This window comes from Trachurus trachurus (assembly GCF_905171665.1).
Source record: "Trachurus trachurus genome assembly, chromosome: 11".
NCBI classification, from domain to species: domain Eukaryota; kingdom Metazoa; phylum Chordata; class Actinopteri; order Carangiformes; family Carangidae; genus Trachurus; species Trachurus trachurus.
Window position 1 is genome coordinate 19056621 of NC_139904.1, and position 72089 is coordinate 19128709.

General features: G+C 41.1%; 1 protein-coding gene across 1 annotated transcript; it reads left to right on the forward strand.

The window, feature by feature from the left end:
• Positions 1 to 16186: 16186 nt before the first annotated feature.
• On the forward strand, positions 16187 to 38774 carry triqk (triple QxxK/R motif containing). Its single transcript, XM_083981851.1, has 4 exons — positions 16187 to 16360; positions 19023 to 19097; positions 28037 to 28122; positions 36729 to 38774. The coding sequence occupies exons 2-4, from the start codon at positions 19037 to 19039 to the stop codon at positions 36834 to 36836; spliced, it is 255 nt and encodes an 84-aa protein (XP_083837977.1). The 5' UTR covers positions 16187 to 16360; positions 19023 to 19036; the 3' UTR covers positions 36837 to 38774.
• The last annotated feature ends 33315 nt before the right edge of the window (positions 38775 to 72089 follow it).

A 72089-nucleotide genomic window follows, 5' to 3' on the forward strand; every position in this document is an offset into this window, starting at 1 on the left:
GCGGATGTATGACTGTAAGATCCTCCTTCATATTTATTTTGCAGGGAGTATTGACATAAAAGCTTTGCACATTCTTAACTACAACCGTGAATGATAGGATGACAGGCAAATCAAAGGAACAGATGGAAACTTTACCAGTTCAACAGTAAATACATTGATAACAGAGCTACATGACAAACCTGTCCATCAGAAAAAAAGGTCCCCATCTTCTTACAAGCACTCTCTTAGTTAAATATTGCATCAAAAGATACACCCACCATAAATCAAACATCTCAGGAGTCATCATATTTAATACACAGCTCTTTTTTTTCCACCCCTCTGTTTCCCAGTGATGCATTAAAAACACAGGATTCTCTGAGGGGAAACCTGTGATCTCAAAGAAATATTTATTTTCTCATGCTGTGAAGCAGTTCATCTGAGATGCTTCAGAAAATTGCCTCTATTCCCCCTCAGTGGAAAGTGTCTAAAAGACAGTGTACAGCTTTGCTGCCTTTGAAAATGTATCCCCTGCAGGCTTTTTGGCCACTCCTAAATCCCTTAGTTACTTTCATTGTTTGTGTTGGCGTTAATATTTCATAAAGATGTTTCAATATTTATTCATCTTTTTTTGCCACGTAGATAACCGTCTCACTAACTCCCTTGTATCATACATTTTAATGCACTGAGTGATCGTGTCCCACAAGCGGTGTGTGCGAGTTTTTCTACCCCTCCCTCTGTAGTGCAAGCACCTTCATTAATAAAACACATGAACGCCGCTGCCAAGAATCACTCCCTTTAAATAAATATAGTGTACAATAGACTGGCATAAAAGCTCTTATCTATTTAAATTAATATGACACGCGTCATCTGGTGTTGTGATCAAAGCATCAAAAACATTTACATTTTATATTGGGAATGTTGTTATTAAAAAACAATCAGCTGGTAGAGTACGGTCCTGAAGTCTGAGACCTTTGGACTCCACTGTTTATTACTTATATTTTGGTTGAATGCAATGTTTGATGTGTAACTTTTGCAAAAAAAAAAAAAAAGGTCTATTGAATCAGGTGTTTGATGGGTTATGTTTGCTGCTATATACCAATTGTCACTATGGTTACTAATAAACTAATGGCTTGGATAGATTTAGGCACAAAATAACTGGTATGATTTGATTAACTCAAATCACAATAGGTACTTTCTCAACATTACCGTGTGTCTGCATGTGTCCATATTTATCCGTCATGACAACAGTCTCGTCTTGTAGCTTGGCATGTCACAATTTTTTGCCTAATAACAAACCCTAAATTATGGATCTAATGATGTGCTGCACAAACAAACTATGGGGTTGTTTGTTACAGTTGGATATAAAGTTTGGAAACCAACACAATCGGTTGAAAGATGCTAAAACTCTCTGAGGGAACTGCTCTATCTGATGCTGTGGGTTCATCTATAGAAACTCTATTTACATTACATGTACAACTCTGAAAAATCTGAAAATACTGAATTTATCAGCTATGTTATACAGTAACCATACTGAGGGATTACATTCTCATCAAAGTGAAAGCTAATGTAAAAGCTTCAATCATTTATTCTGGCTTTTGTTTGCTCTCAGACTCAAACTCTACCCACGTCTCAGCAAAGATACAATATCCAGTCATGAACTGCACTTGAGGCCACCAGAGGGTGAGTTAGTTGGCTCCGGGGGATTCAGACAGGGCAGACACTTATTTGAATGTTTGAGCAGGAATTCATTATCTCCCCCTCCTTCTTCCCTTTCCATCATTTTCCTTCGATGGACTAATTCCACCATCACTCCTGGTTGTTGTTTTCTGTCAAACATACCTGGCTGCTGATAAAAATCCACTATTCCCAGTTGCTGAAACACAACATAACACACCGGCAGCGCGTGTAACAACATAGCTTTGCAATCTCTTCAATATTTAACTTCTGCCCTTCATACTTGGCTTGTCGGAGCTGAATTTTTCATATGAGCTCAAAAGCCTGCACAGCAATGTCAAACACACGTTTACATGCATATATAGCAAAACTAAGTCATGGGATAAATTATTAAACCTTTTGAAATAGCGAAGATGCATCTTCAATAGAAAAACTGTCTCAAAAGGGAACAGTCTCCAATGTACGTTTAAGTTTTTCTTTGATAGACTAAACTGAACAGTGTAAGCTTAAATAATGGAATTTGGACAAATTTCAACTGAGGTCTTAATAGGTAAAGAGAAATACCTGCCCTTTCTAAATGAATGGTTGTCACCTTCACACAAGAACCCCTTTGATCGCTACACTTATTAAATCTTTTTTTTTAAATTCCAGCTCTAATGACAGGTATATTGTTAAGAATTAATTCTTTTAATTCTTAAGCACTAATCATGCAGGAAACTTTTGACACAAATGGTCACTCAATTGACACAATGGTTACTGAAGAACTGAAAGGGAGGCTGATTATAAATTATCTGCAGCTCCTACGTATGGCTTGAATCAAAAAGGAGCTCAATCACCACGTCCATTTGTTCAGCGAGCACCAATCCCTGTTTCCATGGCCATTAGTCCAGGAAATCTGATCAGTCTTGTACTCCACTCTTTTGTTAAAACTTCTGGAAACTGAAGTGTGAAGATTCAAGGTGAACAGGAGTTTCTTGCAGCCTGTCGGAGAAGTTTGGAGAATCTCGGAGAAGGACAGACCCTCGGGGGGCTGGAGGTAGCAGCCTCCTCCAAACAATCAGTCAGTTTTTTGAGCTGGTGGTGGATTGTCAGTCAGTCTAGTGGTATATTCTTTTCAGATAAGTGAGTTTGTTATATATTTATTGTTTTTTTTATTTATATTTTTTTAAATCTTATTTGACGTTTATTTACAAAGGCCAGACTCTTGAGATTGAAATCTCCTATTTGGAGGGACTTACAAATATATGACAGACACCGTAAACAAACCAGCAGATACAGAACAGATCAACATAAAAAAAATGGGAAAATAACAATATCTGCCCATTCATAAAAGTTAAAATCATATATACTGTGAAATGAGGGCTAGGTTTTGTTTGTATTATATTAATTTGCTCTGTTTGAAGCATTGTTTCTCTGTGTTATTTTGAATACAATTTGTCCACTGAAATGTACAATAAATTAACATCATTAAAAATAGCCCAAACTCTTTTATTTTATGTGAGTCCATAATTACCATTAACCAAAGTTCAAACAAATCAAACTGAGATCCAGTGGGGAAAAAAGGACATTAATATTTCAATTTTTCTCTTATTAATTTAATCACATTTCATATGCTGATTTGAATTGGCCACGCTCCTCCACTCAGAGTTGACTCTAATCCCAATCTAATTACTAATTATACGGTTGGAGGTTGATTGGCCCAATCCTCCCAGCCAAGGCCAATTTGACTCCCTCTGATGTCGAGCACCTTTCATGTGCAATGTGTCCCAGGTTTTGAGGACAAAATGTGTGTGTGTGTGACGCGTGTGTGTGTTTGTGTGTGTGTGCGTGTGTGTGTACACTCCTGTGTTTTAATCAAATCATTATTCAGCACTCTCATTCAATAAGAAATGAAAATGTTTCCCCTCTGCTTGTAGTCAACTAAAAAAGGAAACAACAAGCTAAAAGATCTGACCCCAGGCCGTTTCTATTAAAGCTTCGATGTAAGAAATGCAAAGCAATTTACATGCATTAATCGCTTTATTATTGCCAATGTGTGAACAGATTATAGCGTAACATAAAAAAATAGACCTTCCCTCAGAGTCTCTCAGAGTCTGCTAATGTCACAAATGACCATCCTTCAGCTCTGACACTAATTCCACGTTAGTCAAATCATACATCAGCCAGCCGTACCTCCTCACTTTGTCCACATAGTCTATACAATTAAATGTTACCATAATCACAGTGTAACTTTAGTTAACTCATCTGTCAGTGTCGATGATGTAATGATGTTGCTCACTCGCTTCCAGGTCACGTCACAGTTTTGGCTGACGCTCGGGATGCTCACTCATGTACGACGTTCAACAGCATTGTAACTGCAGTTCACTTAAAGGCCACCGGTGTCATCAGTGGTTTTCTGAATGGTGCATATAGGACATTTAAAGAGCAAAAACATTTCCCCAAATTAAACAGCTTCGGAGTAATTGTGATAATTAAATGACTGGTTACGGGAAGGATGGAGCCTCTCTACCTTCCACCAAACATTTCTTGGCCGAAAACCAACCTTGCAAGATCAGCGCCTCCAGCCCGGTATCCCAGATCTCATCTCGTCGGCACCACGACACAAACATGCTCTAATCTAAGTCTCTTGTTTATGACAGATAAGACTACACAAATATACACCTCGTAACACGTACATGATATATAATGTTATCCATCGCTCTATGGATTTCCTTCTCGCCGGCTTCGTTGAAAACAGTTGCACATCGCCAGTAGAGTTAGCAGAACAGCAAAAAAAGTGTCCGGACTTGCATAGTTCCCCTTTAAATGATAAAACAAGTATGTTAGTTTAATAAGGCAGCACATATTTTTCTGTAGTAAAAAATGACAAAACCCTTCAACAACAGTAATTGTCCATTTCATATATTTCAGATAAAGACGATAAGGTAATTATCACCTAGTTACTAGACCAGGCTTTGACAGCTGTAGATACAGTGATTGTCATCTAATAAGGTATGAAAAGATATGTATTCATCCCACAATGGGGAAATTTCCATTTTTTATTTAATTGTTTTTTTTTTTTTTTTTTTTTTTAAGATAAGACACCTATGATCTTTTAGCAGATTTGACAATTAAGAGGACAATGAGTTTGCTGCAAAACGATGTTAAAATGTCTGGAAAATATAATTGCCTGCTGTGTGTTAATATAAGGTTGACATAAGATACTGTGCTGTATTTCAGCATGTAATTAATAAGGAGACTGTTTCAAGGTTAATGTAACACGTGTCTGTAATAACGTGTGTTATTGGCTGTGTCAACGTTCAATTTTTTCTACTGGTGAGCACAAAATCAGTTCCATGGTCAGTTTTCCAGGCCGTGAACTGAGGTCAGGGTGCCAGTGTGATGTCATCCCGGGTGAGTCAGAGGGAGAGACACTTTGGGTTTCAACCATTTCTGGAGACAGACAAAGACATCAGGTTGCAGCACAGATGGGAAGACCATCAGGTATTGACATTGCAGACGAATGGGACAAATGACGCATTTCGATGTGTGTGTGTGTCCGTGTGTGTGTGCGTGTGTGTGTTATTTATAATTCACGTTCTGTGTGTGTGCACCATCTTTCTTCCTGCACTTTTTTCCACTGCTGGTCATTCTGCTTTTAACATCACGTTTAGTACAAAGTCCACATTAGCAACCTCAACCTCAAACAGCATTCCTGGTGTTTACCATTGCTCATGCACAAGGATGAATTCCACCGTCCGTCCTGCATCCACCGAGACTGTTCAAGTTCAATAAGTTGCTTTACAGTAAAATTCCGCATTTTTTAAATACTGCAATGACCAAAGTGCATTAAATTGAGAAGAAAAGCTGATGTGAGGACTAAAACCTGTTTTATTTTTTAAAAGAAAAATCGATAAATTAACATGTTACTTACTGTGTTGAGTTAAAAGCTTAAACAGATCCTGTCTTTATTTGTATGGCAACACAAGCTGAAAACTCGACAGTGTGATCACACTGTCTGCTGTGCCAACCTGAGGCCGAGATTCTGTGAAACAAGTCTGAGCGCCCACACATTACGACTCTGAGCTGTGCTCACTGCAGAAGGACTCCTTGAACTTGTGTACTGTAGCTCCTCAATCTTTCTTTTAAGTGAAATAAAAGCTGTACATGATACCCCTGTTCTACTAATGAGCGTACACTGAGCACATTCTCATTAATGGATCTGTAATAAATTCACAAATTTGATGAATGTTCATTCTAAGAAGGATATGATATAACACAAAGTGATTCAGTAAATGTAAATAGCCAGTTTTGATGTGCTGGGAGAAATTGTAGATTTATGTAGAAAGAGATAGATAGATAGATAGATAGATAGATAGATAGATAGATAGATAGATAGATAGATAGATAGATAGATAGATAGATAGATAGATAGATAGATAGATAGATAGATAGATAGATAGATAGATACTGTAGATAGATCTGTGTAATCAGTGATTAAGGTAGCACTGCTCTGAACTGGGCAACAAAATAAAAAAATAAAACAAAATAAAAATAAAATACCATGTTAACTATATGAATGGTGCAATACTTTGGGAAAATAAATTGATCCTCTGCCTGTGTTTCACTCCTGTTTCCTCATTCCTCAGCCTTTTCTCTAAACTCCCACTTCAAAACAGTTTGGATTTTTGTCTTACTACAAGAGCAGGAGGGCATCAAACATAAAGAGAAATTCCAAAAGTTTCACAAATAAGAAGAGCAACCATGAGCGCTGGGGAAAATAGTGGAAAATAATGCAAGTGCTGCTGCAGGAGTCCACTCTGTTGACATAAGCTCTAATAAAGGTTTTATGTCATTGTTTGAGATATAGGCCTGTGTGTATGTGTGTGTGTGGCTGTAACTGCTCGTAGCTCATAGCAGCGTGGGCAGTGTGATTTGGAAATGTCATCTCAATTAGTTGTTGAGCCCCGAGTCGTGAGAGCTCTGACAGAGGAGTAATGAATGGCATCACACTGGGACTAAAATATACCACAGCAACTGCGAGGAATGACCAGAATATTCTATTTCCTCTTAACAACTTCTCGCTCGTGACTGTGTGCAGGGCACAATGATAACTGTGTGGGCAGTGGCTGTGTATGTCACTGAGAAACAGAAAGGGAGTGCAGCTGTTGCCGCCATAAAACGTACATTACATCTTCATCATCTTTTATCTTCGCAGTTGTGTAGCTCGCTCGAACGTTCCCTCTACCCCTGCAGTTTCCTCCTCCAGCTTTGTTGCCTGTTTTGAATTTCTACCTACAACTCTTCTGTGTTTTCATCATTTGCTGCCCCGCCGGCAACATCAGCCTCACGTTCTTTAGGAAGCCATAATATCCACCATCAGACGAAGACTTCAAATTATCCTCATTCCCTCTCGATGATGGTATAGATTCAGGGCTGCTGTAATGGAGGCTTTGCATGAAGACAATTAGGGTCTTGTGTAATTAAACTGTCTTTTATTTATCACAGTCATTACATGAGCCACATCTGAAGACAGAATATGGACATTAGGCAAGTCGCATTAAAATGTAATTGACCAGTAAATAAAGTAAACAAATAAATTATCTCACAGCTGTGCATTAGACAACGAATAAGCAAGAAAAAGACTCTCGCCTTGGCTTTTTGACTGGAGATGCTTTAGTATTCAGTGTCAGTGACTGCTATCAATAGGATAAGTGTTTGAAACATCACCTAAAGGTTCTGAATGTAACATTCATCAAACATCTGTCTGCCCTGTATGGTGCATGTTTAGTGCATAACTGTGGATTTTCAGGACAAGAGGAGTGGTCTACTGTTTCACTGCTGATTGACTATGTTGTTGTTGTATTCTTTAATCATTATTATTAGTTCATGGTTCATATTTCATAAATCATATTCAAGTTGTTAAAAAAAATGCATTTGAAAAATAAGGTTCAAATATTACACATTTGTTTGATGTTGCACACCACAAGGTGGAATTAGTGTCTTGAGTCGACTAGAAGTGATGTGAAAAAAAGTCAAAGTTTAGAACTGGGGAAGAAGAAAAGGTGTTAGCAATAAAGAGCAAGAGAAAGAAAAGAGATGATGATGATTGTTCCCTCAGTAAAATACACAAAAAAGACAACGCGATGTCCCGACCTGCTAAAGTTCCCACTGTTGTGTTTTGAATGGGATTAATTAACGGCACGTAATTGGGTCGTCGAGACTTCTAATATTTTGTTTTTCATGTTAACCTGTAGTCTGTGTTGAAGTGGTCATTGTGCTGGGGACCAGTCGTTCACCAGTCATTGTCCAGAGGAACAATTAGCACAGGTGAGGAGTCAAAGAGAAGCATTAATGCAATGCCAAGGTGGGGAGAATGCGTCAAATCCTTAAGATGCCATAGAAATGAACTTTCTTGTCTTCTTAGAACAGGCTGTTAGTTGTTAGGTTACCTTAAACTCTGTTCATGCTTTGTAAATAAAAAGTGATGAATATATGTCAATTGCTTCACAATTTAATATATTGAACCTGGCTGTACAGTAACTAATAGAGGCCTCTTGTGCCTTGATCTCACTTGTCTTGACCTCATCCCCAGCAGCCGTTACTCGTGGTGACGTTAGTGTGTGGAGCAAATAGGTTGCCACAGGAAACTGTCAGTAGTGATTTTTGACAGCCTGCGTGATGGAGGTTTCCAACAGAGTCATGGTCTTGTTAATGACTGCACCGCACAATGGGCCTGATTTAAATGCACCAATCAACCCTTATCTAAATATCAACCCTGATTATTAAGTAGCTCCATATCAGTATCACTGATTGAGGACATTTTCTTATGAATTATTCCAATAATCTCAGCTCAGGGAGACATTGTGTTTCAAAATATCATGTTTTTAAATAGTTATCCTATATAATACATTTTAAAGAGTATCTTTTGATCTTGGGATTTAATTAAAGTTTGGTTCATTAGCACTAAGCAGTGGGCTTAAGCAAAGGAGCATCACATTGGGCGAAGGTTATCAAGTCAACACAAAGAAAAGTTGTAGATTTCCAAACACTCACATTTGTGTATCTATCTGTTCTAGTGTGGATTGTTACAATGTAGTTTTCTTGTTTTTGTAAACTTTTGAATTTGAATTTGACTTGATTTGAATTTGACTGTGAGGAATGGGGGAAGCTGGAGAGTTAGAAACTCTCGTCTTAGATATAATGAGTTGTCGAAAAATGGGAGAACATGCTGGGAAAACACTGACATAAGATTATATTTATTTTTCATAGAGTAGATAAACTGTTTCAACTCAGAATTTATATATTTGTTGTTAAAAATGAGTCAGGCAGAGTTTCGTGTACTTAACAACATGTACTTAATTTTAAAGTACTTCTACTGTATGTGACCTGGCGTTAACCAAGAATTTATCAGTGTTTTGGGATCCTATCATGTATTGAAAAACTAACTTGTGGTTTTATTTTATTTTTACTCAGAGAATCTATATCTATTCACCCTTCACCGTGACATACCCCAGGTTTGGTGCAACCGATGAAAGCTGCATTGCTATCTGTGTATTACCCATTCCTCCTGTGGTTGCGCTTTGCTCCTTCATACAGTGCTGGCCGCAGCAAAACTGATCTGACATCTCCAAATTGCATGGCGATGAAACCATATCACAGTGTTCAGATTTCAATTCCACCCCTTGGGGAAATATTGTTTCAAGCCATTACTCTTCATCAAGGGGACGTCATACTCACTCTGTGCAGCTATTGTCCTCCTCGGCCTGTGTCTTCAGCTGTGCCCCTGAGACAATGGCATATGTGATGTACAAGATGTTGAACCCCAGTCATGTAGCCACAAAGGCACATCAGCGCAATGATCAAAATCCTCAAATGGGGCTTGCATAGAAATTTCATCATTATTTTGGGAGTGAGATGCATCAGACACAATTCACTTGATGAGATGATCATATGCTGAAATGGTGTAGCTTACAAAGTACTTATTAAAAAGCAGAGTGTCATGAATCACTTGGATACTGTGATCTTCCCCACTGTCTGTGTTGAATATGCTCAGTTGCAGTGCAACTGGCACAGCACCAATGATCCATGCCCGCTCCCCATTCATCTTCGCCGCTCACTCTGTGTACAGAACGCCACAAATTACAGCCCTGGCGGATTCACGCTGCTCTAATCCTCAGCAAAACTGCGAGGGGTTATGCGGGGAACCCTGCCAGTTACCTTGGGGGACGAATGATCTCTCCGACCTACCCCTACTAACCCCAGTGCTCATCTCGCAACGGGAAAAGATCTATCTCTGCTTATTATTACTTGCACCTCCCACTAGCGGCACAGAAGATGAATCATACCTGTCAATCCTTATCCCTGGTGCAGGGAGGCCATGTTTGTTTATATTGATTGGCAGCATATGTGGCACAGCTGTTGCTGGAGGAGGCTGGTGCTGGCAGAGGTTTGTTTATGCTTTCTCTTGGCAACAGTACAGTTGGCAGGCAAGACAGCAAGCAGTATGCACTCGACTAATCAATACAAACAATGAAGCAGCAAATCAAGAATAATGTTGGCATGGAAAGAAATGAGAGTGAGGATAAAGCATTTGATTATTTGGTGCTCAAAAATGATTTTGTTTTAGGATCTAGTGAAATGTGTTTTCATAATGTTCAACTCTTCTTTATGTTACCCCCTATGTGTGTGTGTGTGTGTGTGTCTTTAAATTAATGCGTTGTTGTTATGTGACTGTCAGCAGAAATCTCATTCCCTTGTGTATATTACACCATCGAAACATAGACACCATTTATGTTTACATCCCCACACTTGAGTCAAATACAGTAATAGCTACTGTGTCATATGCTTAAATATTGACAACATACAGAATACCTAATACATATTTTAATATACAACATATCCTATGCACGTGATGGTGTTTGAAATAGTGCATCCATAAAAACTCTGCGGTGCACAAGTGTGAGGGCTCAACGACTCACAGAAAGCCAGAATCATGTGAATGTGTGAAATTGTAAGTGCAAGTGTAGGAAGTGGGGCAAATTACTCAAGGTGCAGCATCTGGCAATGATTAGTGGCCATTAATTGGTGTTAACTGGTGCTACTAGTGTTTACAGAGTTGAAGGATAATTAGCTGGGGGTCAACTCAGGGCTGAAATTAACATGTCAGAACTCTGCAGCTGTCTCGTGACAACTGGGCGAGGTAGTGGTGGGGTGTACCAATTTTTATTGGCAGGGTAGCGTTGGATTATATGGATGTTTGTGTGTGTGTGTGTGTGTGTGTGTGTGTGTGTGTGTGTGTGTGAGACATGGATTACTATGGGTATTTTACTTAGTAGGTGAGTCAGTTATTGTGTGTTTGTGTGTGTGCATTCAGGACAAACAGCAAAAGAATGGGTGTTTTAAGTGTCGGCCCTGGTGTGGATCACCACATGAGTCAAAGTGACAAAAATTAAGCACCTCAAGAATAGCTCTCAGCAGGGCCTGGACTTGACCTGCCAGAGTAAACAGTGAAAAAGAAATACTCTCGTCTAGCCAGCTAGTCTGCACTGTGTCCATGGGGGGACCTTGTAGAGATCCAGCTGCAGCACCTGCATAAACACTAAAACTCAGTGCGGGCAGCCACCACACACAGCTGGGGACACAGGCAAAGCAGTGTGTTGAGTGGTGGTGGAGAATGAAGTAGACACTGCTATCTGATTGGAGTTTGTCGTGGACAGCCGATGTACCATCTCTATCCAGAAAACTAATTGTGGGTGAGGGAGACGGGAAGAGCGAGGCAGCATATCAGCATTCATGACAACACCTGCGATTCCCTGGATTGGTCACCACTTTGTTGATACTAATGGGGATCGGAATAAAGTTCCAGTGCCTAAGTGACAGAAATTGTAGTTCTTTAATCGCCACTAGATACTAGATCCAAAATGACTGAATGAAAGGATGGTATTGCAGCTTTAACTCACTAGAAGATTAATTTAATTCAAGATAGATGAGTTGGGACATGAATTAGCAATAGATGGTTATACTCAGTGAGGACGACACTGATGAGTGATACAGTAGTTGAGCATCTGTATTGTGTTACACATGACTTTGCATCCACATGACTGCATAACTACAGTAATAATTAGATGTACAGGTTTTCCTAAAAGGCTGAGGTAGGTGGCAGCTCCAAGGTCCAAGCCCAGATAGCAGCATTTCCTTTGACATAATATCAGAATAAAATGAGAACAAGGCATATTAATTTGATTGCTGATTACAGATAAATTCTCTACTCTCAATGTAACCTGCTTTCAGCTACTCTCTCTCCTCCACGTTCAGTGTGAACATTAGACTTAGCAAATGTGTTAATCAGCTCCAGAGTGCTTGTGTTCTGATTTAATAATAATAATAAAAATATTTATTTACCTTTGTGTATACAGGTGTGAGTGAATGTGACAATGTATATACTGTAAGATCTCAGTGTATGGGGAATAAGGGCTTGACAGGGCGGAAAGGGTTCAAGTTCACATGCTGCTTGCTTTTATTGTGGATGCTTTATATAAATGAACAGAATAAAAAAGATGAGATAGGAAAAATAAGAACAAGGCTTGTGAATTATACATTTTCTGTAATTCTTGCATTTTTTACTAGGTTTTTTTTTTATTGTTCAACTCTGTTTTCTACCTGAATCTCCACAGCATACAATACTGTACCATTCTACTCCAGTCTTTGCCAACTGCTGCATATCACAAAGGGATGTCTGCCGTGATGGCCCTGACACATCCAAACCATCCCCAACATAACTCCCAGCCATCAGAGCCGCTATGCTCCGATACAGGATAATGACTGAAGCAAAACGGGACTAAATCCATTGTATGATAACTTATCTCTCTAAGTCTGTGGGACTTTTTTTTCTTATATGAGGCCTTGCGTTTCATAAACCCCAAATTCATTTCACTCTGTATCTGTGCTGATACAGTTTCCCCGTCAATGAGAGGGAACTCTGGGGCCGGGAGATAGAGAGGGGGAGAGAATTCACCGCACACTGCAGGCGTAGCGGGAAAACCAAGATAAGAATATTAAACAGGAGAAAGAATTGTGCCTTCTGCAAACCACTAAGATGACTGAGGATGAAAATGAAAAGGGAACACTCAACTTCAGTCTAAGAATTCACATGACAGAACTTAGAGGGCTGAGTGTGTTTCTGTGTATTTGTGCATGAACATGCGTGTCACAGCACAGTTTCCAAAAATTGTTATGGAATAATTATACTGTACATTGTTTTACGAATGCTCCTTCAATTCAGTTATGTATGTTTCAAATAAAATTAAGGTAATCTGAAACATCCTAAATATGCAATTTTGATTTAGTCATCATGGCTGATTTCAAGCTGTGGAATCCATTTTGGCTCTGTCAGAAATTAAGCACCAGATTCTGATAATATGACTGTGTCTACAATCCACGCCTACAAACTGAACAGTATGAATATTCACTTAAAATATTGCTAAATACACAGGCTGCATTTTAAAAACATGAGGATGATGTGTCATTATACTGTGTATATATAAACTACAATTCACAAGAAATCCATTTAACAATATGTTATGCCTCCACCAAATTCACAGAGGTTTTAATTAAAATGTTTCACATTGTGTGACATACAATGAATGCTGTCATACAGTATGTTTGTGTATTTACATGTTTGTGCCTTTTACCTGCATTCAACAGTATCTTAAACAGGTGGATTTATGTCGGTTATGTCCATATCATGTGACAGCATTTTGCTGATTGTTGATCACTGCTTTGCGTTGCGACATTGGAAGTAAGACAAGAGATGCATAAAGACAATCTTGCTGTTCACAACTGAATCTAAGTCAGGAAATTAATCAGTCCTGATGATGACTGAAAATTGCCCAAGATTATGTTGAGACATCTTCATTGCTACATGTAGGAGGAGACGATGGCGGCAGAGCTGCCATTTAGCCTGCCAGTGGCCCCAGGCGATGCTTCTTCTCTAGCATTCTATCTAATGTCTGGCAATTAAAGACCGTCTAACGGCCTGAGAGAAGGAGAGATGGAGTAAGACAGGAATAGAGAGAGTTACTGTTAAATAGTGAGGTTCAAAGAGAGACAGGTGATAGAGACAGAAAAGAAAGGAGTGAAACACATAAAGACAGGCACACACACAAATAGATATCAAAAACTGGATGATCCTGTTAAGAAAAGCCTTAACTCTATTGTGCACAGTCTCTGTGGTGTGGTCACCTAATACAGCAGCCACTTGTACCTGAAATTCTATTTAATCTAACAAGAAGTACTCAGTTGTTGTTGGTGTAATTTTTCACTTCACACTAACAGGCCCTGAGGGACATCCTCTCATCTTCTCCCAAGCGTTATCTATACATTTCAGTGATGTGCCCAGTCCATACACTCCAACTGTTCGTCAGGCAAATCCATCCTGCTTAGTTTCCATTCACATTAGCAGTTGATTCTAATGCTTTCCATATCTATCAATGTGACAGGCACAGCACGTTGGTTTGTTTCACTCAACGGGAGAAATTAATCACACACATTTAGTGTAACAAGAGAACATTTCAGCTCTGCATTAACTATGCTCACGCTGGTTTTGATGGCCATATTAAGACAACATTTTCAGACTTCTCATTGACGCTATTTGTTAACAGCTCTTACTTAACTGTCATGGCATCTTAGTTGAAATTGTAGTGTGTGTCATGGTTTTGAGTTTCAGTCTACTCATTCATTCTTTCATTCATTCAGTGTAATTGTTTGTGCATTGATGTAATATGTCTGCTGTCATTTTAGATGCTGCCACTCCCACCGACTGTCTTTTCCACTGGTTTTGAAGCTCAGAGTGGGCTGCCCCACTAACGCAATCTTGGCAGCACATTACTTTTTTACACACACCTAAACCAAAGACGGGAGCACATGTGGACGTCTGTGGCAAGTACAGTAGCCTATACACCTCCATTACCACTGCGCTGGGAGTCTTGCTCGAAGGCTAACCCAAGGCTGATTCACATGCAGCTAATGGCAAGTTAACATGGTAACCTAAGAGCCAGAGCTTGTAAGTGACACTGACATCTGCTTATTAGTACTAAATAAATAAAACATGAATTCCTCTCACCTCAAGAAAAAACAAAAAAAAACAGAAAGACTTGTTCTGTTACTCAATTAAGTGCCCAATAAGCAATGATGTTTCTAACATCTGTGTGGTAGTAGTAGACAAATAGTGATGGCACCCAACTGTCACTCAAAGAGGCCATGCTCTCAAGTATGGAAAATCTTAAGCCTTTAACCTGCTCGTAGAGTCGTCATAAATGGGGGAAGTAGCCATAGAGACCAAAGCATTTTTTGTGAAGACGTCTATTTCTGTTGTAAAGTTGGCCGTTTTAACATAATTTCAGTATAACACTTATGCAAACCCTTTGTGTGGATGTGCGGAACAATTTCTTTTTTCCATGCAGGGCAATGTTTCAGTGGATAAAAAATAACATCTTTGACACGTCACTCAAATACTTGTTTTTTTTTCATGAAGGGGCAGGATAAAGCAATCGCTGTCAATGGTAGTTTCATGTTAAGTAAAGCATAATGCCGGTACATTATAGGCAGATTACATCTATTAGTTACTGCTGTGCTGCATGTAAATGGCATGGCCATGGGAGAGCAGGAAATCATTTTAAACTTCAATAAGTTACAAGCGGTGGCAAGTCTACCCATAATCTGCACAAAGCCCCAGGCAGCAATGAGGCTGGATGCAATTAAGGGAGAAATAAAATTCTACACAGTAAACAAAGAAATAATGTAAAAAGACTGAAAGAGGAATGAACATCCTGGAGTGAGATTGCCTCGGCTTTGATGAGGTTGGCTGTTGCTTTCTTTAATTGTCACAGCGTAATGCTACTGTTTTCAGCAAGCCATTCGTTGCACTCTGACAAGGGAAGGATGACTTAAGGCAAAGGTGTCACACTAATATGACTTTTAAATTAATAATACACATGTCTTTGTCATTTGAAATAATAACATGCTTCAACTTCAGGAAGATACAAGACTGCCGACACACTTGCATAATATTGTTCAGGTACACAAGGGCTTTGTGATGACGATACGGGAAGACATATGCCAATCATTTACCTGTTTGTATACAATGTATATTTGTATACACTGTTTACATATAATATGGTCTATGTATCTATCTATCTATCTATCTATCTATCTATCTATCTATCTATCTATCTATCTATCTATCTATCTATCTATCTATCTATCTATCTATCTTTTATAGCCTAATGTTATACTTTATTGTTTTCACACCATGTCATATGTTTTCCATAAATTTTCCTCATTACTGTGTAGCCTCTCCTACATCCTACAACCTGCAGCAGGTTTTGTGTTGAGAGGATGGGAGTATCCCGACTATCAGCGGCTCATGTGCAGCTCCTCCGGTGTTTTTATCTGATCGCCCCGCCCCCGTCTTCATCCTATTGGTCCACCGGACACATACCCCGTATCTGCATTGGACGAAACGGCCGTCCGTCGTCGACGTTGACAAAAAAACCAGGAACTATCAGGAAAGAAGTGGTGTGTTGGCATTCCGGCGAAAATTAGATCAAAGTGCAATAAAAAGCCGTTTCTTCTTTCGTCCTGCGTGTCCACGTACAAGAGCCAGGCGCCGCGTGATGCAGAGACGTTTCTACTAGATCGACGTACTTTACAAATAAACAACGACAGTGTAAGTATCTTCACCCATACAATGACTGAAGGCTGCTTCAGGTCAATTACATCTGCATTGAAATGTTTTTCGAGTTTGCTCAGAGGCTAATAAAGCACTTCTGCTAATTCAATACTATGTCAGTCTTGAAGACATTCTTCCGGTTTGCAGAGAGAAAAGTAAAAGCCTAATGCATCCTGATATAGGCTATCTGTCCTGAGACAAAGCCTGTCCTAATACAGGCACCCTGTAGGCTAATAAGTTTTCTGTTGACACTGTTTTAAGAAGGTATTAGATGAATTTAAAAGAAGTGAGCATCAGCACATTCATTTCATTGCAATTAGGATAGATAGACAATGAAACTGTACTTGATATAATGTTGTCCACCTCTGCCCTCTGCAACAGAGTGAGGGCACAGATACAGTAGCCTAACTGACTTCCTGAGTCCAGTGTAGCATTGCTTTGCTCTGTGTTTTTCTGATGATAGTCCAATCCTCAATTAAACAGAGCAAAGCAGAAGTTGTGCACATTGGAGAAGCTGGGGCACAAAAAAACCTCAACCTCTAAAACCAACTACAAGTAGTAATCACTTCTCTGACACATTTTCATCAATAACTGAACATTAAAGATCTCATGAAGGTGGATTTTAATGCAGAACTGTTGCATCAGACTGTATTTCTTTTCGTATGGTGGACCTAAAATTAATTTTCATCCAGTGTAGTTCCTGTTTTCTGTTTTGTCCACATGCCCTCTGGCGTCAAGTCTTAAGGGAAACTGATTTGCGTACTGGTTTCTATTCCTTCTATGCAGTCTTATGGAAATTTGATGCTAACTTTCTAAATTTTGTTGCGTAACCATACCCATGCAGCAAATAAAACTATTATCTGACATTTAACTCCTTGGATTAATTTATGCAGCGCAGTGCACCTGCATATAATAATTTTAATCATTAAAGTCATTGTTGAAAAATGTCACACTTGCTAGGCCTAGATTAGATTTCCAATTAAGTGAGATTACGGTTTACACTGACTAAAATGCGTTAATCCTATTGTCCTTTATATTTGTTAACTACAAAAATAGATGGTAAATTATTTCATGAGCACCAACACTGTGATTGTGACTACAGTATGCTTAGATTTTTTTTCTCTAATAGTCAGCATATTCCCTCGCTTTTTATAGCTCACAGCTGCAAATTCAAAACATACCATAACACATGATGGGTAGAAGTTTCCGAGGGGAATCACTACAGGTGATGGCAAAGGTTTGAAACGTGTTGTTTTTGTTGGTTTATGATAACACTGTGACGATGCTGCACAATACAACATACTGTGTCCAACTGTAAACATTACATTTTGGACAATTTCCTCTCTTCCTTTTGTCCTCCTCTCGCTTCCTTTAATTTGCTGACTGTGGTTCCCAGCTGCTGGAGAACAATAGCTGTGCATATATCCTCCCTTTTCTGCTGGCACTAACAGTGTTTGAAATGTAGGTGAAAACAGTGTTTTTAGTGTAAGGTAAAATTCAGGTCTCCCAGGGCAGCAGCAGCAGTCTCCCATGAGAAGGTATCAGTCAGCACAGGCAGCCAGCCACGCTTCTTGAACATGCTAATTCAGTCTCTTCCCTCTATTCCCCGGCTGCACCTCTAGACTCTCCACCGCTCTTGTTCTTCTTGGATGCACATAGGTTTTTTTTTTTTTCCTTTCGTATTCACCTCTGTTCTCCCCTGTGCACACCTGCTTGCACATTTTTCTTTCTGTCACATGTTAACTTTTTTTTCCAACTTATAATCAATTATCATTAGATTAACATGGCGTGATAGATGTGCAGCATTATTTGCGTAAGCATATGAGCAGGCGACGGCGTGAATGTTTCCTTTTAATAATTCTCATGTCTTTTAGCCAAGGGAACATGTTAGAGATTTCGGTATCATCAGTAAGCTCGGGCCTGCCCCTCGACTCACACTCGCTTTTTCCACTATTTTAAACAAAAGGCTACACTATTGATTGATGCAGTGTGTTGTGAGGGAGCCTGTCTGGAATTTAGAGCAGAGTGCTCACTGAGAAACAAGGATGTTGGATGGATGCAAGGAACACACAGAGGAAAAAAAGTATTATACAGACTTGTTTATTTCTATTGAGTGTACATCTATACATGCACATGCTTTGACATTAACGTGCACTCGCGCAGCCCTACTATGCCACCTGGAATTTTATTCTGTTACACAAGCATGGTCACACACTTGGTTAGTTACATGTGAAACCTGAGCATGCTATTTATATTATTCTCAACTCTTTCTCTTTACGTCCCTGTGAGCTGTCAGGGTAATCAAAGAGAGAACTCGTGGTGTGAAGGGAAATGGCGTTAGACTAAATGAGATGGATAGGAAGTGCACATACTGTGAACATAACACACATCGAAGGTGGTGAGAATGAATTTAATTATGTCTAGCAGATGTATGTGTAAGATAAACCATCTGCCTGATCAAAACCGACTACTCCTCTCTATATATGATTGTGTATTAACTTGAATCCTTGCTACCGATTTCACAAGTTATCTCAGCCTACAGTAACAGGAATGGAGCTATATCCGTATTTGATTAAACTAAATGATCAGGTGTAACCACTGAGGCCCAGCTGTGAAATTCTCTCACTCTGAAGGTTGTTCTTCCTTTTCGTCTTATCAGGCTGAGGAGGGAAAATGGGAAAGAAGGATGCCAATGCCACCGGATTACCAGTTGATCAGTACCGAAAGCAGATTGGTGAGTCTCCTGTTAATCCATTTATTGATCAATGGTAAATTAGTCCGCTGCAATCCAATCAAGAAGCATCGTATAGATGTTTTTGACATTGGTTGTAAACAGATGTAAAGAAGTGCTCAGATTGCCTCATTGTTTCGTCACTTTAAAGAAGTTCTCTGGGCTCTCCGGGCGTCTGCCTTTAATATTGCATGTAGTATGCTCTTTGACTGACAGTTTAATCAAAAAGATAATCAATACATTAACTGGCAATTAAAACAATAAGGTCTGTTCATTAATTCATGATGCTTTTTGACAGTTGAGATTGGTCTTCGACTGATTGTGTAACTGCATTTCAACAAAAATCATTACTCACTGCTTGATGTGAGCCGTCTCAACCACAACACAGTAATCAACTCAGTGTTCATAGAAACAAGCTAATGTCAAGGATAATAAATTATACATGGTACTGTGTTGCAGTAAAACTCTTAAGTGTATTTCCCAAAGTGCCTAATTGCTCAACTTTATTGAAGACCTTTAGTGACATTGGCTATGTAAGAAATAACATAATTTCTTAGCACCGTGACCCTTCTCCAGTTTGTAGTGGATTAAGAAACTTCAACGCAGATCCTTTGGATTAGAACTCGTATACAGTACATGCTGTGGAAGTAATTACATGTAGAGATGAACAAGCAGCCTCTGAGGTCACGTTACAGACGGACAGCAAGTTTTCGTGCTTAAAAAACTGCCCCTTTCATATCATGTCAGAAGCTGTTTTGTCAAAGTTAAATACTGCTCTAATCCTGCGGTACTTTGTTTCCCCATCTTTCCCCTTACATCACAAAGGCCTAACTAAGGCAATATGGTTGGTATCAATCAAAAGTTCGGTCCCCTTCAGCATGCCAGCTGTGGTTGCTTGAAGATCACAGCTCATATCATGTCTTTTTGTTTTTGTTTTCCTCTTGTGGAGCAAAACCAAAAAGTCGCCAGTGGCAAAGCAGGATAATTGTGAGCAGCTATGAGTGACGCAAACACACAGGCTTAAAGTTTTTACTTTAAATCCCAGGAGTGGTATATTGTGCACATGAAATGCTGCAAAGTAGTCTTCTTAGATACAAAAGGTGCATTATTACAGATCAAAGGAAGAAGATTTTTAAACAAAATGAGACGAGGCTATAACAAACTCTCTGGTATTGGTCTGCATCAACAAGTAACCTTACCAGGAACCAGGAGAAACACGTTCCTTCAGTTGAGATGATAACAATCACAGCTCTGGAGGATGAGCTGACATGAGTGACACAATCCAGGTGATGGAAGCTGTAAATGTAACACCTTGGATTTTTATGACGGATGAGTGTATCCATGGTGATTCCTCTGATTGTTGGAAGTCTGAGAAGAATGTTTTTAGATGTAGTCCTCTGACATTTCACGTTTCAGTTCAAGCCTCCCATTTGGTAATGACTGGGGTTTTTCATGTCATTCAGTGAGACAGGCCTGAAGGTTTTTAAATCTGGAAGACAAGACAAATTAATCTCATTAGTAGCTCATCCATGCTACCACGACGCAAGAAGAAGAGGAGGAGTCACAGAGGCATTCAGTGCACATAACTGTATTTAAGGATGCAATATGAAAGGGAACCTCCAAGTTGGCTTAATATTTACCAATGTCCATTTAAATCCTCACCCGGAAGTGACTCTGCAACAAAGGCTGGTTGAGCACATGACAGATTCTCTTATTTTATCATATCCAATTTGCCATCCAATGTTAAAAAGAGCTTTATTTGATCAGTCATCCAAGGTAAACATTAATCAGGAGGATCCTGAAACCCTGCTTACCTTAGATGTGTTATCCCTGCATACAAGTATACCTCTTTGAGGGTGTTAGAAGCCCTCAACTTGTTTTCTTAACCAGAGAAGTGGGAATAAAAGATGCTTGGATAAAGTCTTTAAATGCTGTTCTTGACTTGCTTGTTAAAATGCTAAAAAAAAAAAAAAAAAAAAGAAGTTGTTTCATGACTGGTAAATCATTCAAAACAGCAGCTCTTTCATGATCACAAGGAGTTGCCAGAATCTCTATTTTCCTGTTGGAGTTTGCCTATTGCCCTCAGGAAGACCATCAGCTCCGTGCTTCAGTGAGTCCTTTTCTGAAGCAGACAGCACTGAGATAGTCATGGTCTTCACGACTAATGCTTTTCACACAATCCAGACTTCTCCAGAGCATACAGGTTCTTGGATTAATGTCCACTGCCAACCGGACATGTAGTCCACAGTTTGTTCGGCCAGCCAGTCAGCCAGTTAGCTACAGTAGCTAATCGATGTTTACAGTGGACCGGCCCCCTTCCTCTCAGAAGATGGCTCTTTGTCGTTTGATACAAAGCCTCAGATTTTCCTGGGGTTTCAAACTCATAGTGAGGGGATAAGTATTAAAAGGTTCATGAGATGGTCTTTTGAGCACAGATTTTGCACATTTTTATCACTTTTACATTGTGCTCTTTGTATCCTATCCATCTTTTCTAATCCCATCTGCCAATGTTTAAAAAAAATGTCATTGTCAAACTGAGAGAGATCACTATATTTATCTTTCTCTCATGTACGACATAGCCTTTTGAGATATTTCCTTGTTTTGTTTACTCTGCGAGACTATAGGAGCTGGGCCTCATAAAGCAGCACCATGGTTGCATATGTTTTCATATTGGGACAGAAGAATTGGATTATTTAGCCTGCAGATATCCCTTAACCGCCTGCCATTGTGTAAAACGCGGCAGGTTCAACAAATGAGAGACAGACATAACATAACAAGCTCATCTCCCACTGTCACATCCCTTACCTGGGGCGCAGAAATCTTGTTTTTTCCTTTTTCCTTCCCATTTAGTGTTTTTCTTTCTCAGCACATCTCATCAATTCAAAAATATGTAACAGAGGTGTCAGGGACACTTTGGTCCACTCTCCTCCGCCGCCTCCCTCCAAACCCTCAATTTCTTCCATTTTCCCTTCCTTTTTGAAAAGAATGGCCATCAGGCAATTTCAGTGAACCACTGTTTAACAGCAAAGGTGGAAAACAGTGCGTGTGGGGGGGGGGGGGGCATTGGAGAGGAAAATGAAGTCTTCAAAGATAGCATGGGGCTGGGTCTTCTGAGAACTGGAATGGGCAACACATGGTAATTTAAAATCGTAATAGGGTGACTTATTCATGGTGCATCAGCAGTAGTCCAGGCTGGTTGTTGAGCTGTACCATCATCTCTGTTGGAGTGCTTTTGTCATGTCAGATGGCCATCAAGGGGCCACTGCTGACACTCTTTTAAAATACCATTATTAAGCCTGTTATAATTGACTACTCCAAGCTGCCCTCAGGAGAGGCAAAGCTTTAGTGTTCTTACATGGAAGTGCAAGTGGTCACTCTGCTGCTGCCCACTGAACAAGCCAGAGAAAATTGACTGCACGGATACACCTACATTTTCAAGTACAGCACAGCAGATTGGAAAAATATTGGCTTAGAGGGCATCATTCACATCTTTTATAGGAAATCGTCTATACCTGGCAATCAAGTGTGATAAATTTAGATGCTATAGGGCTTAAAGGAGTGCCTTTCTTCTCTTTTCCTTATGTAACAGACAGTCTTCATTTAGTTGGCAGAAAGCTGACTGTGGTCAAGTTATAATCATATTTCCATGCATGTCTGAGCTCCACCTGAGATTTGAGCCCCCTTCCCTCCCGTGACATGATGCAAAGGAATAGGCATAAATATCTCCCATGTGTCTGGCATCAGCCCTCCAGTTCCACTGCCATGCATTGTGGCAGATGCCAGCGATCTGCACCATGTGGTCATTGGCTATTTGGCCGCCATGCTAGACAGACACAGAGGAAAATCATAGCACCACGAACTGTCAGACATGCTGTCAGTGTGTTGTCATTGTCCCAGGATTCTCAGAGACTACAGGATGGTGGCCTGTCTGCCCAAACCACCCCATCACTCTCCATGTTGTGCTTAATGCAGAACTGTTAGTCCCACTCCCCATGGACACCAACACACACTGAATCCCTCAGATATGAAGCCTGTTTCTCATGACACTCTTGTGTGATTTGTTGTTTTGTTGTTGTCATGACAGTTGTGTACAGTAGCGTATGGTAGCATAATAAATGTTATTACTGTAATTTATTCATGTGATACTCCACATAATGAATGGCCTGTTTGTTTAAAACTAACCTGACCCGAGGTCACATGTCTGCATCCAATAGAGAAGCACCAGGTTTTTTGTCATATTTGAAAACATGGCACAAATTGAATAGAAGCTATTGAATGGACAAGTGGAGATAATAAAAAATGCCAGATCCCTCTGAAGGCCTGTTTTTATTTTTTCAAACCAGCCTATAGAGCTCGGCATACAGAGGTCAGTCTCCCATGTGATCCACTGATCTTCAATTGATGAACAACAAACAACGAGTTTCCTGAAGCAGTCCAGAGTTTTAATTTATGGCCCATGTTTGGTCGATATAACAAAAGTCCCTGATTATTGTGGCAGTAGCTGATTTTCCACAGTTATTTGACACAAGTATAAACAAGACGACAGCAGCTTTTCAGAGACAGAATGCTACTGTTTTTTATACAGTATTCTTATTCATAACAAAAATATGTCAAATAGATCTCCTTTACCACGATGCATGACTGAAATGTAAAATGTTTGAAAGCAAGTCATGATTCAGTTTTAACAGACACATTGTTATGGGCTGGATATGCTGGTTCTGATGCAAGTGATGGTTCACCAGTGGCATGAAACCGTCACAGATTAGCTGCCTGTCACACTCATCAGAATATTAACACTGTGTAAACAAATACTTACATCCCTTTTTTATATAACCTCTTAAAGCAGGATTTTCCACCTCTGCCATTACCTTACTGTAACAATCTAGCATCCAAAAGCATTTTTCAAAAGATTTCATATGAACCCTGCTGTACATTTTTTTGAAATGACTCAACCCAGTACAGATGAGTTGTATTATTATATAGCCAATGGATGGATGGATAACCAATCTAAGTGTGCAATCTTTTTTGTACATAAGTAATCCACAGAGGCATCTATAAATTACCTTCTTGTTGGCAATCTCTGATCTAATCCTGCAAGAAGAAACCACTGAATAAGTTGTTAGTTAAAGGGATAGTTCAATATTTTGGCAAATTGGCCCATTGCCATAATCCCCATAGTCATACAAGCTATTTTTAGAACGGCAGAGCCGAGCCACGAGCTGCTCGAAGCTACGCTACGGAGGCTCATAGGATTTCTTGGTTTCCCTAATCAGACTCATCAAATACACAATCCAACAACTCCAAACGCTCTGGTGGACAAGTTGTGACCTGCACATTCACCACGCTATGAGATAATAACGGAACGTTATGAGACAGAGTTGTTTTCAAGGCAAATGCAGAGAAAACTGCCCTCAACAGGAACGCGCATCAGCGGTTTTGCATGAATTTACATGAATATTACGTTATTACTGTATCTCATAGCGTGGTGAATGTGCAGGTCACAACTTGTCCACCAGAACGTTTGGAGTTGTTAGATTGTGTATTTGATGAGTCTGATTAGGGAAACCAAGAAATCCTATGAGCCTCCGTAGCGTAGCACTGCGCAGCTCGCGGCTCTGCTCCGCTGTTCTAAAAATAGCTTGCACCGACAATTAAAGGTAACGAACCTACTGCTATGACTATGGGTATTATGGCAATGGGCCAATTTGCCAAAATGTTGAACTATCCCTTTAAAAGACAAATTATGTGGGTACATTTTGAGATTTGTGATTTCTTTTGGAATTATCATTTTTGCTTCTCATTCTCACTCAAAGAATATAAAATTGATAAATTGAAATTGATGGATATTGCACTTGGCCAAATTGCAATTTGGATTACGTTGTGTTTAATTGTGCAGCCCTAGTTTTCCTATGTTGTTGTGTTGTCACCCTGCTCCTCTCTTGGCATATTCTGGCAGATTTGCCTTTATGGTTTAATGCACTGTGTAAACTGAGTGTGAACATGGAGTATATTCAAACAGTAGTACATGCAGCATAGGTATTTACCACTGCCTTGTCGACCCTTCTTCTGGTGTCATTTTAATGGCCAGATTGTGTGACACACAAATAACATACCTTTCCCCTTCTCCTTCAATCACATGTGGCTAATTTTAGCTAATAACTCCTACCTGTCTCCTCATGCTAAACAGAACAATAGCTCAGGATAAAAACGCAGTGATGCAATGATGAAAAAACCCGAAACGCGTTGAAGAGAATCTGCAGTAATGGCGTGGGAGATGAGGGCCACTTTTACTTTTCTCTTGTCCCCTTGACATGAAATCACTGACGACCTCAATGAAAGGCACTCTCAGCGGAGCCTCTCAGCGGGCACTCCAGGCCGCCTCACAAGGGCTAATGTTCCTCTGAGACACGGCATTGTGGTTGCTGTACAGGAGGACAGTGATGCCTTTTCAGCGTGGCAGGCAGAAGCAGGGAGGGATGGGAGGGACGGCGTGTAGCCCAGCGCAGGTAGATAATTGGTGACAGAAAGTGTCTACAGCACCGGTGCAGCAGGGGGAACGGCAGTGACAAATAGGAGTGCTCATAATCCCAGTTCAATATCATCAGGACTGTGTGTGTGTGTGTGCGTGCGTGTGTGTGGGCGTGCAGGCTTCAGACCCAAGCAAACAAACCACAGGAGAAAAGCAACATGAGGTTTTAATAGGAGCAGAGCTGTAATACAACAGCACTACAACACCTTACACAGTCAGACGTAATTCTTTGGCATTTCTCCTCAGTATCAATGATTCATACTCCTACTTGGTGTAATTATTCTGATTTTGCTCCAGTTAAGTATTGATTCTTACCAGATGGTTATGGGTGTATTGGGTTGTGACGATTTGTTTCACATAAACATAATTTCTCCATGTAGACGTGGAACAAGTTTATCCCCAGCTCAGGTGAAACTGCAAAACCCCCTTTAAAAAAAAGAAAGAAAGAAAGAAGGAAAGAAAAATCTGCCTTTGAAATTTAAACCCCAGCTTGCTTAAATTCTAATATTGTTTTGTCTTTTGAGTTTCCCTGAGGACTTTTTTTCTTTTTGTGCAGCAGAAAAGGTACCATGAGAGATAACAGATTGCCAAACAAAGTGAACTACTATTAAAACGGAAAAAAGCAAATAGTCGACTTGCTGGCTTCAATTTTAAGTCTGTGCACAGCTTTTCTTTCTTGGTAAACTTTTAAAAATCTGTATTTATGGCTGCCACATGAGGCCAATAGAGTTTCAACAATTCTCTGCATTTTACCTGCAAGACAAGATAATTACCTATTCTCTATTCATTTTTACACTTTTTTTTTTTACACACCTTTCAAGATGTTATCTCACCCTGTGCTTTCTTCTATTTGGTCCTGCAGTGTTTTTTATGTGGCTTCTTGCAGCCTTGCCACAGCCACAACCAGCCATTTTTGCAGTCTGAAAGTTTTCCCTCTGTTTCTGTGAATGGAGAACAACCTGAGGTGCCCTCCAATCAAATTTCCCCCTCTTCACTTTCTGACAAGTGGAGGAGACATCCAGTGGCCCTCCTAATGAATTCCCACTAGCGCACTGTCTGCTCCTGGCAACATGCTCCCCATTTCTATTAGCCCTCCACTGAGTCGGAGGGAGGTGGAGGAGAAGTCCGTGACCAGGAGGGATGGAGAGAGAGAGAGAGAGAAAAAGAGAGAGAGAGAGGAATTGAGTGGAAGATCTCAGAAAAAAGAGAAGCAAAAGGAGTGAGATGGTTGAAAAACAGAAAGTGTGTAGTAGTATGCAGCTCTGTTTGTTTTCAGAATCACAACATACACACAACTCTCTAGCCCTCCTGTCTTTCTGGCTCATTTTCAGTCTTTTCTCCCCCACAACCTTTTCAGAGGGATGTGGATGCTTTTTTTCTCCTCTTCCTCCCTCCTCCACTTGTTTCCTCTTCCAATGTAAATGAAGTTCAATTGGCTTGGGGTAAAAACTCAGCATGTCGCATCACTAACTGAAAAAAAACCTTGAAGCTGGCCCATGGGCTTGGTCCCACTCCGTCAAACACATATTATTCTATCCTTATGAGGACGAAGACGATCCATAGATTCCCCAGCCTGTCAGCTCTCGCCTTAATCTAATCCTGTTCTATTCCCCACACTGAAGTCCTAAAAATACCATCTTTAAGGACTTGGTAATATGTCCACAATATGAGTCATACACACACACACACACACACACACACACACACACACACACACACACACACACACACACACACACACACACACACACACACACACACACACACACACACACACACACACACACACACACACCGCCACACTGTTTAGCAAGCTGTTGCCCTTCCACCCTATTGTTAGCAAAGTTCCTTTTCCTGCAGTGTGTTATTTCTAATTAGACCCAGACAGTCGGCTCTGCCTCGTGTGAAACACACACACAAACACAAACACAAACACACACACACAACCAGGTGGCTGGTTTGCCCCAAAGAGTCACCCTTAAGACTTGAGCCCACGGGAAGTCAGAGAAGCACAGGTTGAACCGTGTGTAGCTCAGACCAGACAAATGCTCTGCACTTACATGTGCAGAACATTGTTGAACTTCTGAAAGTTCAGAATTACATTCCACCATCTTTTATTCTTGCTTTTATTAATTTGTTGTTAACCATGTGACAATTTTTACAAGTTACAGTAGAAGGAAAACGGTGAGAAGGCTCAGAGCTTTGTCATTGCTGCCTCAGTTAAAACATATCTATCCTCTATCAAACCTGTCCATGAGTTGCATTTTCTTCTTGTCATTTGGAGTAAATATTAAAATGGAGAAACTGCTAATGGAACTTGTCTTTGAAATTACAGCAGAACTCAATACAACAAAACATATTCAAAAGGACACCAGCTAGTTCTACAGTGATTTGATTTTCTTCTCTCTTTCAGGCAAACAGGACTACAAAAAGACAAAGTCGGTCTTGAAGGCCACACGGCTGAAAGCTGAAGCAAAGAAGAATTCCTCTGGATTCAGGGTGAGACTTTCCTGGACTTACTTTCTGTTTCACATTACCGAGGTCTGTTATCTGTATGTCTTCTTCTATTTCTGCCTGTCTGGTCTGGCCCATCTGCCTGACTGTCTTTCTGCCAACCATCTTCTTTCCATTTGTCTGTCTGTCTGCCTGTCGGTAGGAGAGCCTGCCTCACCAGATCACATTTGATATCCAAGACCCTTAACTCCTTTACAACTTACTGTAGGTCCTTTGGGAAGGTAACGGTATAAATCCGTCTGAAATGATGTGACGTGGCCCCCTGCCTATCTGTTTAAGATCTGTAAAGGAGCTGAAAACTATCGTTGAGGAAAGGAAGGATCCCTATAGAATAAAATTTACAATGTACTCAATCACATCCGCAATAGAGAAGAAGACATAAAATACAGCTTTTTAACACATAATGAATTCCTGGCAGGTTTAAGAGTCAAAAATCTCCATTGGAATGAGACAAGGAAAGACAAACGCAGAAAAGAAAAAGAGAAAAGGAGGGGGAGCTGAGGAGTGATGTGCATGTAGGACACAAGATTTTGTTAAGTTTTTACACTGAAGTAGTGACGCTAAGTAAACTACCACTACACAGCGGGTACAATCAATATTTCAGAAGAATCTAAATGAAGAAGAAATATGAAGAACATTCTCAATGAAATATTTAAACAACTGTATGTGAATGACAAAACAGACCCAGATGAAGCTCCAGGTTCAACCAAAAATGTTGGCAATTTTCTGAAAGATTTTTTCACATCTCAATCCCAGTCATCATCTCATGTTATTACATAGACCATATGGCTCAAAAGAATGATATAACAACAATGACTTACAATGACACCTGAATTCAATATATCCTTATTGACAAAGGAATTTGCACAGACTTGAACACTGATAAATATTGAAATATTATGCCATATATGGAAAGGACAGAGAGTTAAAGTGCATGGCACAGGCATTATACTTGACCATGTCTTTTGTATTGTTAGTCTTTTGCTGTTATGCACTTGAAATGAAGTACTGTGTCCATTCAACAATTCTGCATCACTGCTTATACTGTACACGCTTTTTAGTGAAAATATTTGAAACAGACAGAGTGTAAAGGAGAAAAGGTATAAAAAAGTGATAAGATAAAGTTGGGTAATGTGTAAGTAAAAGGGAGGCGAAGGTGTTGCCAGGCTGGAAAAGTGCGTCTCTTGCCGCTGCTTTGTCACACTGCAGCGATTAGGGGCTGTTGTGCAGGCAGAGACGGATGACTCCACGTTTATCACTCTGGCAAACGTGCCACCGCTGTTTATGCTTTACCTCATTCATTTGGCCTGCCAACAAACAATTTTACTATTTCAAGGTTTTTCCTCTTGCCAGTGAAATTGTTTGTGAATCTACAGTCTTAGGTTTTTTAATCCTCTTTAAAATTGCAAACACCATTTGATGGAATCAAGTCCTGTGTGGGTTTTTTCTCATTCTTTTTCTTTTTTTCTTTAAGGTGAAAGTCAGTTGTAAGAAAACATATCTCAGACATGTCTGCTGTTGTTTTTTTGCATGTTTGTTTTTCTTCATGGCTTTGGAAATTGGTTCTGTTTACAGTACATCAAAAGCCAAAAGGCTTCACTTCCTCATTAAGCTTCAGTTGGCATGTAGTACACATAGATGAACAAATCATAGTGAGGATTAAACACTGGGTGAAACGGTCAGGTTTTAAAATATGCATCTCTTAGACACGCACGGCCTCATTAAGCACGTCTTTAATCCAATTAGATTAGTCCATATCTTGAAATATTGATATTGCTCATGAATAATTCAGGTTTTTCATGCCCAAGACGAGGAGAATTTTCAGGGGTCGGATTAAAAATACCTCTGGGACGAGGATATTAAACTGACTTAGACCTCTTGGCCTTCAGTTCGATTGAAATTCAGCCCAGATGTAATGGATATTTGGTCACGCTTGCTTTCCCATCGAGTCCTTTTAGCGTTATATAAAGTTGTGATTTTTACACAGCTTGGCGATGACAGGAGAAACACGCCCCCCCCCCCCCCCCCCCCCCCCCCCCCCCCCCTTTCCTTACTGAATCCTTTGGTTGCTGGCAATGATTTGGTTATGGTTTATATAGGCATGTTGCTCTTTGCATAAATCTTCTCTTCTCTTCTCTTCTCTTCTCTTCTCTTCTCTTCTCTTCTCTTCTCTTCTCTTCTCTTCTCTTCTCTTCTCTTCTCTTCTCTTCTCTTCTCTTCTGTGTAAATGCTGCTCTCAGATGCAGCTGGCATCTCAGAAGGGCCAGCAGACATGCGGGCACAGAGAATCTGGCATCGACCGGGGCAGCCTGTCTCGGGGCTCTTCCTAGTAGCAGGGCAGTCTGGATAAGTTGGCAGAGAAAGAGATGGAGGGACGAGGAAAGAGAGAGCGACAAAGGGAGAACTTCTGTTCACTCAACAGCGATCAGTTGTTTGGGCTGCGCAAAATACTGACCTGAGAAGCAGAGGAGACCGACCACCTGTTGTGCTGTTGCGTGTTTTCCTACAGACGTCGAGTCATGTTGTGTTGTGTTTACGAACATAGCGTTTGTCGCCTGAACGCGGATCTGTAACTCCCCTATGAAGAGAGGCATGAGGTCACCCTCGGGTCAGCAGAGATTAAGACGCTGGCAGGAAGTCTTGCTACAGCCTCTCCTCAGGTTGCCTAGAGAAGAAGAAGCACCTTCGAAGTAGCTCCAATACACGAGCTCGCAGCACAGGAAACAAGCCTAATTGGCACTCAAGCCTTCTGTTCAGTTCTGCACTGTTTTCCCTCAGTCTTTTTTAGTCGCTGAGCCTAGAAAGTTTGGGGAAATATGGACTTGGCAGAGAATGGAGGCTATACCAACTGTCATTTCTGAATGTATGTTGTGTGCAGACCATATAGAACAGGATTTTGTTTTAGTTTACACTTTCCTACTGAATTTCTTCTATTCAGCACAGCAGTTTGCTTATACCATTAATATTTCTTGTGTCATGAAGTTTTATCCTGAAGGAACACCTCTAATTGATAAGAGCTGCAATTACTCAGCGCCATGCATAGTTATAAACTGTTTCATGATAAACTGAGAGGGATGCTGTGTTGAAAACCTAAGTCCAAACTGTAGCATCTGCGTCAGCCTCCTGAACTGGAGCCGACGTCTGGATCTGTTATCTGTGCTGGCCGGTAGGTTTATGAGGCTTGTTTACACTTTTTAGTTTGACAGATAGCACATGGCTATTTGTAGTTTTATTGCCTTTTTATGCTATTTAATTGACAATAAGATGTATGAAAAGACTTGGTGAGTGGTGATGAGGCTTCTCCTGTTCCTGTTTACAAGCCTGCATGATAGACAGAGCTGTATAAAGAGCTTTAGTTATGTAATAAGCCAGTTCGTTTCACTTATCAGTGGATGTAAAGGGAAGAAAGGGTAAAATGTGATTTATGTTCAAGGATAGCCCCTTGAGATGTGCCATCTCATTTTGGAGGGGGTCCTTATTAACAACAAAAACAAGAGTTCAGTCATCAATGGTACAGGTTCATAATAGAAAGTGAACACAAAACATGATACAATATAGAGACACAGACGCCCATTCACACACACTCACTACAATGCTCCACCGGTCCTGAAAAATCAGTTCTGAAAAACATTACAACAGCGTTAATTTAACCAGTCTTGAAATGTAACCTGATGGCTGGTTATTTTACTACTGGGACTTGTACCCATGAAAAACCGTCCATGGCCCAAATGCACCAGCAGTCAGGGGCGTCACTAGGTTTTAAGGACAATTTAGTACACAAGCACAAAATTTCACAAGCTTTTTTGGACAGGTCTAACAAAGATACAATACTATGTAAAAATTTTAGGCAACCATTAGATTTGTATTTTTATCAGTCTGTTTATTGACATGTCAGAATGAAGATAGGTGTTTGAGTAAATAAATCAAGAGTACAGTAGAAAATGTAAATTTTTCATCTCCGCCTAGGAAAAAAACACATTATTTAGAGTAAATTTAGAGTATTGAATCATGGGATAGTAGCCCAGTGAACCTAAGAACTAGTACTGTAAAGTAACATCTAATGAGTAACTGTGCAAAAGTAGATGCTAAAAAAAGGGAACCTGAGCACGCAATAAATATTTCACATTAATTCAAAAATGATCGCGGTTATTTTGACAACAACACTGCTATTTAGAGATCTAGTAGCTTACTCTCTGTTGCCTGCTATCCTGCTTTTTAGCTAAAGGTGGACTGACTCCTTACTCTCCCTCTGTTGACATCAGAGCTCCCTACAGCTCGTCGTTGGAGGCTCGGAGCGGTGCTTCAAACGAAGCCGCAGCTACATGGGCGCTACCAACACACAACTGGGAGGGGGGTGGTCACACACTTTAGTTGTCCTTAACAAACGAATTAAACGATGGAATTAAATGGAACACAAATCGCAAATAACAAGAGACAGATTCGGTGACAGCTGGGGTTCTTAAAAGGAGAATACAGTATATGTCACATAATAAAAAAACACTAAATTATTTTGGGGGGGCTTAAGAATACTTTAGGGAGGCCAACAAGCTACCAACAACTGCGGGGAGGCGAGCAGTTGTTGGTAGCTCGTGTGTATGTGCCGCCCACATACAGCCACAAACACACAGACAAACTCTCAGGCTTAGCACGTAGGAGCACACAGACTGACATACACGTACGCACACAAACAAACCCAGGAGGAGAATAAAAGGAGGACCAGATGAGGGGATGTCTGTTGAGCTGTGGCTTGTCGCCAAGGTGACAGAGACCCAGCTCCCAGCATGCTGAGTGTGCTGCAGCTGCCGCCGGTGCTAAGAGAGCCACATGATGAAGATGATGATGTGCTTGGGCCCCATCCAGGGGTCTCCATCAGAATGTGGGTAGAGAGGCTGTGTGTGTGTGTTGGTGTGTGTACGTGTGTGTGTGTGCTGCCCATAAACGTGTTTGTGAGACAAGACAAGAGTCAACACAGTGGGCCACTCTCGAAAACAATGATCTCAATCAAGTGCAGGTGCTTTCTACCACTCAAGTGTTTTCACCAAAACCCCTCCAGCTTGTTTTCATAGACAAGTCACTATAACCAGCTGTTCTCTTTCTCTTTGAAACCTGAGGCAGAGGAACAGACAGACAGGGTAACAAAAAAATGGATTGAAATGCTTACCTACGTCAGAGACTCAACATTTTCTTTGCAATTTTTTTTGTAAGAATTACAAACGCTTTCTTTTTTTTTTTCATGTTTTTTTCAAAGCTGCCAGAGAACACAGGCAGAAGCAGAAAACAATCAAGGCACTGTGATTTGGTAACAGTTCTCTTTTCTCTGAGGCCTCGGCAAAATAGAAAAGTAAATCAAGCGGTGGGAGCCTGGCAGTTAATATATGAAACTGAAGTGCATGAAATTTAAAAGTTTTCCAATTAAGCGGGGACTTTAAGCTGTTTGGAGGCTGTCGGGATGGAGATAAACGTGGGCTGAGGCTAATGAAGACCAATGCTGCTGATGACTAGGCACTACAACATGTATACAGATAACTGTGGATGCTGCAACGCCTTTTAATTGTCACCCCCTCCACCGCCACCGCCGCCACCCCCTTCATCAGAGAGGAATTATTATTAGCCCCCCACCAACCCCTCGTTTGTGCCGAGCCTTATCTCGCTCTTGTTTTCCCTCTCGTACTTGCTCTTGTTTTTCATTCTGTCTTTTCTCTCTGCAGTCTGGCCAGTGGGTTGAATTTGCCGTTGTCTCTGCGTATGCCTGCTGCGTACGGCTATAACCCAGCTGATGTTTTCTCAAATTATCATTCATATGTATATGTTTTTGTTTGCTTCTATGCTTTCAACATCAGTCCCAGCTCCTTCTGTTTTGTCTTGTTTGCTGCCTCTCTGTTTGTCATTCTCCCTCAGTGTAACCTTGTATCACCTCGGCCGTCACTCAATACACAGCATAATGAGACATTACAGGCTGACTTAGTTTACATGGCTCAGGTAGTTTTTTTCCCTCCATGAATTGAAAAATAAAATTAAAAATATCTGTATTAGTAGAAATTGAAACTGCTGTTTGACTAAAATCAAACGGTTTGAACTCACATGTCATGTCACCTGTGTTGTCGTGGCCCAGTTTGCTTGTTAAAAACTAATTTCCATGTTCAAATCAAATTATTATTATTTTTTTAATACCCTCCAATCAGCCTGTACTCTGCACTCTCTTTTAAAGCTCTCCAAGCTCTCCAGTGTTGATTAGAAAGTTTGCTGCTAATGAGTTCTCTTGATAAAGAATAACTGGCATTGTTCAATACTCTGAGTGGCCCTAATGAAACTCCAGCTGATGAAGATTGTAATCGTGCAAGCGCCACATAATGAACGAGCGCTCCAAATTCCCATTTTCAAGTTGAATGCCACTCCTCTGGAAAGCCTGAATTTGTTTGACAATTAACCAATAGAAAATCTAAAAAAAAAAAAAAAAAAAATAGGGCATTTTTTCGAAGAAAGTTTGCGTTTCACTTGACAAATGTCAGGCGAGCTGTTGAGCCTGGTGGTTGCTGATAGAAGAATAGATAATCATAACTGTGGTCAGTCAGAGCTTGCTTTCTTGCTGTTATTGTGACTGATCGGTGCATGATATTGTACTTTGTGAAAAGTCTTTTTCTTGGATGTGGCTCCAGCTTTTATTCCATAGTATGTATTACATATATATTCCATCTTGGAAAAACCCTGAACAAAACAAACATTAATTTTCAGGGTGTATGTGACACTTTAGTGAAACAAAATTTTACAAACGCCAAATAAAAATTCTATCAATTTTTTCTAAACTGGAAAGAAAAAAAAAACATCTTAAAGCTGGTGGTCAAACCCAAGGGGGCAGTTGTGGGTCTGAGAAGTGAAGCTCACTTCCGCGTTCAAAAAACTGCAATCCCCTCGGCTTCCTCTGGGGGCTGGTGTCAGAAGGGAGCATTCCCCATAGACCCCCATGTTAAAATCGCCGACTTTACATCCTCAATAAACATGTTAAAAGCCTGGTGTCAGCACGCTTTTTTTTCTCAATCGATAGTTTCTACCCCCCCACACACTCTGAGGGGGGTGAATTTTTTTTTTAACTCTACGGTTTTACTGTTATGAGGTTAAAACTCTGGCCAATTACGTTGAGTGACAGGTCCGAGCAGCTCCGTGGACAGCTGCTTGGAGGCCAGTGGGCGGGTTCTCGGCCGGCCAATCCAACATGGTGCTGTTAGGCCGCCATATCTGAGTCACAGAAACGACTCCCCAAAACCAATGGGTGACGTCACGGGTGCTACATCCATATTTTTTACAGTCTATGGTCAAACCTAGTCTGGTGCAGCGTACCCCAGCCCCAGGGTTAAGGAACTACTTTCAACTTTGACTTGTTACGATATATATACAATACAGCATTTCTACCATTATCAATTCTGTAGTATTATGTTTGCCGTCATTGTCACCTGAACCATTTTATTGAGTCACGATTTCCCACAGTGAGTCTCTGAGAGCAGCAGAGAGTGTTTGTGTCATTAATGTGCAAATGGCTCCATCAGAATGAGAACACCTACTGCGGGGACCTGGTTTACTTTTAAAGAGCCTGAAGCCATTTCCACACAAAAACAAAGGTACATTCTAAAATGCATCTGTTTAGGCCTGTTTTGGCCTTTCATCAGCCCTCAGCTTGTTGCTGAAAACAAAGCTTTCAACAATTTAAAAAAAAAAGAGAGAGCGAAAACCTCTTCAGTGTGAAATTGCTTCAAAAACAGCAGTCTGAGACAGGAAACTGACATATGATTAGCAGCTTGTTAACATGTTAAAACAAAACCAACAGGGCCGATTGCTTATTTTTATATGTAAAATGCAGACATATCTATGTAAAACAACTGTACAAACATGAATTAGGATTGTACTTAAAAAAAAAAACTCAAAATTGATTAGAGTCCAAGAATTACAGTTACTGTATAAACAAAGTCACTGTGTTTTATGGGGCAGTCACCGAACTGAGTGAGAAGTCAAACACTTTCCTGAAGTCATCACTTACTGTATCCAGCAACAACACACCAAAAGTTTTAACAAAGTAAAAGAGAAGATGAAGACACATTTGTTGTTTTGGCACTTCAATGTGTGTGTGAACAGAAAACATTAAGATCACAAACTGCAAGGAGACAGGGAGGTGTTTGACACAGCGTTTTAATGTTTACCTGCAGCAGTGTGAAAACAGCGTTGACATGTTTGTCTCTTTATGCCAAAATGTTTTTTCACTTTCAAATCTGAAATAAAAGAGTGATGACTGACATTGGTATAGACACATTTGTCTTTTAAGGGCATGGATATAAACAAAAGTTACAGTTTAAATTTTTTAGTATAAATTATTTGATATAAAAAAAAAAGTCTATTAGGAATGCAACAAATCTAGATGAAAAGAAAGACAATGGGGACTTGGCAAATATAGACATGACACTAATAAATAAATACCAGAATTACAGAACGCTTCAAACAAACTCAAGCTGTTCCTAAGTGTAAAGACAGACGAGGGTTCACAGTATATAAATAGCTCCATAAAAGAACCCTGTACTTAAAATGTTTTTCTCTTCCCTTCTCAGGATGCCTTCCTCGTCATCGCAGCAATCGTCTTGTTTGTGCTCTGCGTCTACGCCTTCTTCTACCTCAACCTGAGCACTGAGATTAACCTGGATACGGACGTGGATTAATGCTGTTACTGTACAAGACTTGTGTCTAAATGGTGTGGACACAGTCTGTCCCAGTTTTGTATCTTTTTTTTTTTTTTTGCCGACACATTGACGGTGAACTGCCTCTTATGGAGAAACACTGCAACGTGTGAAACAGTTTCAGGCCATTTTTGGGATTTGACATAAATTTCCTCCCGTCCTTTTATTTTCCGTGTGGGGATATGCAATAAAACTGTACTGACATTAATTATACCACAGTTTTACATCTATATGATTGATTATTTCCCTGATGTAGCTTTGATTCCTGTTCTCTGTAAAAGTCAATGACCCCTTTTGCTTCATGGTACTTGAAACATTCTGCTGCAAAATCAGCAAAAGAAAGCGAACCCCTTTTTTTTTTCACACCAGCCTTCCAAACTACAGCCGAGACCAAGCTTTGTTAATCTTATTCTGCAGAGTCACGTCCCTGTGTTTTCTCCTCTAATAGAAAAATGTAAATCTCCCGCTGAAGCTCTCGTCACATCCAGACAAACACTTGCCTCACATTCCAGTGCACAAACCTCTCTCCTCCCGGATATCTGGAGATCACAAAGTGTGAGATTAGAATCCACAAAGCCCTCGTCCTGATTGAGCGTGTGTGCAGAATACAGAGCGACACATTGTACCTGCTGCACATACATGCAGCACTTAGAGAGACACCCACGGGATTAGCATCACAAATATAACGCTGCTCTTTCATTTGAATGGAAATGACATACATGAAGGATGATTGAATAAAGGTGAGCCCACATGTTCCTAACAAGGAACACCTTGTTGGTTTTCTTCCTGTCAATTACTGTATGCGTTGTTGTCCCCTTAAGGCTGTGATGTGTCTCTGTGGAGCAAAATATGAAGGTTAGTCTAGTCAATGCTTCTTTTTCTTCTCTTACTCTTTGTGCACCCGACCAGTTAGATGTAAGGACTGACCTTCTGTTAACCATTTGAGTCCAAGTGCTTCCACTGTTTGAGTTTCTTTGTTAGAAGAGTGGACGGTCAGGGTCTTTTCAACAAGTCCATTTGCTCTTTTTTTTTGGTTGGAAATTGCACATAATTATTCATTTTTTGAATACTTTATATTCTGTGCTTTCCACATCACCCTGAGCTATAAGCAGTTCCGACGTCTGAACTGATGCATTGATTGTTGAACTGATTCTTTTATATCTGAGTAATCTATAAAAGGCCAATTCCAAATGCACAAAAGGCCTTGTGGCTGCTTTTGTTTCCAGTCTTCTTCTTTAAAAAAAAAAAAAAAAAAGAAAGTCTTATGTCTGTGTGCGATTGTGTTCTGTGGGCTTATGGGATTCTCGAAATGTGAGACACATTTTGAGCTTTCAGTTTCAGCCTTTTCTCCCCTTTTCTCCCATGACCCTCCGACCTCTAGTAAAAGACTACATGTCAAAGAAGCCATTATGATAAGCGTGCACCCGTACCCTCACCCTGTGGCTTTTATCAGGCCGTGGTACATCTAGACCCCCTCCCCACACACACACACACACACACACACTTCTTCCACATGTGTAACAATAGACAGCCTGACCAAATGGACCTTCATACATGACACCTGTTATCTGAAAGGTCACCATTACCAAACACAAGGGCTCTGACATCAGCACAGTGGAAAAGATCTGGCAGCACGGCCTATTTGTTCAGACCCATGTTTGGCAAGATGAGATGCTGGCTATACTTTTCCCAGTGGTGTAATGGTCAGTGCTATTTTTATGTTGCTTTGTTTGGTGTAGATATAAACATTTTATTATTTGCTTTGTTATTATGATTCAGTTACTGGATACTGTGTGACATACTATTCATCATTACTTTGTAGTTCTTTTGTTGAATTGCTTTAAAAATGACCAGAATCATGTTTGTCTTTATAAGGAAATGAAAAAGTGTATAATGTTAAAAGATTAAAGGACAATTTCACTTGCAATTCATTTATGTGGTGTGACTTGATGGATTTTCATCTTTGAAGTCTGGACCCTTTAGCTGATGATTCAAATTTGTCACATCTTAAGCCGTTTATGTGGCAGTGTAATTACTGTAATTGCAAATATTAAATGATCTAAAAGAGGGGGTTGAATTTAATCACGATGACAACTGATCAGGCTGTGCATACCCAAGATAACACCTTGACATTAAGTTTAACTACCAGTAATGTTTCATTCTTCTTTAGCCCTACAGGTTTATATTTCGCTGTTAAACGAAGGTGTGTAGTCGTTACTTTGTGTCTTAAAAGTTAATGAATAAAAAATGATTGCCGATTTACTTTTATGGGCTAAAAGCTCGCCATTATTCCTCTTAGATCATTTTATTTCCAAGCCATAAACAACAGTGTTCTATCAGTGATGGGTTGTTAAATTGAATCGACTTCATCGGTCCACGTGTCATGTCATGGCCTTTTCCTTATTAAGAGCAAATCTGTGTGTGTCAACAGTGAAGCTGTGAGGATGTTGACACAAGGATTCCCTTAGTGTCTGAGATCAGATGCGGCAGTGAGATTGGAAATATTCATTGTTGTTCAGGCTGCACGCGGCGGCGTTAATCCACAGCAATGACAAAAAGGACACGAGTGTGACGTCCCTGCGTGTCATGTGACGTCTGCTAATTGACGGCGTTTCGCTGACTTCTATTTGCGGCGAGTCAAACAGAGGAAATTAATCAGGCAGTAGCGGCGTATGAGCATTTAGCGCGACCTTAACAGGAGCTGAACGCACTGAGGCTTTACCTACCATCCTGTGACAAATGAGCTGTACGCCACGCACCCAAATCCCACTCATTAGTCATGTGAGGTGTGTCACCAAGAGTAATTATACTTACCCCAAAATGTGTATATGCACCAACACACACACACATAGAGTAGGCAATGCAATGCTGCTGCACTTTCCCACACTTTAGGCAGGAGGAAACATTCTCATACATGTATGGCTGTTTACCGAGACATGAATCATAATTATGACTGCTGGTGAACCCGACTCTGCACTGCACACACTTGCATGCTGAGCATGCTGAGCTTTGGCTTGCATGGTATTTGCTTTTGACATAAACAAACACATGCATTTTGTCACATCTTCTGTCTCTGCCATGACGTCATGTGAACATAAATGCCCGCTGACCTCAGTGTGTCTTGTTTAGCTTCTAAGATGGCGTTTACCTCTGTTTTGGTGTGTGTGTGTGAGCGTACAGAAAAGATCTGTGCAGCTGCCTGTCTCCACTGTGTGTTCATCTTTGTGTGTATTTTTCAATATTCAGAACCGTGCCTGTGGCCATGCTCCAGTGGAGCGCTCAGTCTCTCTGACGGACCGGTGAGAAGTGAGGAGGGTCAGTCCCGCCAGGAGCTCATTTAGTCCCTATCTCTATCTCACACACACACACACACACAGTCTCTCTACAAGTCATTCTGACAGGGAGGCTCATCGCTCCCACTCTCTCTCACACACATGCACACAAACACACACTGCTGTGCTCCCATTAGGGAGATATAGTGAGAAGACAGAACTGATGATGCATGTCACAAAGTACTACTGCTAGTCTCACACATAATGTCGTCTCCTTTTTTTCCACCCCCACTCCCTCCTCTTTCTTTCCCCTCTCATTGATTTGCCGCTTTATGCACATCTCTCGCTGCCTCTGCGGTTCTGCTTAAATATGTAAAGCATGTAGATTTCCATCATGTGAGTAATGTTGGTGAACACGGGGTGAGAGGGTCATTACAAGCATGAAAGCTAAAATTTCACTTTGACGCTGTGTTGCAGTGAACAACACAGTGATGAAAGCAGTAGCTCATTGATAACTGTTAGTTGAATCTTATTCTATGAAGGTTTTCATGCAGTGGTTGAATATCTCTGTGTTGTGTGAACATGTGATATTCACGGCTCTGTATTGTCTTTGTCCTACAAATGATCTTCCCGCATTCCTTAGCAACCAAATATGCAGGTACCTCCAGGCTCTAAATGTGAAAAACAAACATGAAAACGTCAACGCTAAACTTGACAGTAATACTTTGGTGTTTAATTCTTGGTCGACCTCTGTTGCCTTGTGCGTCTGATATGAATGCATTAGCAGGATTGTGCTGTGCGGTGGATTAGAAACTCCCCCGTGCTTTGTGAGGTGTGTGGTAATGCCAGACTTAGTGGATTCTGCTGCAAATCACAACCTCCCATCGCCTTCTTAATCCCTGATGCGCTGCCTAATGACACAGAGACTGAAGAAAGCAGCGGGAGAGCAGAGGAAGGCAGGAAGGGCAGGGAGAAAGTGACAGAAAAGTTGCAAAGGCACAAAAATATATTCGGAGGTCTGGGAGTCTCTCGATGGAAAACGATGACTTTGTCTCGGTGATTGACTTTGAGACGTCGCTCATCTGTCTCCGCACTACAGCACTGGCAACTTGAAGGAAATGTGCATGTGCAACTTTTGGCTTTCTCATTTGTGTGTGTGTGTGTGTGTGTTTACAACTGTGGCATCCATAATCAGTGTGTCATGAGCGGATAGAGCAGGTGCTCAACAGGTGTGCTCTCTGATACCAATCCCTCTCCATTTGCCTGTCTGTCCCTCCATGTTTGCACACGCTCATTGTGTTCTTCATAGAGGAGCACCTGGGCTCTGCTGCACCTGGGCTTGTTGCCCAGTCCTCTGTCGCACACACACACACACATGCACACACTCACACACTCACGAAAACATTGGAACACAGCCAGTTCCTGTTACTGGCTAAAGCAGGAAGCAGCAGCTGACATCCTATCCCTCAGTTCCCAGGAGACCCAACACCCTGAGTAAACCATCCAACTCATCTGAGAATCAGGCCTCTTGTACACAACAGCTAAATGGAAAGAAGAGCACAGAGGACGCTGTTAGCACATTAGGCTAATAGTTATTGGGCACTTCTGTGGGATTCTCTGAGGTTGATTGTTTTTGGGCGACCATTTGTTTTGCCTTTCAAGAGTGGTATATCATTGCCAACAAAAGCAACAGAGTGCTTCACAGCTTTCTGAGCTCATTTTCAGTGAATAAGCTTCAGTGGCAGATGCCAAACGTGGCTGTCGTTTGTCTGTTTAGATCAGCGTACCTTCTCAGCAACAAAGATGACTAGATTTTTGAAGCCAAAAGCATATGCAAGCTCTTCTTTTGAAATGTTTTGTTTCTGAGATCTTAAAACGCTCTCTAAAACAAATGAATGCAAATTATTTAGAATATTTTACACTCGTTTCCAATGACTTTTTCTTGCATATTCAGGGTTTTTCAACACCTGGCTCTTAGTATGTGGGAGTGATACAGTACCTATAGTGAGAGGCCTCCAAGAAGCGGAGCAGCCGAGTTGCTGTGTTTCGCTGGTGTGTTTGGCCATGCGCTAGTGAGCGTGGGATTACCTGAGGGAATAACACCAACAGGTTTTCTTCTGGTTCTTTTGGTTTTGTTGTGGTTTTTCACTGGAGTAAGTAAGGAGATCTCAGCTCCCTCCTCCTCTCTCTGTGAATCACTGTTCCAGAGAGTTGGCAAGCACTGATGCATGCTGGGCCATTCAGGTAAGCATAGCGGCTCGCCTGATTGTTGTTGAAGCATCAGGCTCTCCAATCAGTACTTAGTTTAGTAAAGTTCAGCAACTGAATCGTTCAAGTGGTGCAGTTGTTGCTTCTTCTTGTGCTCTCATTTAAAGTAAATAATTGCATTGTTCTAAGAACATTTGTTTGTATGTGATTTGCTTATTTAAATTCTGGGGTGTGCAGTTTTTTCTTCCCACCACATAAACGCTGAGACTGGGACTCACACACAACGGACGTGGACACACTTCAATATCACAGACATGTGTATGTGGACGTGTTAGCGACTAGAGAGCATGATGGCAACCTTAAAGGCCAGAGAATGAGTTTGTTTGGTTAGACAGAAAGAACATTTCCAAAGTAAAAGTGAATATCCGGTGAACAACAATAGAGTTTAGGTTGAGGACTTCTATCACAACGTCGCCGTGTTCTCACATTATAAAGTTGATGTGGCTAATCTGTCACACAACACACGACACATTAAACATTCATTTGGACTCAAGTTTCCGGCCACTTGATGAATTTAAGGCCAATATCCAGTCTCACTCCCGGGAGAACGATCTGGCTCTTTAGCTGCTAAATGTGCCACACAGCTGCCTGCGGCTGAGAACAAGGCTGATGAGAGATTTTTTTTTTTACTTGGAAATTGCTCTGAAATTGATTTCAGCCTTAATTTAAGTTTCTTTTTGTCTTCCTCCCCTAGACCGAGCCGTGACAGCAGGAGCTGAACAATCAGCCGTCCTTCCATCCTCACCTTTTACAAGCATGGGGTCGACCTGGGCAGGATACCAAACCCCACAGGAACAACACATTAGTTACATTAGAAGCCATAACCTACATCATTAGCGGTGACATTTTAACGGGCTGAAGCAGCAGTCGCTGTGTTTTGGCAACAGCTACAATGGCAGATGATACATGGTCCGAGAAGATGGTGGCTATCAATCTTTCTGTTCACCTCTCTATCTTGTTCACTTGTTCCCTCTTTGTGAGTGAAACAAACCTGAACAAATATCACGTGACGCAGGGGTAACGAGCCAGAACGCAGCCCCGCTATATTGCAGGGACAGTAAGCTGTATGTAGCAGCCCTGTGTCTTCATATGAGTACTGGTGCATTGTGGTTGATGACTGTATGACAGTCTACCTGCTCACCTCTCTACTGTCCAGTCTCAATGGTGCGTATCTCATGGGGTCCCTAGGGGGTGTTTACTACAGTGACCCTGAGAGCTCAACACACTACTCTCAATCAAATTTACTCTTTTAGATGTAGCATTAGAAAAAACAGACCAGCTCCTTTTTTCAAGGTGGTAAAGTTGTTCATCTGTGTCTTTCAAAGATCTGCTGAAGAGTCGGAGCCATAGACTCATGCCCCAAGGGCAAAGGGAGAGCAGGCTCCCTTACACGTCCTCCTCCTCTTTCTCTATCAGTCTTCCCTCTCTCTGTCCCACAAACCCACACACTGCCCTCTCTATGTGCACAGCCCTGTCCACTCTCTCTCTTAAGCCACAGGTCACCAGGGGTCAGGGCAGATATCATTCAGTCCGAGGGACATTAGTGGAAGAAAGAGCGCCATTCAGAAAGAACGCCTCTCTTGTTTCTCGTTTTTTAAGCAAGACAACCTTCTGTCAGTAAGTAGGGAGGCAATCCTCAGTGGTCTAATATAATAATAATAATAACAGTTATAATAATCCTTATTTATACAGCACTTTTCTTAACAAGTAAACAGAGGGTTTTATGGAGACATAAAAACAAACAAAACAGCAATAGAACAGTAAAAATGGTCATAACAGTGAAATTTTAATTAAAACTCGAATAGAAATGAAATTACAATTAAAATCCAAACAGAAATCAAAGGTTTTGACAAAAAGAAAGTTTTGGCTACATAATATATTTACCTTTCCTGGATGAGGGCTTCACTGACACTGGGTTTTCTCCTGCTGTTACAGTTGGATACATAGTATACCATGTTTTTATTAGTTTGTGAATACTGTAGACCTCATGTTTGAAATAACCTGACTTTGAGTTTAGTGCCAATTAGCACCCTAAACCAACATGGTCAACATGGTTGTCAACATCATACCTGTTAAACATCACCACATTAGCATTTTCATTAGAAACATACTCGTTAGCTGTGCGGATGTTTTTTTGCACATGGCCAAGCTTTGTGAATTTAAAAGGAGACTGAAGTGAAAAAACAGATTTCTAGTGATGTCTGAGTTCAGTCGAAGGAGGGGCTGTCACACTGATACACACACTTACACATCCCCATGGTGTGTAATTTACAAATTCACATGAATAATGTGAAACAAAAAAAATGCTTTTGAGCACTTTATATATATATATATGCATGTGAAATAGATTTTGAAATACTTTCCCATAATTCATTTTCCTGCCATTCTCTGATCTCACTGTTATTTCAGCCTCTCTCTCTGTTCTCTGTTCAGGTCCAGTTGATTTATCCTTAGTGGTGGATAGAGCTGCCAGCAGAAAGCGTTGCTCTGAGTTAAACACACAGTAGGCCTTGTTATGTTGATTTGTGGTTTTTCCAGGCAGTTTTGGGGTGATTTAGACTGAAAGCACCACATCAGCTTCAGTGGAGCGAAATTATTATTATTATAGCATTAAGAGTTTGTTGTCATCCTTCAGAGATAATAGATTCAGAAATATTACTGGCAGGACACGTAGGGGCCCCAGTGGAGTTAAACCCTACAAAGCTGCTTATATCATCAAGATGTGCCTTGAAGTCATTGTGTATAAAGAGCTTGAAGTTATCACAGAATCAACATCACCTGACAGGCGGCTGTCTGGGCTGTCTGCACACATACGCAGTGACACATCGAGTGACATGGCAGTTTACACAGGTGTCCACTCTCCAAAGCAGGAAAAAAAAAACTTCCTGTGATATTTGCATTTGACTTCTAAATATCCTCCTCTAAAACACACACACAGTGTGAGGGAGTGAATGAGAGAGGGAGACAGCGAGCTGACAGGCCTTAGGGCTAAAGTGGCATTTACTCAGACAGGCCTAATACCCAATACCTTTCTGAAGGACGACTCTTACACCACAGTGGGCATGTGCCATTAAATTTAATACACAATAGAGCGCAGTGTGTGTAGGGGTGTGTATGTGACACCTATCTATAGCAGACCTGTTTTTAATGATGGGATTAGAGAATACACACCTGTGTCCTTCTCATTACTGACACACATGCGCACACACACATACACACACACACACACACACACACACAAACACACACTCCCTCCCCCCCCCGCTGGCTGAGGGTCTGATCCTGTGTTTGTCTCCACACTGTCCAATGACTTCAGAGGATTGAACCATACACGACTTCAGTTTATCTGCCACCGCTGACTAGTCGATCAATCGTTCACATATGCACAGTCACATCCTGGATGTTTGGGTGTTTCTTTTTACGTTGTTAAAACCACAGTATGCAAAGTACAGTGCAACACCCTCCCCTGCCTCTCTCCCTCTCGTTAGCTCCCAAACTCTTCATTCATCTTAATTATCTTTCGCCCAAGAATAGAGTGGCTGGCTTCCATAACAAGCCCTCAAAAGACCTGAATGTTCCTGAATCCCAGAGTGACATTTCTGTTAAGAACAAATAGTTTGCTTTATGTAAATATTAGCTCTTTCCAAATCTGATAATAATTGTTTGTATCTTAAAGCCTCAGAGGAAAGTTACAGTCCACTGCAAATCACATTTGCCTTGATTTTCAGACTGAACCCAGATTTTTGCGGCAGCCTGTGGTTTTCCATTATTGAAATATATTATGAAAATCATCTGGGAGAAGGCACGAAACTTCCCTGAACAAAGTATTGAATATATCTCCTTTTATTTTTGTTGAGCCACAAAAATAATAAAAATCAATTCCAGAAGACAAATGCTGTGTAAACATGAACGTCACTGAAAGGAAATGTGGGTTTGACAGCTCCTTCATTCAAAAACTGTTTCTGTTTGACAACAGTTGCTTTACCGTTATTGTGTTGCGGTGATTGTTGAATGATGACCTTAATGCATCAGTATTCACAAAGTAGGATTGGCAATGAGGAAAACAAAGAACAAAACATGCCTGTCTCCGGTTTTCGCCTGAATACAAAATCCAAATCTGTTTTTGTCTTTCAGTGCAAATAAAAATTTACAAAGGATAGACACACTGATTGTGTCTTACATGTCATGTCCATTTGTTATTTTATCACAAATAAATATGCATATTTAAGCCTTGAATCCAAATAATCTGGATGTTTACATGAAATGCTTTAGAGATTGCAGCCAACTTCTCCCCATCAATGCTCTACTCCATAGACGACAGAAAAATAAATATGCGCTAATATTCAAACACATTGGGGGGAAGGTACCTTTTATTACTTATCCCTGCTATGATATTATGACAAAAGTATTCATTGCAGCTTAGCAGGCTGAAGCAGAGCATTCATAATATTTTCCTCCAGCCCAGCTCACAGCTTGGTTTCTTTGTCACCCCTCCACTCTCCTTCCCAAAAATAAACAAAGCTGCTCGCAGGCTGATAAATCACTGTGTTCGGGCTAACATCAACCAGTGTTTTCTTAAGATTTAACATGAAATATGCTCCACAGTAAACTCCCCACACCCCCGACTCTAAAGTCTATAAGCTGCAGACAGAGAGTGGCAACAGTGGCCGTCCTCCTCACACGTTGTACTCATCATTCCATCACCTTGACCAGAGGGAAACACGGAGCACGGAGGTCCCTGCAAATCATTTACAGGTGCTGACTAGTTGTCTAAATACGTGTTACAAGTGTGTGTGTGTGTGTGTGTGTGTGCGTGTGTGTGTGTGCGTGTGCATGTGTGTGTTTGTGTGTGTCAGGCAGAGACGTGTTTTGTTTTGTTTTCTGCCGTCTGTTTCTGGTTCAGCACTGCCTCTCCACAGTTGCGCAACTGACAGTATTTAACATTATATTCCATCTCTTTCCCACCTTACCCAGCCCCCCAATCCCACCCCGACAACTGTCAGCTCCAACTCTAACTGCCCCCAACGTATGCAAAGACACACACCCACACTCACCTACCCAGCCCTGGCCGGGCCCCTCCTCCCTCCTTCTACTACCGATCAGTGTAAAATGGGGGTGAGGCAGACGGATCCCAGGCCTTGACACCGGCCGGTACCAGGGTGAATCAGGGCGCATCCCCTGCATACTTGCCCCCTGACTCACCCGTGAGCCTGGGGTGAGCTCATCCAAGTCCCCTCCTCTATCTCCCACGCAGTCTGTCCCTGCCAGCTTGCCTATCTGTCTCGCCCTTTTCTTTGTGTGTTTCTTTACTTTTGAAGTAAAAGATTTAGTTTTTTTATCTTTTACTCTGTCTTCTTTCCATCTTTCTTCCCCTCACTGCTTTAGCTTTCAGCCATTTTCTTGGTTTTTCCTCTTTATCATAGCTCTCAATGCCCTCTTACTGTTTTCAAAAGCTTAGATGTGTGTCATTCTCCACCTTTGTCTTTTTTTTTCTATTAACATCTTTTCATCAAGATTTTTTATGAGATGCTAAACCGCAAACAAACACTAATATCAGAGCATATGGAGGAATATTTTAATTAGCATGCGCAGCTAATTTGCAGGTTTAACACATTTATACACATCTGTAATGTCGCGCTGACTGTAGAAAATGAGCAGCAAACACTTTGTCATCTGAAACACAGTTTTTCTAATTTCTATCACATTGCTCTTTAAATTACAAGATTCTGCTCTTGTCCAATGAAATTTGAAAAAAAAAGGGAAATCATTCACTGCAAAGAGCTGCTCTGCTCCCTTGACTCAAACTAAATATAATGATCAGTATCATGGAAATCAGCCAACAACATTTCTGTCCAGTATTTGAAAGAATGTATGACTCACTTACACTTTTAAGCATTTTTATAATGTTTCCATATTTTAAACTCAGGACTGAGTTTTGTTTTTCTCCAGTGTATTGCATCAGATAATTACTTATCTATCTAAGACAGAGGTGCACCCATCTCATGTGTAATCTATCCACATCACACTGAAATCAGGCATTAATCAATTGACACAGATAGGACACCAATTAGCTTGACCCTTTGTTGCTCTGATTGATGGTAATGGACAATCACAGCAACAGCAGTGGTGGAGTGGAGAGAAAACAGGGAGTGCAGACTGAGTGTTTTCATGCTTTCCTCACATCACATTTCACACAAGGAAATATGTTTTATGATGACGTAAACATTCAACGCGTAAAAACCTGAGCCTTCAGTATACACAGCTTCACAAATTCTCCCTCCAGCTCGTTGTGCTGGTTAAGTCACTCATAAAAGTGTCCACTTAAACCTGAAAGCACTGTGCTTTGAGGATGGTTGCCACTAATACAGTATAGCTTTTTTTGTTCTGCAAAATGGCCTGACTGTGAACAAATGAATCTAGTCTGGTTGTTCATGTTAACTCGGGTTTGCAAAAGAAGGCATCGCTATTTTAAGAAAATCTGACCACTACCCTCAGATAAATGGGATTCCTGTGGTGCTCTTTGCAGAGCTATGATCCAATTCATCCTCCGCCCATAGCCATTTGAAAACATCAACAGAATGTAACATTAACCATACTGTAGGGCAGGCTCTTTGTAAAAAAAAACAAAAAAAAAACAAAACAAGTACAAGTACAAACTAGGAAAGGTAAGATGAAGAAGGAGAATATAAACCATTTATACGCAGTTTCAGTTCTGTACAGTCCTCAATTGGAGCCATGTGCTGCCCTCCGCTGCAAATTTTCTGTGGCGCAATTGATGGCCTATTCATCTCATTTAATGTTGTTACTCTCAGAGGCTGAATTGCATTTGTGAAAAGGAATGGATTACGGCATATTCACACATGTTGCACAGACACAAAGAGCGCTTAAGAGGACCCCTGGAACTGCTGCTGGTGGAAAAGGATTACACCCACTGTTCCCATTATTTCACTGTGACCCTCACTTGAGAGTCTGACTCCCAGATTACTTCTTACAAATCAGTTTAATCTGCAGCTACAGTAACAGAGATTCCGCAGGATAATGTGTTCAGGTGCAACGATAAACACTTAACTATTAATTATACACATTTGCGCATTCTCTCCAGGGAATTTGTCCTTCGCTCACAAGAACAGTGAGCCTGTAAAATGAAGCACATATAGTTCCCTACACTGAAATAGAACAAACTGTACAGCTGCTGTAACACATAGGACTGAGGCACATGATAACCTGCAGCTCAGCAGTATGGTCATTAGGCAAATATATTTCCTATATTTATCATCTTGTAACTAGTGAAAGCAGAGAGGTGTACAACCTTTTCACAGCACATACTGATAACAACAACAACAACAACAACAACAGGCGTCATTGGATGAGACATGCATCAAGCTTCACAGAGCCCGTGCTTTCAAAGGAGTGACTGTAACTGGTGATGTTTCTCTGTCTGGAGCAGGTTGAAAAGACAACACGCCCAATCAGGATACGCTGTCGTTATGCGTCACATGAACTTTCACTGTCCCCTCACGTCTTGGAGGGAGTCAGCCAAATGGTCCAGAGTGCTTGTTAAACATATGTTTCAGGCAGAGAGGGAGGCGAGTTCAAGCGAGAGCTGTAAGGCTATGGAGGAGTCTCAGGTCCTTTATGGATAAGCATGCTGGCTTTTTCTGTGAGGGCGGCTGTGGCACTGGGTATTTTGTGAGTGTTTTTTTTTAAGGTAAAATTGTATGTGTGCACTGTTCCATATGGGTTGATGTGTATCAACAGCAGCCAAGCACTCAGCACTGTGTGGGTACCTGTGAATACACTTCCTTTCACAGGTGTTTTTGCATAAGTGCGAGTGATGCCGTTTAAACACTTTTGTGTGTGTGTGTGAGTGTGTGTGTGCGCGTGTGCGAGCGCGTGCGTGCAAGAGTCTGTCGGTCTGCACACACTGCCAAATATAATTACGACTTCCTAGGGCCACTTCCCACTGTCTGAGCTGGCTCTCCCAGCAGGGGTAGATTGGGAGAAAATAAGGGCTTATTCACTGGACTATAAAAAGAGCTGTAAACAATCCCACATTGTAGCTACTGGGAGGAAACTGAGAGCTGGCAGCGTGAAGGAGACACTCAGCTGCACTGGCTCTGGCTGACTGGCTGGTTGGTTTCGAGGTCGGCTACTTCGCTGACTATTTGGTTAGGTGGGTTGTTGGGGAGTTGCCTTACAGTTTGGCTCTCCGCTGCTCTCTCCATGCCCCTGTCTTTCTTTGCCCAGGCACTGAGGCACATTGTGGAGAAGGAGGATGTGAGAAGTAGCTAAAGAAAAGAAAGTGAGACTCCATTTGTATCTGATTTGACCATCATAACCTCAAACCCTAAACCCTCCACCACAACAACAGCTCCCCCAGCATGACAGTGTTCTGGTAAATTAAAGAGAAACGAAGGATTAAAGAGATAAATTATTTCAAAGTGATGCTCTTTGATGTAGCTAATGTTGTTCAGTGCAGATGGAGTCCGGGGCTTTGTGTAGTAGTAGGAGTGTGTGCAAAAACACTGTTGCCTGTTTTTGTGAAAATAAAACTTCATAGACACTGGTCACTCATGTATCACAGGTCCAAACTCCACAACCTTAATGTTGTGAGGTGACAGCACTATAACCACTGTTCCACCTCTATAGTCTGTTCATGTATCTGTTTGTTTAATAGAAACCGCCTGCACTGTTGACTGTGGAGTTAATTAAACTGTTTAATTTTGGAAGTGATGATCCTGTTGTCCCTTCATGTCACTGCAACACTTAACTTATTTTATATATTCTAGCTTTTTAATCAGTGCCGACCAGAGCCAGTTGAAGTGAGTTAAAACAGAGTAGGCCTACTTAAACATTTTTTGCATGTTCCAGATATGCAGTACAGTATATTCCCATTCACTCGAATGGGGAGGTGGTCTCAATCACTCCTTTGTTTTAAGAATGTGAAATGTCAGAATAGTGGCAGAGAGTCCTTTATTTCAGCTCTCATTCCCACTGGGTGAGAGATTTACATTCACTTTGTCACTATATGGCAGCACTGCCTTTAAATCAAAGGTCTTTGGTAGCCTTCCATAAATGTCCCATAATAAGTAACAAGAATCTTGGCACATGAAATTGTGATACAGTGAATAAAAGTCAAAGTGTAAAAAAGTAAAAAGGGTGAAAACTATAGGAAAAGGTATGACTTATGTAGGTGTGTGTTTGTATGTCTGTATATATATCAATTATTTCAGCACATCAATATGCATGCACAGTATGAATAGGACATTTATATAATGGCTTGTAACCGCATCCAGCACGTAATAATTACGCAAAAGGCATTTGCCTGGTAATGGCCCATAATTTCCCCCATCAAGATTCCTCTCAGAGGTGTCCCATTCTGTGGCATATTGATTCAGCTCTAATGAGAGTCTGGGCTGCAAGAAGTTTCACAAAGGTTACAGGCAGTGTTGTGCACTACAATACATCAGTAATGACTTAGAAAATAAATGGCTGCTTTTTTGTGTAACGGGGTTTGTTAACATTTTTGTATACATTTGTTAGTTTTTTGGTTGATAGACTTCAAACATTTATTTGGCGTGCATGTCTATTGGAAACACACACACACACACTAGGCACCCACTCGATGATAAGCAGCTCATTAAAACAACCTGTGTGTTTTTGCCAAGTCCTCCCAGCTTTGGGGACATTATTCTGCAATACACACCTCTATCTGGGAGCGGGGGGATATCGTTTACCGTTGCACAACTCTGAGGAGCCACTTATGCGTGAAAGGCAGATGTGTTTGTACTGTAAACAAGAGAGGGGAGACAGAGAGTGGTGCAGAGCCATGCCAAGAGATCCTCTCTGGCTGCCAGAGGGGCTGCACTGCTAGACTTTGTGAAAAATATGGACGGAAACAATTGCATGAAAGCACGACAATACATGTTTATGTAATTCTTTGCCAGTATTTGCCAGTGGCACGGACCAGTAAGCTATTAGACATATTGAAGACTGTAGCTAATCAGTTGTATTCCTCTACGTCTAAAACATGCAGTTAGCATGAAATCAGTAGTTAAAAATAAAAAGTTTAAAAAACACACAATCACTGAACAACGTGTACAATCTGACCAGTTCTGACGGCACGGCATAGCAGCTCACTCTCATCTTCGTTGTTAGTAGTTTAAACCTTCACAGGGTGCTTATTGAAATACTTATAATTCTTCCAAAATATATGTAAAAACACTCAGATTAAAATAACATTAATTAACCCATAAAAATGTAAAAGTGCAAATATACTTATTCTTAAATTGTAAGGAGCTAGCTTAAATCACTCAATTTATTTCTCACAAATAAGTTACTGAATGTGGTTACCTGCCTGATAAAGGGTTAAAGCTCATGCAAAACAGCGCAGCAACATGCATTAAGACATATATGCGTAAACTTTTCTCAATAGTGACTTGCTGCACAATACTAGCTCAGATAGATTTTCCATTCGGTGACTCCTCACCTTTGAAGTGGTTGTGAAGCCTGAAAGGGTTCACTGGTCAAAACATCAAAAGGTTTTGTCATAAAAAATATTCCATGTTGTGAGTATTGTTATGTGAAGTCCATTGCAGACTATCAGACTACTTCCTCACTTCTTTCAATATGAAAACTAATTTTTCAAGTTCTGGCCAGGGGGCATTTTGGTATTCTTGTTTCACTTTGCCATCTGTGCTGCTGCGACTGTGACTGGGCAATGATTTTTAGTCCCATACACTCAAAATCCAAATGTGATTGGTTTATAAACAAATACATGTGGGGCCTTCAAGCCTTCTGTTCTGTGCTAACCAATGAATAAGCCAACTGCATTTTCCCTGCCTATATGCAACAAAGGATGAAAAAAAAGAAATCTGAGTGGATTAAGAGAATAACTAGAATAAGAGAAATCATTTCATTTCTGAAGAAAACCCATTGCATATTACATATAATATTGAAAATGCCTAGAAGTCCCTGAGGGTTCCCTACTGATGTGTATATGTACATACATGCATATTCTGTTGGCAAATGATTGAAAATCTTTAATAATGTTGGATGAATTCTTTCCTTTTGTCATATTTCCAAGGCACTTGACTGCAACCACATCTATACAAAACATTCATTCATCCTCTACAAGACAAATTATGTCAATCATAAATTGTTCCACAGTTTCGTTATGCAGATGTCGTTCTACTAATTGACATGATGCTCCTGTAAGCTGCAGTGCAATAAGATTTCTCCTCTGAAAGAGGCTGTGTCCTCCTAGTGCCTGTAAGGTAATTTCAGTGAAGTGCTGTTTATCAGTATCTTTGAATAGAATAGACCTAGTTATTGCTCTCCACTGTTCAAATTGTAGTTAATCACATCTTACCCTGAGCTGTTTCCTTCTTCCCTGGCCTAGATATTATTGCAATGTTTCCCACATTCATCATTTCCTTTAGATAATTTGTGATGTGTATTGCTTCATCAGCAATACGGAGACAAAGTGGCCACATTGGCTCCGTCCATCACTGCAGAATTTGTCTGAACTCTTAATTTTTTCCAGCAACTCGCACAAGATACACAAACCACTTAATTTGTGCCAGTGTAAATTACATCATTTTTTCCAAGCTATATTATTTCACTTGTCTGTGAGAAGAATAGGTAGTTTCTCTGTCTCGGTCCTGATATCGTTGGGAGATGAAGGGCACTAAATAAAGGCTTGGGGAGTGGCAGAGCGGCTGACCAGTTGGGTACACCACCTGAGAGTGACCCCACAATGAGTATGAAATATCAGACTGCTCTGTGTTTCACAGTATCACAAACTTGAGAAGAGTGGTTTCCAATATTACTTTTAAAATAATATATAAAGGACCATAAAAGTAGCAGTGATTCCTATACAATCTTTTTAACTTTGTATGTAAATCAGCCCTTTTCTTTAGAGATAATCCTAAAAATCGAACAGACAAGGTAACAATTTTGCAATCAAAACAAATATTTAAGAGCAAAAGTATCAATATTGCAATCAGATTAGGAAAAAAAAAGATTAATTAAAAAATGCAAATCCATGGCAAATCTATTTTTTCATTTGTGATTCAAAAAGTTTCACGAATCAAAAGTTGAGCTTCGTGGTTGGGACCTATGCTGACATGGCTTGGCCGGCTTTCAGCATACAGTAGGTCCCGCACACTAGGTTCAACTTTTGATTAAAAAAAATGATTCGCGGGGCGGTGCGTGGCGCAGTGGTTAAAGCGGTCGCCCCATGTAGAGGCTGCAGTCCTCGACGCAGGCGTCCCCGGTTCGATTCCCGCGTCGGGCAGACCTTTCCTGCATGTCATTCCCCCTCTCTCTGCCTCCCCCTTCCTGTCTATCTCAACTATGTGCTATCAAATAAAGGCAAAAAAGCCTAAAAAAAATAATAATAAAAAATGAACAAAACTTATGGATTTGCATTTAAGTCATTTTTTTACTTGCAATTAAACAGTTTTTGGTTGCAATATTGACACATTTGCTCTCAAATCATTTTGAAGAGACTGAGAATCTTCTTTTAAAGATCTTGTTGTCATGTCTGCTATGTTCAAAAATATGTGAAATGTTAATACAAAAGCAGCCTCATCCTTTCAAAAATTGTGTTTGAGTGCATTTTGTCTCAGCTTCGATTTGGTCCTCTTGAAGTATCTTAAAATGTTTGAATTCAGGAGAGTACTTATGCATTCAGTCCAGAGCCAGGTTCTTGGCAGGTAGTCCCTTTTGCTTTATTTATTAATAAAGCAATCATTTGCCCCTTTTTTGTAATTAAGTATTTGAAATAGCCATAAATTTCAATTAATAAGTGCTGCTCAGTGGCCATGAACTTCACAGCGTGGTCCTGACAGGTAGTTGTTGCCATTATGGATAATTTGGTTTGATATCTGACCTCGCAAGATTAGGACTGTTGTGTTCACGCATTTGTCCTAATTGCTCAAACTTGGCACAAAAAGCCCCAATCAGCGAGGCTAGAATTTAACTTTCTGGAATCAATTTAGTCCTTGTTGGATATAAATCTCTTGTTTTCTTCGCTTCTCTAATTGAATACCCCACTGGTCTTTCCAAAAGAGGTCTGTATGCCATAATAGAGATGGATAACATTGCTCAGTAGGTGCAAACTTAATTGATAGTATCATCATAATGTTCTTATGCATTCTTGGTGAGGAGCCGAATCTGATCATGTTTCTGTACGATTTGCTGTGCGTGTATTTGTTTGTGTGTGAGTTGGGATGTGCGTGTGCAGTCCCTTGAGTCTGTGTTTGTGTGTGTGTGTGTGTGTGTGTGTGTGTGGCACTGCATGAATATGAGCAAGGGTGAGAGGAAAAAGGTTTGTGTTTGTGTGAGGAGGAATGTATAAACGGCTGGCAACATGCATTAAGAGAGAAGTGTGGTGTGAATAGTGATTGCATGTGTGTGTGTGTGTGTGTGTGTGTGTGTGCTTGGAGTAAGCACAGTGCGTGCACGTAGTGTTAATGAGGCCGCACGTTCGCTGCTGTTTGTGAGTGTGTGTCTGTATACATGTGTACGTGTGTGTACACATATCTCATCTGCATGGCGCCATGCCCCATCGCTTCCATTGGGGTGTGTGAGAACAAAGACTTTCCATTTCCAGCGCTGCTGTGCCTGCAGGGAAAAGCCTGATCATAATTAGCTGAATGATGAGCCTCCGCCATGCACCGCACAGCAGGCCTGTGGCTGCCTCTCTGCAGCACCCCTCTCTTTTCTCTCTCACTCCTCTCTTCATTTTCTCCACTTCTTCCTCTTTTTCTATTTCTGGCATTTTCTTTCTATTCATTATCTCTCGCATGTGCTGTGTTTTGCGCACCATCTATCTTCTCTCTACTCCTCTCTCAGTCTGACTCTGCCTCCTCCTCTTTCTCTCAGCCTTTATCATTCTTTTCTCTTCATTTAATTCCTTGGACCTAACTCACTCTATTTTTCCCTCTCTGTCTTTTTTCTTCTCTCTTTTCTGTCTCTCTGATCTTCTGACACTCTCTCTTTTTTATCTCCCATTTCCTCTGAAGCTGGAGAAAGTGGGGATAGGACATGATTGATTTTAAACTGTCTTGAGCAAGATCAGACCCATGACGTGGATTTGCATACTCAAACACCAATATGACACAGTGCAGAATCAGAAACGTGTGATGATACTTAATTTCTACACTCATCATTCACCAAATGATTATATTATTTTCTGGGGCAATATTCTTTCTAATATTAATGATTGTTTTCTATGTCCTTAGGACAGTTGTGGTTGTGTAAACAGAAGTCATTTTGGGAACACTTCTGTATTGGCCATTTATTTTATTCATTCCTTTTTATATATCTTGTGTAGATTATTTGTGGATGGCATGGTTATCTCCTGATTCCAAATACAAGAGTAATTTTTGAGTAAACTTTATTGCAATTTTTGTTTACTTTTTTAAACAATAGACATTAGAAAAAGATGACTGTGTGGACACTGTTCATATTATAAAGCTTATAAAAGAAATTGAAAAACTGAAACCACTGATGCTTTTATTCTGAAATACCAAGCTCTGTTGTTAGCTGTTACGTGTTAGCAGAAGTGGAAATATTCAGCGTTTGAACAAACAAACACTTTTCTGGTTCTTGTGTTGTTACTATCAGGCTAACCCGCGAACTACCAGGCTGGTTAAAGCAGTACTTAAGAACTTTCAGTTTTGGTTGAGTTTTGCGGCGCCAGTGGCCCAAAGCGGTAGTGTTTTGCCTGAAAGAAGACTCCATTTCCCATGAGCACCAGCGTGTAGCGTCGTAAACATTCCGATCTCCTGGTGCATGGAAATTAAGAGAAGACGTCCAAACTAAGTTTCTGTTACCAGCGGATCATTTCACAGTAAACACACATGCACAATCCGACGGAAAGGTGCCGCATTGCCTGCGCCCTCCTCGTCGTGACTCGCAAAAGTGAAAGTGAAACTTAGGTGAGAGCCGGGTTCCTGCCATGCTCCTCGAAGTTGCTTAGTGCCAGTGAAGGCCATACAGACCCCCTCAGGCCATGACAGAGGTGTCATTCAACCTGTTGTAAGTCGATGTACCATCACAGAAGTTATGAAAATATTATATGAAGGTTGAAAAGTTCCTTAGTGTTGGTTTAATATTGATTTCAATGTCAATTCAATATGAATTCTCGCACCTAAATACATTATTGGTATGTTATTGGCTTGGTCATTTTTAATGAGTGATGTAACCCACTTAATCTGCTGTCATGGATGACTTTATCAATGTTGAATCCTTCAAAACAATTTCCAAGCTCTAACTGTGAAAAAGTTTCATGACTGTCAAAATCAAACCTCTTCATATCATTTAAAAACATTTCATCAACAAGGATGCACAAAAATAAAAATTGGCAACATGGTGCAAAAACAATTCTTTGAGATTTACCCCACATCAAGAGATAAGACACTTTCAATTTGTTTCTTCGCTCTTCCCGCGATCTTATCAGTTAATTCAGTCTGGCAATAATTCCAAACATTGTAATATGATTTTTTCCCCGTGTTTACGACTCAAGCAGCCCCATTTTCCTGCTCACCTCCAGGGTGAGTGTTGCCATGTTTGTTGACTGTATCATGACTTAGAGATCAGCTGCGTTTCATTATGTTGGGGATTATTAATGACATCTGTTCTGAACCGCACCGTGCAGCCTCCATGATTGAGTGAACTGAAAGGCAATAAAGGCTCCGCTCGCTAACAGATGAAAGGGGATACTGTAAAATAATCCAAGTTGTGTTTGACTCGGGTGGAAATCCTTGCATCTGGTGAACATCTGTGTGGACAGGACAGTAATTTGTTTGTATCGCAAGGTGCTGATGTTTAACACAATGATATGCAAAGTCATTATTAGGGCATATTTTACATTCCTCTGGATAATACTCAGCCTTTATGAGTTAGCATGTGGGATCTCAATGGCACAGTAACTGAATAGTAAGCACTGAATAAAAATGATTTTATGAATATACGTGAGCTCTTTGCCTTTACATAGCCTACAGTGTGCATGCATGTGTGTGTGCATGTGTGTGCACATGTGTGTGCATGCCACATGGGACAAGAGGGTCTTCTACCACACTGATGGACTACCAGAACAGTTTTCTGTGAGGTGGCCTCTGGGTAATACAGGCATTCACTGTGCCACCCCAGCACTCACACAGACACACACATATCCACTCTCTCTCCCTCCCTCCCCCCTCTCATTTCCTCTCTCTCTCTCCCTCTCTATCTGTACACTACAACAGGCTGGGCAGATGGCAGCCCCTCGGCCCGCCATGCCAGAAAAAGCATGTGAATTAAAGGTTATACCCAGCAGGTTTGAAGAGCTGCCAGCACCATCGCGGTGCGGCAGAGGGGGGCCCCGGCCCACCTGCCTCCCAGGCTCGGGGACATCTGGCTGGGGTTTTGTGGAATGATGAGCGCGGTGCCGCCAACCGCCACCACTGCCACCACGACCGGCACCGCGCCGAAAGGAGAAGCCGTCATCTGTTCAGTTTTTCAGCTAGCAAATGAACAAATGAGCGGGTGTCCGTCTGTCTGCTGGTCTGTGTGGATTTGCATGTGTGCATCTGTGTGTGTGTAGGGAAGTGAGAGGGATAGTGGCGGTGATGGCCCCACAAGAATCTGATCTGATGGGATGGAAACTGTGAGGTGCAAAGTTTCAGCAGATGACAATTTTCATATTTAGTTCTTCATTTTCCATCAAGTCTAGCTCTCCTTGAACAAAAACCCTCACACACGTGCTGTCTCAGACGTCTCCATGAAAAAGCACACTTTCTACTATATGTACATTTTAAACCTCGAGACCTCGCAAGTCAGTACCTCACAAATCTTTGCAGAGGTTGCCAGGTCCATAAAGTGGTTGCCAGGTCAGGCCGTCTGTAGACACTGACTGAAACAGACATGTCACTGTTGAAGGCTTAACAATACAGCCTGTCTCAAATCTGCCCTTAATTCCTTCCCAATATGTTTCCCCTTGTTTGCTTTAGCTGGGAGCGGAGTGAAACGTTAGGACCCCAAGTAGCTTCACAGATGTTGCAGCATATTTCTAAACCTGCCAGCACACAGAAGCTTTATCAGGGAGCAAGACACATTACATCCACCTCAGGGAGTCACTGACAGTAATGATTAGAGGTGGTTTGATTGGAATGGCCTTTGGTTTGTGAGGTTTAGAAAATGCAGAATATTGGATAACACTTATGGGTTACAGTTGCTCTGGATAATAATGTCTCATTGAAGTATTTTGGCTGTCGCTTCTGGCTAATAACAGACTTTGTAACTGCAAGAGGGAAACTGGAAACACCCATTTTGTTGTTGCTATTAAACCATTGTTAATTAGGCAGGGTCTGTGTATGCTGTGGATGTACAGTTAATAATTGTGGCAATACAGTTTTTTTTATCCCCTTGTATAACAATTCATGCAAACTTAGACACATACTGATTCAAGTTTGATGTTTTGAGAGCAGCTGCAACGTGAGATAATTTGGCAACTTCATGCTGTCGATACACCAGTTAAATCCCATTTTGATCACAAACTGGGTCTTGTTCTTACAGTTTTCCTTATTATTCCTGTTTGTAATAATAATATTGTACTAACCAAGTTAACTGCAAAGATCTGCCAACATCTGTGCAAAGAAATTATTTAGGGTGAAAGACGTTTGGATAATTACAGTATACAGGTTTTGAGCTGAACTACCAAACACAAGAAAGAGCTAAAAAAAAAAAAACATTCTTATAAGTTGTGACTTAATTATTGTCTTGTTGACATGATCAATCACAGACCATTCAATGTCCCTGGTTCCTACTTTAGGTCTTTTTTTTTTTCAATATTTCATCTCAGCAATTCCTTATTACATGATAGTGACGCAACACTCAACAGGCAATAAACAAGAATTATCCTAAACAAGCAAAATAAACAGCAGAGCCTTTCAGTCCCTCTGCATTGAGTGTATGTCAAAATATTATCATAGCTCCTAGATAAGTTGGACATGGGTCTGCTGTATCTTCTGTGAGACATGTCGTGTTGATGTTACGTGGCCTGGAAACAGCGCATGTGACTCATGTGTGACCTCTCCACTCTGGGGGTCAAAACCATCAGTGATGTCAGAGGAAAACCAGACGCTGGCTGAAGGTGTTAATGACTGCTCAGCCACAAACTCACCACTGTGTTGTGCGTGTGGAGAGCGTGGTGCTCTGACTCTGGGGGAACAACCATTAACAGGGAGGGACTCTTATGAGGTGGGAGTGTGTGTTTTCCATTGTTGTTAATGTGTTAATGTGCTTGTCTGATTTAATAGACGTGGATGCTCGCACAACACGATTGTGTTTCCTCTTGCTTTCACTTTTTCTCACTTGAACTCTCTCCTGACACACACACACACACTCACACACGTGCACACAACTGTGAGCGGCATGTTAAAGCAGCTCCTGATGTCTGGGCCTCTAGACACAGAGCTGGACTCCCTCCCTCCCTGCCAGCTGCCAGCTCCTGACCCCTCGGTGCATCCTCCTCCACATGGCCCACACAGCTGCTGCAGAGCCCACACAATGTAGGCTGCACACTTGCTCACACACACACACATGCAAACACAAACACATATGTATGCGTGGGCAGACAAACATGTATGTTGGCAGGGTGAGGCAGCCACACTTGCATACATACACAGAAATACACACACAAATACAGAGGAAAAAAATGTAAACACACACACACACACACACACACACACACACACACGCACACACACACACTTTGATTAGTTTTCCATGTCCACCCACACAGAGATGCACGCGCCTCTTGCATCTCATCACACGTACACACACCTCAAACCACTTAACTGTCTCTCACTCCCTTTTCTATTTGGCAGTGAAGGTGCAGAGGGCAGGGAGCGTCCTGCACACCACGCCATTGTTCCACCAGCTCTGTTAAAGTGCTCACACATCTCTCCTGTGGATGTCTCCCCTGTCCCCGATTCAGATCTGTCTGTTGTGTTATACGGCGTAGGATTCGTTTTTTCTTTTTTCTTTTTGCATGAGTGAATGACAAATAGTTGGACACGAGGTTGATGGGAAAAGCATGAGAGAGTGATTTGTGGCGGATGATTGATTCTAAAGAGACGCTGGGTTGTGGAAAGTGTTTTGGGTGTATTATGTTGTCAGTGGCTTCTTGAGGTTTATTCATCACTATTGCAGAACTCGAGCGCAAAAACAGCAAAAAGTTTTGAACACACGTTAAAAAACGACTCTTTAACTTATTTACATATTGCTGTTGTCGTTGTTTATGCAGCATCAGACTGCGCCCTGTGGCAATTTGAAAGCAATTGCTTCAGACTTTAATTTCATTTCAACATACCTGACCCTGCCTGAGGGTTTGTTTGTTCTTTGTGCAAACACACATACACACAGCACTCCATCACCACTTCACCCATGACAGCATACAGCCTTTAAATAGCCCCCATGGCGCTGCACTGTCTGTTGCCATCATCAAAGGCTCTCATCCTTAACTGGCAATGCCACATTTGTCACAAAGCTCCAAGCACCGTGAGGCCTTTACATCCAGCATAGCATCCTGGAGGAATGAGCGTCGACAATGGCAGGCAAATAGCTACATATTCATGTAAAGAGTTACCGCTGAGCCACCTCAATGACTCTATTTTTTGCCTTTCACTCTGACCAGCTATGACACAGCACATACTGTATGGCACAGCTGGTTGGAATCAAATTTCTAGTTCAAGGACATTGAACAAAAGCCTCCTGGTCTTGACCTCAACTGCTCTAATTTAAAACCGCAGTCGCTGCCCTGTTTCCTCCAAAGTTGACTTTAAGACCAAAAACATACTTTCCTGTAAAACTTAAGTTTAAAATAGTTGAGATTCTACTTTGTTTTTAAAGAAAATTCCTGAAAAGACACTGTCGTTCACCGGTGCAGTCCAATCAGTTCTGTTTCGCTCTAATCGGGGCTAAAAGAAAGGGAGTGTTTGGTTGTGGAAAAGGGCAGCCTCAGGGCAGGTTATCAGCCACCGCAGGCTCCGAACTTGTAGCGCGCCTGGTGGGCGTCAATATGGTGCCAGTGGGCTCATGTGATGCAAACCAGACAGTCTGGGGCTGAAAGGTAAAGCACGAGTGGGATGAAGGGATGGAGAGAAAAGATATACAGTGCACTGTATTAGGGAGAGGAGTGTTGGAGGGGATGAAGGCAGAGGGTACAGTAGAAGGAAATATGAGAAGCGGTGTGATAAACATTCGGTTAGTCGGAGTAAAATAGAGGGGAGTGGGGTGGGAAGCTTACAGCAGGACACAGATCTTTCATCAGTGGCATCAGGAGGAAAGGGTGGATGTACCATGAATTATTTTAGTGCTTTAAAGATATCATTACAGTTTACACGCACACACACATTGGGCAGTCTCTTACTCGTTTGAACTCCAGAAGAAGAAAAACAGCTTGAGTTTTGAAAGTGTTGCTGGCAAATTAGCTATAATCATGTTTCCATTTTCCTCATCACAACCCAGTTGCAACTAAAATAGAGAGACATGCAGCTATGCTTAATTGTTCAATTTGTTGCTGCAGTGTGTTGCCATGTGTGGAAACATTTGTAGTTAATCTCTGGCTATGTTTGTGTCTTGGCTCATTTTATTGAAGGTAGAAATTCTCACATATTCTCACCACATCCCTCCCCACTAGTCAGTATGAGGAGGCGATAGACGCAGTGAACTATATTTATATAGTTTATTAAATAAAGTGAACTATATTTATATAGTTTATTAAATAAATAAAGTCAACAAGTGAGGTAAAATAAACCACTATTCTCATCTCTGATATGTGATTAAATATATCTCCGAGGAAATTCTCAGGTGAAAATATGACAAAATGCAAATTGTCTTGAAATAATGGTGCGTTGGATTTGTGAGCAGCAGCAGTGTGACAGAGTGCAGGTGTGTATCTAGGTGGCTGCTGGCTATCAGGCAGGGAGGTGGGGCAGACACACAGCACTGACAGGGAGGCAGGGTCGACAAAGTGCTGTTGATAAGGAATGGAGACAGGGGATCACATGAGGGACGGCTGGATTCAAGCCTGCTGAACTGAGTAAACACGCACAGATCCACACAAACAGCAGGCCGTATGTTGAATAAAGAAATATTATGTTTATATTGTAGGAGCATCCGCCAAGACAGTGCTTCGTCTTCATAGTCTTGAAAGTGATATGTAAACTATGCTACTGAAAAATATGGTTTAAGATGGTGTTTTACAGAGAGTAATAGTCTAATGGGGTGATTTATCTGTCTGTGTTTTCATAAGTAAACTATTATCTCATAGCAAATTAGCTATTTGCTTTTGTTAAAGTACAGTAGATGTTTATACGAGTATGGTTTCTTAAAAGAAACAGTAGGAACTATTTTCAGAGAACAAGAGTGCAGGAGTGTGTGTATTTATGTGCGGCATCTCTTGAGACACATCTGACTTATTTGAGAACAAGCTGTTAAAATAAAACTGGGCTACCCAAGGAAAACTACAACAGCACCATCATTTTATTGTGTGAAATACAACTTCAGGGACACTGTGTTGGACATGCAAACATTTTGTGAGTGTAAAAGATCCCTTGTGCATTTTTACTCTTCTTGGCACGCAGAATGTTAACATCTCGATTTTCCTTGAGTGCAGACTACGGCTGCTCGTTGGTCTCTCTTTTCAAAGGATATGGCTCTGAATTGGAGTCATATTAGAGCAGAGACAACTGGTTTCAAATAGCAAAAGATTAACCGCAAAGCGATTCCTCAGAAATACAAATGGATAGTAAATAAATATTATATAAATGTAGTAAAAATGAATGGAAAATGAAATCAAAACACAAGTCATTTGAGGAGCTCAGAGAGTATTACCATGACCATAATTCAAAGTTGAGCCAGCCTGTGGAAAAAGATGGTGGCAACCTGCCAAACCCCAAAGTCTAGCCAAGGTGTTTGACAGACGACCAGTGAAGGATGTCTTTTAACCTGATGCAAGTCCAGAATGAACAGAGTGACTCAAAATTGTCTCCATTTTTTATATATGCCACGTCCCTACTTAATGTGTGTGTGTGTGTGTGTGTGTGTGTGTGTGTGTGTGTGTGTGTGTGTGTGTGTGTGTGTGTGTGTGTGTGTGTGTGTGTGAAGGGGAAACTGAGACAGGCAGAGCATGAGAAAGTGAAGAGGACAAAGAGGGAAAGAGGGAGAGGGAAGTGTGTGCAAATACATGCAGTGTGTAATGTTCATATGGTGTTATGTGTTCAACTATTTGGATTGACCCCCAGGTAGTGTCAGCAGCTGTGAACTTTATCCTCAATGGCCACAAAGTCTGAGGCCTGGACCTCCATCCTGCAGCTGAAGTCTTTATTCGCAACCATAGAGATCTACAGTACAGTATAAAGTCAACATGCTGCAAACACACACTCCTGGCTGTTGTGGCCATAAGTTTAACTCAAACACACACTAGTGTATTTTTCATATTATACTGGTTGTCAACAAATACGATTGGTGTTTAACTTTATATTTTGCAGATTGTATGATTTGCTAATATATTAATGTAATATATTCTTGTAATTGACCTTTGACATGACATTTTAAATAAGAGGACAGCATTTAATTTTAAGTCCAGCACCCATCCCTCATTGAAAACAGCTAATAGGCTTGTTTTGATTTAAAGCAGAAGTAAGCGATCTGGTCGTTTTGGCTAACGTTTTGTCAGCCGATGGAGTTAGCAGCCCCCACCCTCGTCATGGATCTATTGGTCCTCGTCCCTACGTCACCACATTCATGCGCATCCCTTGGCTGCACACACAGCCCTTCATGCCGTTCTCTCTCCTCATTGGATAAAGGTTGTAGGATACAAGGAAGTATACAGTACAAGAAGTTTTCTCCTCGGCTTACAGCAGAGCAGAGTGACTGACAGACCCGTGTTTCGGACCAAACGCTCTATGTAAGTGATTGCTGTCGGAAGATATAACTATTTAAGACTTATATTAAAGCAGAAGTGAGTGATATATTTGTGTTAATATAAGTCTTAAATAGTTATATCTTCCGACAGCAATCACTTACATAGAGTGTTTGGTCTGAAACACGGGTCTGTCAGTCCCTCTGCTCTGCTCTGAGCCGAGGAGAAAACATTTATCGTATCCTACAGTTTTTATCCAATGAGGAGAGAGAACGGCATGCAGGGCTGTGTGTGCAGCCAAGGAACGCCGTGAATGTGGTGACGTAGCGACGAGGACTGTTATGGTGCGTTCAAGGAAACTCGTAGACTCGTGTTTTTCCGTCCTGTGAAGTTGTATCAGTTTGATCTGGTACGAGTTCACGGGTCGGAAGTTACGAGTGGCCGTTATAGTGACTTTCACAGGTAAAACAGGTCGGAAAAACACGAGTGGGTTGCCTGGAATGCTACAAAGTCGTAAGTTGTGACTTGAAGCTGTAATTTACGATTTCAAAAGCCTGCCTGGAACGCAGCATTAGCGAAAACGACCGGATCACTCACTTCTGCTTTAACACAAATATTCCGCTTACTTCTGCTTTAAATAAATAAATAAAATAAAATCTCAAATCCCTATGATTTTATATGAGAAGAAAGATACATAAATACAGAAACGTACGACATAAATGCGGGCAGAAAATGCATCACTATAAATTCACTTTATCGCCGAAACCTTCCTCTATTGAATTAAAATACATGTCACATGCAGTGTTATGTTCAGTTTTCCTGGTGTGTGTGTAGTTTGTCTTGGTTTCTGCATGGTCTCCCATAACAAGCTAATGCAACAGATGGCTGGTGTACGAGTATCCTGTAGTAATGACGCGTCCCATCGTTCAAACAGCGAACACACACATGCAGAGAATTTCTAAAAAGACTCTTGATGTGAAAACGGCACCAGTGTGAGCCTCCATTCCTTCACTGCTTATTCTGGCCTTACACAGGGAGCATTCCTCTCCTATCATGGTCCATGCGAGCTGTGAAGCAGCCCAGCCCGCCTGCTCTCCATCACGTCCCTGTCACAAGTGCAGTCGGCAGCTCCCAGCTCCTAATTTGCTGCCTGGAGTTAGCGAGTGGTGGTCTGGCTAGTGTTAAACCACTGAATGATAAGACCCAGGTCCTCTCCTCTTTAAGTCCTCGTTTTTCCACGTGAACCAATGGGCTCTTTTGTTTGGGACACAGGGATGAATGTTGGCAGACATTCACACAGACATTCGTGTAGATGGGTAAACTTACACACATTGAGATTCAGCAAAAAAAAACAAAAAAAAAAACATGACTGAACACACACTCATACACACTCTCTCTCTCTCTCTCTCTCTCTCTCTCTCGCTCTCTCTCTCTCTCTCTCTCTCTCACACACACACACACACACACACACACACACACACACACACACACACACACACACACACAAATACCAACACAACCACACAAATTCTGTACACTGCCCCCACAACTTCCTCCAAGCGAAACACAGAAGATGTATGACTTGTCTGCAGCTTGACGCTTACTGTTGCGTACCTCGACAGTTCCTGGAGTGTGTAACTGATGATGTGTGTACTGGGGCAGAGAGCATGCCTGGTGAGGCTCATGCATGTAGGTTGCAAGAGGGTTACCCACACAACATTAGGCAGACAGTCCTGCAACAAAGAGGAAGAGTTCGTCTGGACTCCAAGTTAATTGATAAGACTGATAAGGACGGTCCATCAATATATAAAGTATAAATTAAACTCACAGAGGATCAGCAATCTTTGATTTAATAAGAGCAATCAAAGTTTCATGTTGAAGCTCCAGAACAATTTGAAGACTTGCACATCACCTGAGGACTGCAGTAAACATATTGGCTTTGACTGATATACACTGTGGTCTCATACAGTACATTGATTTGAAATCGGACCGACCGCCAATCAGCTGTATATTTGCTAATCAGTTCCCAGAGGAATGGAAGAACATCTCGAGCAAAGTGCGATGGAGACGAAAAGAGAGAGTTGCCCGAGGCGGTGCAGCCACTCGCTCGCCATTCGCTGACTGCATAATGTTATAGATCTGTTTTTGCTGGCAGCTGACCAACTTTGTCAGCAACCTTGCGAGCGCTCACCGCTCTTACATCTTTCACAGGCCCATATCAATGACCTTCAATATCAAACGACAGACCAAAATATCGACTGAAAGCTTCCTTTTATCAGGTGCCAGTTTCAGAGTATTTCCCTTTCAGAGAGCATAATGCAGAAAGCATGACAGGTCAGGCTGTTCACAGCGCACATGAATCACTCTCGGCAGAAAGGACGATCTTTCAACCCTTGTGTCGTTTCATTACCGGCTGATGAAGTAGTCTAGCCCCGTTAAGTGGGGAATCTTGTTTGGCTTGGCCGAGCATCGTTGACCTCGGACATTCAACGAAGCCATATGTAAAACTCTTTCAATACTGTAAATCCAGTCAGAACTGTTATTTTTGTCACATTTCTCTTTGAGCTGGGGCGTAGACAAGCAAAAATATTATAACCTACCCTTGTAAATTTCTGAACGATGAAGAGAGTTTTGCAGAGAAACCATTATTTGTATATATAAAAAAAGTTGGGAACCTGTCTTATCACTGAATGAGAAAGCCAGGTTCTCAGAGGGGTCTGTTTCTTCGCTCTCCAGTGGAAGTCACAGCAGACGAATGAAGGTCACCATTGTGTGTCTGGAAAATATGGAGCTCAGTGAGTCTGCCTCAGAATGCTTCCAAATAACGCCATCACTCTGTGCCCGCGTGTCTGTCGGCCCACATACGTACATCTGTCTATTCATATCTGTCACTCCTGTCCCTTTTCCTTGTCACTGTCCAACTCTGCCTATTGTGCTTTTTATGGGATGCATCCCTGCCTCCTGCTGCCTCTCACTGCTGTCTGACTGACTCCTCTTCTGCCTTCCCGACCCTCCTCTCTCCATCTCTCATCTCTCACAGATCTGAACACGTCAGTCCTCCTCAATAGGCGTCCAGAGGTCCCCTATGAGGTAACACTCCCAGGGTCTGTTTCATCTCCAAGAATGTCTCAGCTTGCTTGAAATCACATGAATGGCTTCGAAATTGCTTCAAAATAAAAGCAGCTACAAAAGTACCGATTGTGGTAATATCAGCCATTCAAACGGGGCTCACACATCCAAGGCTGCCAGAGAATTTATTTTAGTAATGAGATGGAGAGATGCCCTGCACATATCACAGCTTGGGCTTTGATTTATGCCGCTGAATGAGGTGATGCCGTAATTTGTGCAAGAGGGGAAAACACACACAGCCATTTAGTGATGGGATCCAGCTCTGTTCAGTGGCACTCTCCCAGCCCATCTGGCTTCATTTACAATCCAGTTGGAGTCACACACGAACATTATACTTGGCTGTCTTCATTTTTATTGGTCAGCCTTGATTTATGACCATCAAAGTCCAAAATAATTGGCTGACACTGGATGTCTTTTATAAGTCGTGTTCAGGGGGCAAAGCTTCGGCGGCAAAAAATGCTGGAAAATGAGTGAAAACAGAAGGAATGCATGACGTGATGCCTTGAGAAGGAGCAGCAGAGTCTCTGTAGCCGAGCTTCCACTTGTGTATTTTTATAACAGGCGCCTCCTTGGCCAGCTATGTATGGTCGTGCCAAGTACTTGTGTATACAGCATTGGCCAGGTCATGTAACTTGTAGATTAAAAACATCTTTGCCAAAATTGGTTCAGTGAATAGAAACAACACCAAACTACATAGGAGCTATGTATCATTGAATACTGAAGCAAGAGGAAATTACAGGAGGAAAAAAAACCTTCACCCGACTGGAAAATTATTTACTTAATTTTATGTCTTATTCACTGAAATAATTACAGGCAGCGTTTCTAAAAGTCAGATTGAAATGTCACATCACTTTACTTTTTGTGAAGGTAAATTAAAATTGTCAGGTTACTGCAGCTATTGTCCATGTTTTTCTAATTTCCCAAGGAAGGTAAAACTTTCTAGACGTATTTGTGGTAACAGCGTCTAGGCTACAAGCCCCAGGCAGCTAACATAATGTTTTCATTCGAAGCTAACTAGCTCATTAGGCTAACAGTTAACGTTGCCGCTAATCACCTCGAGATTTTTTTTTTGTGGTTCATGTAATTTTAAGAAAGTAAGGACGTTAGCTAGCAGATATTATAAACTTATATCTTAGCAAAACGCAAATTTAATTTCAGTGGGTTTATTTAAAGGCTATTTAACTTGGCTCTTTCTTTTTTTTCGTCTCTTTCTTTTCTTTCTTTAATCCCATGCACCTCCCCTATGGTTGGTCAGGTTTGCACCCCAGCACTGTCATCTTGATAAGCTTGAAATAGCACCTGAGGTAATCTATGTCCATAAAGCCACTACTGAAAAAACATAGGCTCTTAAAAAAAAATGCTGATGTTCACATTTTTCTAGTTCTTTCTTCTTCCTACTATTGTTTCTGTGCCTATTACTGTGCATGGAAGCCACAATGCAGCTCGCTGCTAGCCACATGCTGGCACACATCCAAAACAAGAGCATCCCATAATTCAAAACCACAACTTCTCAACCAGACCCAGGCCAAAACATTACAGTATACATTACACATTGATTTTACATTCTTATTTTACAAGGGTGGGGCTGAGGGCTTGTTTTTGAAGTCTTTGAATGTCTTTCCAGCAAATTATAAATTTAAAGTCCTGTCCTATAAGAAAATGCAAAGTCAAGACTGCCTCCATAGGTATTTTATCAGTTCTTTGTCAATCTCAAGTATGCAAAACATCCTTGAAAACTACATCTAAATGAGAAGTTGCATTGTGTCTCATTCAGGAATGTCAGAGAGGCTTGAATGACAGAGAAAAAGAAAGCAAGAAAGTAATAAGGCAGCAGACTGAGATGGAGCGAGCCGAGCCAAGCAGCTAGAGAGGGTTTTTTTTTTCTGCCTCCATCTTTTTTTAGTTTTTGGAAGGCAGCCTAAAAATGTGCCTGTCGCAGATGTTTGGACAGAAGGTGTTTGCATGCTGTTCGTTTATACACTGCCATACGGGACACAGTATGACCACCACAATAACCAGTAAGTAACACTCTCCATGTGCACAACGCCTCGCCAACTTCTACCTTCTGTTTTTGGAGGGAATGTGTACCCCCGTGGATTGAGACGTACCTTGAAGCCTCCTGACTTGCCCCACCGCCACTGATAATGACGCCGCGGTGATAATGGATTTTTGCGTTTGCAGTTGGTTTGGGAGGGAAAAGAAACTCCTTTCATTGAGGTTTTCCTCAAAGTCTGTGTGTGAATGTGTGCACAGGTGTACACGTCTGTGCATGCACAGCTTGTCAAAAACTCCCACACATGCAAACTTCTTCTTCATGACATGGTAGCTTTGCACTGCTATGCTCTGCTGCAGAAAGCTACCCGGTGCCATCTGTCACTCTACCCATGAAGGTGAACAGACTGTGTGCCTGAACCAGTTCCAAGTTTCTCATGCTACCACTCCCACTACATATTGCAGGGGTACAGTATCATTGCCACCAGCTTTATGCAGCATATTCATCAGTTTCAGCAGTTTGTCAGAGTTCGACCATCAACACTGTTGACCTCTTCTCAAATGACCCCAACATATCATCCTGTGATGCACAGAGGAATATTGAAACACCCAGTCAACCTGAGAAGAGTATGATTCACACTAAGTGAATAAACTCAGGTGATATGTGTCCACCTTACAGAACCAGTTCGGTGTGTTTGAATTGTCTCTGTCATCACATCTGACGACAGCACTTCTGTTCATCATTGTTGCTCGCCAGTACAGGGGAGATGAAGCAGACTGATGCAGCTCCAAACATATGCTCTTCATTTTTTTTACCCCTGAGCCATAGTTTCCTGCTCAAAATCTGGGATTATTTAGCAGAGAGAGTGCGCAAGAGAGAGAGAGAGAAAGAGGATCTGGTTTGGTTATAAATGTGGCATTAAGCCCATATAGTCTCACACAAATGCTGTGTGTGGGTTCCACAATCCCCTGGATACACCAGCGTCATTTTGAGGCTAAGAAAATATACAGTCCTGCTAACAAACATTTTAAAAGTAGTTTTTCTTTACTTGCAGCCTGTTATTTGTGCTGACTACTCTATTGGCCCAATTTCACACATGCTGAAAAACTGCCAATCTGCAGTGCCCCCCAAATCTTGCCCCTGCATTATGGAGCTATAGACTCCTGGCTCAGACTTTGAATTTTTTGAAGACCTAAATCTGACACCATTAAAGTATAAATACCACTGCACTGCCTTCTATTGACAGGATAATTTGTCCAACTACAAAACACACAAGTTTGATTTACTACTTGGTAGGAAGACATCCTTGTGTTAAATTTAGAGGTTGTAAAAGTTTATTCCTTATTAGTAAAGAAATATTCTGGTATGGACTCGATAGGCTTCAGTAGTTAAGTAAAGTCTGCGTGTGTGAGCTCAGCAATAAAGCAGTCATTCCCTATTAGATCACCCAAACCCAAGAGAAAAGACGCTCCAGTTCATTTCCGCTCAATGCGTTAAAGGAATAGTCCAACATTTTGGGAATTGCGTTTCTTTCCCTGTTTTTTGCTAAGCGCTAAATAAGAAGATCGATACCACCGCCATATCTGTGCTGTAAATATGAAGCTCACAGAAGCAAGGTTAAACATTAAGACTGGAGGGAGGGGGAAATGTGTAAC

Excerpts from the sequence above, each read along its gene's own strand:
- triqk (XM_083981851.1), top strand. The coding sequence starts at position 19,037 with ATGGGAAAGAAGGATGCCAATGCCACCGGATTACCAGTTGATCAGTAC. Across the intron at positions 19,098-28,036 it reads TCAGTACCGAAAGCAGATTG|GCAAACAGGACTACAAAAAG; the intron begins GTGAGTCTCCTG and ends TCTCTCTTTCAG. Across the intron at positions 28,123-36,728 it reads AGAATTCCTCTGGATTCAGG|GATGCCTTCCTCGTCATCGC; the intron begins GTGAGACTTTCC and ends TTCCCTTCTCAG.